General features: G+C 40.4%; 15 protein-coding genes across 24 annotated transcripts in view; 12 read left to right on the plus strand and 3 right to left on the minus strand.

The window, feature by feature from the left end:
- Nucleotides 1-1,803, plus strand: part of LOC118242432 (NADPH oxidase organizer 1-like) — a 3,277-nt gene extending 1,474 nt beyond the window's left edge. Inside the window, exons 7-8 of the mRNA XM_035533734.1 lie at nt 104-221; nt 553-1,803. Of these exons, the coding sequence (XP_035389627.1) occupies nt 104-221; nt 553-1,042 (608 nt within the window). The 3' untranslated portion in view covers nt 1,043-1,803. The remainder of the gene's footprint in view (nt 1-103; nt 222-552) is intronic.
- Nucleotides 1,804-3,761: 1,958 nt separating this feature from the next.
- LOC118242430 (NADPH oxidase organizer 1-like) lies at nt 3,762-7,424 on the plus strand. Of its 2 annotated transcripts, XM_035533714.1 has the most exons (10): nt 3,762-3,855; nt 4,023-4,156; nt 4,386-4,396; nt 4,486-4,566; nt 4,657-4,720; nt 4,810-4,990; nt 5,105-5,298; nt 5,471-5,584; nt 5,725-5,842; nt 6,174-7,424. In XM_035533714.1, exons 2-10 carry the CDS (start codon nt 4,099-4,101, stop codon nt 6,661-6,663), a joined length of 1,311 nt encoding a protein of 436 aa, XP_035389607.1. In that variant the 5' UTR covers nt 3,762-3,855; nt 4,023-4,098; the 3' UTR covers nt 6,664-7,424. The 2 variants fall into 2 exon arrangements, with proteins under 2 accessions (XP_035389607.1, XP_035389608.1); XM_035533715.1 differs by lacking the exon at nt 3,762-3,855 and having other exon boundaries at nt 4,090-4,396.
- A 2,071-nt stretch (nt 7,425-9,495) lies between these two features.
- On the plus strand, nt 9,496-13,099 carry LOC118242431 (NADPH oxidase organizer 1-like). Of its 2 annotated transcripts, XM_035533733.1 has the most exons (9): nt 9,496-9,533; nt 9,701-9,833; nt 10,161-10,241; nt 10,332-10,395; nt 10,485-10,665; nt 10,781-10,974; nt 11,147-11,260; nt 11,403-11,520; nt 11,849-13,099. In XM_035533733.1, the coding sequence occupies exons 2-9, from the start codon at nt 9,777-9,779 to the stop codon at nt 12,336-12,338; spliced, it is 1,299 nt and encodes a 432-aa protein (XP_035389626.1). In that variant the 5' UTR covers nt 9,496-9,533; nt 9,701-9,776; the 3' UTR covers nt 12,339-13,099. The 2 variants fall into 2 exon arrangements, with proteins under 2 accessions (XP_035389626.1, XP_035389625.1); XM_035533732.1 differs by lacking the exons at nt 9,496-9,533; nt 9,701-9,833 and adding an exon at nt 9,990-10,073.
- Nucleotides 13,100-15,114: 2,015 nt separating this feature from the next.
- LOC118242391 (NADPH oxidase organizer 1-like) lies at nt 15,115-18,777 on the plus strand. Of its 2 annotated transcripts, XM_035533249.1 has the most exons (10): nt 15,115-15,208; nt 15,376-15,509; nt 15,739-15,749; nt 15,839-15,919; nt 16,010-16,073; nt 16,163-16,343; nt 16,459-16,652; nt 16,825-16,938; nt 17,081-17,198; nt 17,527-18,777. In XM_035533249.1, exons 2-10 carry the CDS (start codon nt 15,452-15,454, stop codon nt 18,014-18,016), a joined length of 1,311 nt encoding a protein of 436 aa, XP_035389142.1. In that variant the 5' UTR covers nt 15,115-15,208; nt 15,376-15,451; the 3' UTR covers nt 18,017-18,777. The 2 variants fall into 2 exon arrangements, with proteins under 2 accessions (XP_035389142.1, XP_035389143.1); XM_035533250.1 differs by lacking the exon at nt 15,115-15,208 and having other exon boundaries at nt 15,443-15,749.
- Nucleotides 18,778-19,903: 1,126 nt separating this feature from the next.
- LOC118242415 (NADPH oxidase organizer 1-like) lies at nt 19,904-22,254 on the plus strand. The gene is made up of 9 exons (XM_035533533.1): nt 19,904-19,987; nt 20,075-20,155; nt 20,246-20,309; nt 20,399-20,579; nt 20,695-20,888; nt 21,061-21,174; nt 21,317-21,434; nt 21,763-21,823; nt 21,925-22,254. Exons 1-9 carry the CDS (start codon nt 19,925-19,927, stop codon nt 22,252-22,254), a joined length of 1,206 nt encoding a protein of 401 aa, XP_035389426.1. The 5' UTR covers nt 19,904-19,924.
- A 1,902-nt stretch (nt 22,255-24,156) lies between these two features.
- LOC118242436 (NADPH oxidase organizer 1-like) lies at nt 24,157-27,266 on the plus strand. Its single transcript, XM_035533753.1, has 8 exons — nt 24,157-24,240; nt 24,328-24,408; nt 24,499-24,562; nt 24,652-24,832; nt 24,948-25,141; nt 25,314-25,427; nt 25,570-25,687; nt 26,016-27,266. Exons 1-8 carry the CDS (start codon nt 24,178-24,180, stop codon nt 26,503-26,505), a joined length of 1,305 nt encoding a protein of 434 aa, XP_035389646.1. The 5' UTR covers nt 24,157-24,177; the 3' UTR covers nt 26,506-27,266.
- A 1,146-nt stretch (nt 27,267-28,412) lies between these two features.
- Nucleotides 28,413-31,446, plus strand: LOC113574881 (NADPH oxidase organizer 1-like). Its single transcript, XM_035533744.1, has 8 exons — nt 28,413-28,496; nt 28,584-28,664; nt 28,755-28,818; nt 28,908-29,088; nt 29,204-29,397; nt 29,570-29,683; nt 29,826-29,943; nt 30,273-31,446. Exons 1-8 carry the CDS (start codon nt 28,434-28,436, stop codon nt 30,760-30,762), a joined length of 1,305 nt encoding a protein of 434 aa, XP_035389637.1. The 5' UTR covers nt 28,413-28,433; the 3' UTR covers nt 30,763-31,446.
- Nucleotides 31,447-41,245: 9,799 nt separating this feature from the next.
- neurl2 (neuralized E3 ubiquitin protein ligase 2) lies at nt 41,246-42,761 on the plus strand. The gene is made up of 2 exons (XM_027006124.2): nt 41,246-42,223; nt 42,353-42,761. The coding sequence occupies exons 1-2, from the start codon at nt 41,491-41,493 to the stop codon at nt 42,466-42,468; spliced, it is 849 nt and encodes a 282-aa protein (XP_026861925.1). The 5' UTR covers nt 41,246-41,490; the 3' UTR covers nt 42,469-42,761.
- A 137-nt stretch (nt 42,762-42,898) lies between these two features.
- On the plus strand, nt 42,899-44,529 carry msrb1b (methionine sulfoxide reductase B1b). Its single transcript, XM_035533873.1, has 4 exons — nt 42,899-43,023; nt 43,376-43,518; nt 43,667-43,792; nt 43,932-44,529. Exons 1-3 carry the CDS (start codon nt 42,969-42,971, stop codon nt 43,787-43,789), a joined length of 321 nt encoding a protein of 106 aa, XP_035389766.1. The 5' UTR covers nt 42,899-42,968; the 3' UTR covers nt 43,790-43,792; nt 43,932-44,529.
- Nucleotides 44,530-45,062: 533 nt separating this feature from the next.
- meiob (meiosis specific with OB-fold) lies at nt 45,063-49,937 on the plus strand. The gene is made up of 13 exons (XM_027006084.2): nt 45,063-45,128; nt 45,322-45,379; nt 46,010-46,141; nt 46,224-46,296; nt 46,586-46,781; nt 46,873-46,973; nt 47,052-47,104; nt 47,193-47,288; nt 47,404-47,502; nt 48,019-48,163; nt 48,265-48,451; nt 48,785-48,871; nt 49,602-49,937. Exons 1-13 carry the CDS (start codon nt 45,063-45,065, stop codon nt 49,704-49,706), a joined length of 1,398 nt encoding a protein of 465 aa, XP_026861885.2. The 3' UTR covers nt 49,707-49,937.
- A 153-nt stretch (nt 49,938-50,090) lies between these two features.
- On the plus strand, nt 50,091-55,985 carry mlst8 (MTOR associated protein, LST8 homolog (S. cerevisiae)). 4 transcript variants are annotated; one of them, XM_027006057.2, is made up of 11 exons: nt 50,091-50,198; nt 50,455-50,616; nt 50,784-50,835; nt 50,922-51,084; nt 51,172-51,247; nt 51,383-51,535; nt 51,667-51,791; nt 51,927-52,090; nt 52,635-52,717; nt 53,786-53,854; nt 55,900-55,985. In XM_027006057.2, exons 2-10 carry the CDS (start codon nt 50,488-50,490, stop codon nt 53,834-53,836), a joined length of 996 nt encoding a protein of 331 aa, XP_026861858.1. In that variant the 5' UTR covers nt 50,091-50,198; nt 50,455-50,487; the 3' UTR covers nt 53,837-53,854; nt 55,900-55,985. The 4 variants fall into 4 exon arrangements, with proteins under 4 accessions (XP_026861858.1, XP_026861856.2, XP_026861857.1 ...); XM_027006055.2 differs by lacking the exon at nt 55,900-55,985 and having other exon boundaries at nt 53,748-54,538; XM_027006056.2 differs by lacking the exon at nt 55,900-55,985 and having other exon boundaries at nt 53,786-54,538.
- Nucleotides 54,041-57,042, minus strand: bricd5 (BRICHOS domain containing 5). The gene is made up of 6 exons (XM_027006060.2): nt 56,685-57,042; nt 56,253-56,381; nt 55,808-55,960; nt 55,617-55,724; nt 54,526-54,676; nt 54,041-54,152 (listed from the first exon to the last, which is right to left on the minus strand). The coding sequence occupies exons 1-6, from the start codon at nt 56,736-56,738 to the stop codon at nt 54,061-54,063; spliced, it is 687 nt and encodes a 228-aa protein (XP_026861861.2). The 5' UTR covers nt 56,739-57,042; the 3' UTR covers nt 54,041-54,060.
- Nucleotides 57,043-57,136: 94 nt separating this feature from the next.
- Nucleotides 57,137-59,140, minus strand: pgp (phosphoglycolate phosphatase). The gene is made up of 2 exons (XM_027006059.2): nt 58,335-59,140; nt 57,137-58,204 (listed from the first exon to the last, which is right to left on the minus strand). Exons 1-2 carry the CDS (start codon nt 58,927-58,929, stop codon nt 57,879-57,881), a joined length of 921 nt encoding a protein of 306 aa, XP_026861860.2. The 5' UTR covers nt 58,930-59,140; the 3' UTR covers nt 57,137-57,878.
- A 198-nt stretch (nt 59,141-59,338) lies between these two features.
- Nucleotides 59,339-62,588, minus strand: zdhhc4 (zinc finger DHHC-type palmitoyltransferase 4). 2 transcript variants are annotated; one of them, XM_027006072.2, is made up of 7 exons: nt 62,510-62,588; nt 62,113-62,250; nt 61,483-61,556; nt 60,961-61,139; nt 60,758-60,883; nt 60,197-60,441; nt 59,339-59,745 (listed from the first exon to the last, which is right to left on the minus strand). In XM_027006072.2, the coding sequence occupies exons 2-7, from the start codon at nt 62,233-62,235 to the stop codon at nt 59,455-59,457; spliced, it is 1,038 nt and encodes a 345-aa protein (XP_026861873.2). In that variant the 5' UTR covers nt 62,236-62,250; nt 62,510-62,588; the 3' UTR covers nt 59,339-59,454. The 2 variants fall into 2 exon arrangements, with proteins under 2 accessions (XP_026861873.2, XP_026861874.2); XM_027006073.2 differs by lacking the exon at nt 62,510-62,588 and having other exon boundaries at nt 60,961-61,102; nt 62,113-62,200.
- Nucleotides 62,589-64,518: 1,930 nt separating this feature from the next.
- The window catches only part of grid2ipb (glutamate receptor, ionotropic, delta 2 (Grid2) interacting protein, b), a 22,930-nt gene continuing 22,483 nt past the window's right edge, over nt 64,519-64,965 (plus strand). For all 3 annotated transcript variants that reach the window (XM_027006094.2, XM_027006095.2, XM_027006096.2), the window contains exon 1: nt 64,519-64,914. In XM_027006094.2, the coding sequence (XP_026861895.2) occupies nt 64,827-64,914 (88 nt within the window). In that variant the 5' untranslated portion in view covers nt 64,519-64,826. The remainder of the gene's footprint in view (nt 64,915-64,965) is intronic.

The following is a 64,965-nucleotide window of genomic DNA, read 5'->3' on the forward strand; positions in this document are numbered from 1 at the left end:
TGTTTTCTGAGTAGGCTCATGGTGCACATTTGATGTTTGTTTTTTTTGTTTTTTTGGATGCTGTAAAGTTTTTCTCATTTTTTCCTTTTTCTTTGTCCCCTAGCTCCTCTGTACTGTGCTGCAAGGAGCTACACTGCTAAAACAAGAGATGAGTTATCAGTGGCCATTGGCACCATGCTGGAGGTGTTGCAGAAGTCTGACAATGGCTGGTGGCTTGCTAGGTAATTTAGTCTTTAGTCTTTATAGATATTATAGCCAGGATATGAGGACATGTCTAAACCACTGCACCAAAGTGTCACGAGGGTCTGACTATTACACAGAGCAGAGATTTATCAGAGACTGGAGGATAATACTATAGCAGTGCAACAGAGGATTACAGGACATAATACTAACACTGTGCTATTGTACTCTAGATTATGTAATTGCTTTCTAATGACTCAGGGTTGGGGTTTTTTTCAGTGAAATACATGGATTATTTAAGAGCCCTTGCTGTTATGTGGGTGATGCTGAATGACTATTTAATAGTTACTATTTGTAACTGTTCTTTTACAGATACAATGGGAAGACAGGCTATGTGCCCTCCATGCACCTGCGGCCGTACACGGACCCGATGTCCGGCCTGCAAAAGAAGCTCTACTGCTGCACCCTTAACCAGACCCCCACAGCCACTCTGGAGGGTGTCCCTGAGCGTGAGTGCAGCACTCCTGCCCAGTACGACAGATTCAACAGCTGCTCAGACAGCATTTGCAGCAGCAGTGATGGCATGGACGTCAGATTCCACTCCGTCAGTTCTATGGGCTCGAGCTTTGAGGATGAGGAGGACACAGGAAAGCCAGAAAGCGATTCAGAATCTGACAGCGCACACAGTGGCGTGTCTGGGGAACCGCCAAGCCCTACCGATTCAGAAAGCAGCAGACTGCCAAGAATGCCACCTCGCCCACGCACCCGAGAGATCCTCAGCCGCTGCACCACCTACACCCGCAAAGCTGCCCTGGCAACCCAGTCCCAGCTATTCCCTGAAAGATTTGGCCCTAACAAATAGAGGGAGAAACCATCTGGAAGATATTAGACCAAGTGCTTACAATTTGTTATGTTGCATCTATGTTATGCTTTGGTTTACAGTCTGTTATTCCGGTCCGATACGGTGTTTATGGTTCTTTGAACTCATGGTTTGCTTAAAAGTGCAATTCCTTAAGCAGGGGTTGGGTTCTTATGCCATACATATTAGGACGGCATACATTTTTTACAGCTGACGCTAATTCTGAGTGCTCAGCTGTATGTGAACATGTCTGAAAATGGCTATGGTTAAGTGGTAAAGGGTCAAGCCAAGAGACCTCGACCTATTCATGAAAAATGCCACTTTGCCAAATTACTGATTAAATTAATATATGGTGACAATGTGACTATACCAGCAATGCCGGTACCCACAGAGTAATATAATTTCAGTTAGAAATGTCTTGTAGTAATACAGGTTTTTAGTCTATACATAATTCTCATACTTCAGTTGTTTGGCAGGTGACATATTTATCACGTTATCAGAAAAAAGAAACACTAGGTAAAATAAGGTAAATATGTTCTGCTATAGTGAAGGTCATTTTATAACATGAATCATTTTTCATCTTCTAATAAGACTATTCTGGACTCGTCTTGAATCTTATTAACTTTGCATTTTTTATATATTGTACTTTTCATGTACTGTATTGTACTGTATATGATCAAACATTGTATTCCATAGTGGAGATTTATCATGGTAAAAGTGTTTGTACTGCCTGTGTGAACAAAATAAATATTGTTTACTTCTTACAACTTGTTTCTTATTTTAACCAAATTCAGAATGCTGATAAAACTGGACTCAGTTAAAGTGTTGTCTTTTTGAGTATTAATGTATGACTGGGCAAAAAGTTACATATGTCAGCTTCTGTAAGGAGATTACCAGTAAACGTGAAAAATGCTGTTTTTTCCCCCTCAGTTATTTTAGGATTAGAATTTCCTGCTTCTTATTAAAGATTTATGTATGTAGTGTGTGAACTATGTTGTGACTGTTCCTGCTCTCAGTTCTGTCTCTTATAATGTACACTGTGCATCCTCCCTCCTCATGCTGTAAGGGCCAGTCTGATAGATAGATAGATAGATAGATAGATAGATAGATAGATAGATAGATAGATTCATTCATTCATTCATTCATTCATTAATCCTCCCTTCCTGAATATTTTTGCAGATGAAGAATATAGACATGATGAGCTAGATACAGTAACTATTCAAAGTTACAAGAGATCCAGTTAATTACATGAATTACATTAATTACTTCACTAATATTGGTGGTGTTGGACCTGATCCAGAAGTAAACAGAGAGGACAGTGGACTTTGTAGGGAGGTGGTCAGTCTTAATAGTTTAGAAGGTGGCAGACTGCCAGAACTATGAAGGTTTTTCCCTCGCCCACAAACCCGCGAGAGCCTTACCCGCTGCACCATCTACACCCACCCTCATAGCTACTCTGGCAACCCAAGCCCACCTGTTTCCAAACAGATTTGGCCAGCAAAAGGGAGAAACCTGTTGGAAAAGATTAGACAGATTCCATAGACACGGTTACTTTATTGTAAATGTTTAGTGTTGCACTTCTATTAAGCTTTGGTTAACACTTTGGTTTGTCAGTTTATACAAATATGCACAGAGCACATTTTAGGTTTCCATCTGACAGTTACAGTGGTAAAACAGATTCTATTCTATTTATCAGACCTGCCAGGTCAGTAATTTCCAGTCATGTCAGGTAAGAGGTGACACCTTTTTTCACTTTTGAAGTGAAAAATAAAGCTTTATGACTTTCATTATTCACATTATATTACTGTGGTTTATTTTCATCAACTTTTAATGCATATTTTTGTTTCCTCCTTAATGCTCTGGATGCTACATGTTTATTATGTTTTGTTATTTTTGTGCCATTCCATTCTGTTTTTCCCACATACCTCACTATTATAACATTCATGCCATTCAAAGGATTCTTGCTGCTGTCTGTAAATGCAATAAATATTACTTTCTTACAGCTTTGTACAGCCTCTCTGGCTTTATTCATGCTGGATTAAAAATAAAAATCAAGATTAGAATTTTTAAAAAGCGGTGACTCAATCACTGATGACAGCATTAAGAGCCAGATGTCAAATGCTTTGAGCCATTTACCAGACAAGAGTATGTAAAACAAAGGCTTGCATTACTGCCATTTCAGCATGGTCCTCCCTTTGAAATCTCATAAAAGACGATGTATAGAGCACAGCTCAGTTTTGTTAAATTATTTTTTGCTAGCTACCAGTGTAACCGTTTTTAAATTTAGACTGCAATAGAATAACAAAACCCCATTTAGCTGAATTCACCCTCTCAGAAACAGGAAGCTAACAGAGCAAGCTGTACACTCTTAACGTTGCTCCCGGCCCGAGTGCCACAAAGCAGGACGCACAGACTTCCTAGACTTTCACATGGGACAAAACCAACGTTAGGGCTACACAGCTCGAGTTCAACACACACGTAGCGACAATGACCAACAAAGGGCGCACACACGGAGAGGGGTTTGCATAGACACGAGACATCAGCATTAAACCCTGCGCACGTGTGTCCGGTCCCGGGGGGCGTGGTTACAACATAAACACAGTACACGTGGATCTCCCTGCACGCCGCGGGCCGTACCACGTGACTTTGCGGCGGCGGAGCAGTCGGTGACAACACTTCACAAGTACCGTGTGGAAAGTGAAACTAGCGCCAAAGGAAATAATGCAACGCTCACCGCACCGTAACAGGAGAGCAATAAAAAAACAAACAAACAAACAAGAAGTTAAAAATAAAGGATGAAACCGAACGTGACAGCGGTAATATAAATTAAATGTGCAACTTCATTTATGAACCATTTTTTATCTTAATTAAACGATTAACTGGAATGTTAAGTGAAACGGAAAAGTGCTTAAAAGCAGGGGAAAAAAATCAAAGTATTGCATATGAACGTAAAATAATTTTTCTCCTTTATTGCTTTTAAAAGACGCTGAAGACAGCAACACTTCAGAGCTAACCTTTTTCAGAAAGAAGCATGTTGACTATGAGGACAGTGAAGTTGTATGGGTTGCCAGTATCGCTCGCCGGCGGATGCCGAAGGAAGGTGTGGCGCTCTATCAGGTAGTGCACGTTTAATCCGCTAAATTAGCAGGTACCTGTTCCTTCCTTTGCAGAAGTCACATGGGACACATTTACTCCGCCTTTAACAGCCCGAGTGCGCTATAAATTAGATGCCCGACGAATGAAACGTTGCAACAGTATTTGTTTTATTCCACTTTGACGGCTGCTGAAATCACAATGGCTGATCGCTTTCCCATCGACGTCCGAATTAACGGCATAATGTACAAAGACAAGACCAAAGTAAGATGACTTAATGTGTGATGATTAAATAGATTTTTATGTATTATCATTAATTGCCTGTTATAACATATATTACCCTTCTGTTGCAGATGTACATGACATCCGTGCTGTGGTCGGATCAGACCGAAGTGACTGTGTGTAGATCCCTCCAGGACTTCAAGGAATTTCATGTAAGATTAATAAGAAACTTTTTAATATGAAAGAACACCAGTTATCAGTGCAGTGTAATGTATTCCCTGTCTTTTCCACTTTTCGAACAGAAGCGACTGAAAAAACAATTTGCAGTGGATAATCAACGAGAGAGAGTGCTCCCCAGATTCAGAGGTACATCTTTAATTTGTTTAATTCCCATTAGTTAAATCCATCGAGTCTTTCAGCATTGCATCATAAAACGGTTGACCATCTTTTATCAGGTCAAATGCTAAGGATGAACTTTCAGAAGTCCCCAGCTATGCATGTACGTCGTGGAAGGGCTCTGGAGAAGTACTGCACTGAGCTTCTGAACTGTGACCCCAGCATCAGTGGTGCGGCAGACGTCATTCAGTTCTTCCTTCCCAAAGAGCAGGAGTTGCAGCCAGAGTTTGTGCAGAACAGGTGTGTTGCACTAATTTTAATAACACAACTTTACAAATGTATAATATCACCTATCTGGTAGGCTATAGAGGGTTTTTGCAATGTTTTAATACTGTTCTTTCCCATCCCTGGCAGTGTGATGATTTTTCAACCAGAAGCTGTCCCTAATGGCTTGGCCAGTAGAAAGCTAAGCTCTGGGAACGTGACGCAGCCGTATGTCACCCAAACATATCGGTGTGTGGCTCCATATGAGACGAAGGACACTAATAATAGACCATTTAATGTTGCTGTGAATGAAACACTGGATGTTCTCATCAAAGACCAAGCAGGTACACTGTGCATCCTCCCTCCTCATGCTGTAAGGGCCAGTCTGGATAAACTAACACTGAGATAGGGAGAGGCATGTTTCACCTAGTGCAAGAGAAACTGTTCTCCTGCAACAATATTTATTAAGCTATGTAGGTTCCATGATTTCTTATTGCATGTGTACTTCTCTGTTAGGATGGTGGCTGGTGGAAAATGAGTCCAAATGTTTAGCCTGGTTTCCTGCTCCCTTCCTGGAGATATGTGAGGACGAAGAAGAAGATGATGAACTGGATAACGCAGCTGCTCAAAGTAAGTTAAGGAGCATGTACTGATTTCTAGTATGTCTGTTTTCTGAGTAGGCTCATGGTGCACATTTGATGTTTGTTTTTTTTGTTTTTTTTGGATGCTGTAAAGTTTTTCTCATTTTTTCCTTTTTCTTTGTCCCCTAGCTCCTCTGTACTGTGCTGCAAGGAGCTACACTGCTAAAACAAGAGATGAGTTATCAGTGGCCATTGGCACCGTGCTGGAGGTGTTGCAGAAGTCTGACAATGGCTGGTGGCTTGCTAGGTAATTTAGTCTTTAGTCTTTATAGATATTATAGCCAGGATATGAGGACATGTCTAAACCACTGCACCAAAGTGTCACGAGGGTCTGACTATTACACAGAGCAGAGATTTATCAGAGACTGGAGGATAATACTATAGCAGTGCAACAGAGGATTACAGGACATAATACTAACACTGTGCTATTGTACTCTAGATTATGTAATTGCTTTCTAATGACTCAGGGTTGGGGTTTTTTTCAGTGAAATACATGGATTATTTAAGAGCCCTTGCTGTTATGTGGGTGATGCTGAATGACTATTTAATAGTTACTATTTGTAACTGTTCTTTTACAGATACAATGGGAAGACAGGCTATGTGCCCTCCATGCACCTGCGGCCGTACACGGACCCGATGTCCGGCCTGCAAAAGAAGCTCTACTGCTGCACCCTTAACCAGACCCCCACAGCCACTCTGGAGGGTGTCCCTGAGCGTGAGTGCAGCACTCCTGCCCAGTACGACAGATTCAACAGCTGCTCAGACAGCATTTGCAGCAGCAGTGATGGCATGGACGTCAGATTCCACTCCGTCAGTTCTATGGGCTCGAGCTTTGAGGATGAGGAGGACACAGGAAAGCCAGAAAGCGATTCAGAATCTGACAGCGCACACAGTGGCGTGTCTGGGGAACCGCCAAGCCCTACCGATTCAGAAAGCAGCAGACTGCCAAGAATGCCACCTCGCCCACGCACCCGAGAGATCCTCAGCCGCTGCACCACCTACACCCGCAAAGCTGCCCTGGCAACCCAGTCCCAGCTATTCCCTGAAAGATTTGGCCCTAACAATTAGAGGGAGAAACCATCTGGAAGATATTAGACCAAGTGCTTACAATTTGTTATGTTGCATCTATGTTATGCTTTGGTTTACAGTCTGTTATTCCGGTCCGATACGGTGTTTATGGTTCTTTGAACTCATGGTTTGCTTAAAAGTGCAATTCCTTAAGCAGGGGTTGGGTTCTTATGCCATACATATTAGGACGGCATACATTTTTTACAGCTGACGCTAATTCTGAGTGCTCAGCTGTATGTGAACATGTCTGAAAATGGCTATGGTTAAGTGGTAAAGGGTCAAGCCAAGAGACCTCGACCTATTCATGAAAAATGCCACTTTGCCAAATTACTGATTAAATTAATATATGGTGACAATGTGACTATACCAGCAATGCCGGTACCCACAGAGTAATATAATTTCAGTTAGAAATGTCTTGTAGTAATACAGGTTTTTAGTCTATACATAATTCTCATACTTCAGTTGTTTGGCAGGTGACATATTTATCACGTTATCAGAAAAAAGAAACACTAGGTAAAATAAGGTAAATATGTTCTGCTATAGTGAAGGTCATTTTATAACATGAATCATTTTTCATCTTCTAATAAGACTATTCTGGACTCGTCTTGAATCTTATTAACTTTGCATTTTTTATATATTGTACTTTTCATGTACTGTATTGTACTGTATATGATCAAACATTGTATTCCATAGTGGAGATTTATCATGGTAAAAGTGTTTGTACTGCCTGTGTGAACAAAATAAATATTGTTTACTTCTTACAACTTGTTTCTTATTTTAACCAAATTCAGAATGCTGATAAAACTGGACTCAGTTAAAGTGTTGTCTTTTTGAGTATTAATGTATGACTGGGCAAAAAGTTACATATGTCAGCTTCTGTAAGGAGATTACCAGTAAACGTGAAAAATGCTGTTTTTTCCCCCTCAGTTATTTTAGGATTAGAATTTCCTGCTTCTTATTAAAGATTTATGTATGTAGTGTGTGAACTATGTTGTGACTGTTCCTGCTCTCAGTTCTGTCTCTTATAATGTACACTGTGCATCCTCCCTCCTCATGCTGTAAGGGCCAGTCTGATAGATAGATAGATAGATAGATAGATAGATAGATAGATAGATAGATAGATAGATAGATAGATAGATAGATAGATAGATAGATAGATAGATAGATAGATAGATAGATTCATTCATTCATTCATTCATTCATTAATCCTCCCTTCCTGAATATTTTTGCAGATGAAGAATATAGACATGATGAGCTAGATACAGTAACTATTCAAAGTTACAAGAGATCCAGTTAATTACATGAATTACATTAATTACTTCACTAATATTGGTGGTGTTGGACCTGATCCAGAAGTAAACAGAGAGGACAGTGGACTTTGTAGGGAGGTGGTCAGTCTTAATAGTTTAGAAGGTGGCAGACTGCCAGAACTATGAAGGTTTTTTCCCTCGCCCACAAACCCGCGAGAGCCTTACCCGCTGCACCATCTACACCCACCCTCATAGCTACTCTGGCAACCCAAGCCCACCTGTTTCCAAACAGATTTGGCCAGCAAAAGGGAGAAACCTGTTGGAAAAGATTAGACAGATTCCATAGACACGGTTACTTTATTGTAAATGTTTAGTGTTGCACTTCTATTAAGCTTTGGTTAACACTTTGGTTTGTCAGTTTATACAAATATGCACAGAGCACATTTTAGGTTTCCCTCTGACAGTTACAGTGGTAAAACAGATTCTATTCTATTTATCAGACCTGCCAGGTCAGTAATTTCCAGTCATGTCAGGTAAGAGGTGACACCTTTTTTCACTTTTGAAGTGAAAAATAAAGCTTTATGACTTTCATTATTCACATTATATTACTGTGGTTTATTTTCATCAACTTTTAATGCATATTTTTGTTTCCTCCTTAATGCTCTGGATGCTACATGTTTATTATGTTTTGTTATTTTTGTGCCATTCCATTCTGTTTTTCCCACATACCTCACTATTATAACATTCATGCCATTCAAAGGATTCTTGCTGCTGTCTGTAAATGCAATAAATATTACTTTCTTACAGCTTTGTACAGCCTCTCTGGCTTTATTCATGCTGGATTAAAAATAAAAATCAAGATTAGAATTTTTAAAAAGCGGTGACTCAATCACTGATGACAGCATTAAGAGCCAGATGTCAAATGCTTTGAGCCATTTACCAGACAAGAGTATGTAAAACAAAGGCTTGCATTACTGCCATTTCAGCATGGTCCTCCCTTTGAAATCTCATAAAAGACGATGTATAGAGCACAGCTCAGTTTTGTTAAATTATTTTTTGCTAGCTACCAGTGTAACCGTTTTTAAATTTAGACTGCAATAGAATAACAAAACCCCATTTAGCTGAATTCACCCTCTCAGAAACAGGAAGCTAACAGAGCAAGCTGTACACTCTTAACGTTGCTCCCGGCCCGAGTGCCACAAAGCAGGACGCACAGACTTCCTAGACTTTCACATGGGACAAAACCAACGTTAGGGCTACACAGCTCGAGTTCAACACACACGTAGCGACAATGACCAACAAAGGGCGCACACACGGAGAGGGGTTTGCATAGACACGAGACATCAGCATTAAACCCTGCGCACGTGTGTCCGGTCCCGGGGGGCGTGGTTACAACATAAACACAGTACACGTGGATCTCCCTGCACGCCGCGGGCCGTACCACGTGACTTTGCGGCGGCGGAGCAGTCGGTGACAACACTTCACAAGTACCGTGTGGAAAGTGAAACTAGCGCCAAAGGAAATAATGCAACGCTCACCGCACCGTAACAGGAGAGCAATAAAAGAACAAACAAACAAACAAGAAGTTAAAAATAAAGGATGAAACCGAACGTGACAGCGGTAATTTAAATTAAATGTGCAACTTCATTTATGAACCATTTTTTATCTTAATTAAACGATTAACTGGAATGTTAAGTGAAACGGAAAAGTGCTTAAAAGCAGGGGAAAAAAATCAAAGTATTGCATATGAACGTAAAATAATTTTTCTCCTTTATTGCTTTTAAAAGACGCTGAAGACAGCAACACTTCAGAGCTAACCTTTTTCAGAAAGAAGCATGTTGACTATGAGGACAGTGAAGTTGTATGGGTTGCCAGTATCGCTCGCCGGCGGATGCCAAAGAAGGTGTGGCGCTCTATCAGGTAGTGCACGTTTAATCCGCTAAATTAGCAGGTACCTGTTCCTTCCTTTGCAGAAGTCACATGGGACACATTTACTCCGCCTTTAACAGCCTGAGTGCGCTATAAATTAGATGCCCGACGAATGAAACGTTACAACAGTATTTGTTTTATCGCACTTTGACGGCTGCTGAAATCACAATGGCTGATCGCTTTCCCATCGACGTCCGAATTAACGGCATAATGTACAAAGAGAAGACCAAAGTAAGATGACAATGTGTGATGATTAAATAGATTTTTATGTATTATCATTAATTGCCTGTTATAACATATATTACCCTTCTGTTGCAGATGTACATGACATCCGTGCTGTGGTCGGATCAGACCGAAGTGACCGTGTGTAGATCCCTCCAGGACTTCAAGGAATTTCATGTAAGATTAATAGGAAACTTTTTAATATGAAAGAACACCAGTTATCAGTGCAGTGTAATGTATTCCCTGTCTTTTCCACTTTTCGAACAGAAGCGACTGAAAAAACAATTTGCAGTGGAAAATCAACGAGAGAGAGTGCTCCCCAGATTCAGAGGTACATCTTTAATTTGTTTAATTCCCATTAGTTAAATCCATCGAGTCTTTCAGCATTGCATCATAAAACGGTTGACCATCTTTTGTCAGGTCAAATGCTAAGGATGAACTTTCAGAAGTCCCCAGCTATGCATGTACGTCGTGGAAGGGCTCTGGAGAAGTACTGCACTGAGCTTCTGAACTGTGACCCCAGCATCAGTGGTGCGGCAGACGTCATTCAGTTCTTCCTTCCCAAAGAGCAGGAGTTGCAGCCAGAGTTTGTGCAGAACAGGTGTGTTGCACTAATTTTAATAACACAACTTTACAAATGTATAATATCACCTATCTGGTAGGCTATAGAGGGTTTTTTGCAATGTTTTAATACTGTTCTTTCCCATCCCTGGCAGTGTGATGATTTTTCAACCAGAAGCTGTCCCTAATGGCTTGGCCAGTAGAAAGCTAAGCTCTGGGAACGTGACGCAGCCGTATGTCACCCAAACATATCGGTGTGTGGCTCCATATGAGACGAAGGACACTAATAATAGACCATTTAATGTTGCTGTGAATGAAACACTGGATGTTCTCATCAAAGACCAAGCAGGTACACTGTGCATCCTCCCTCCTCATGCTGTAAGGGCCAGTCTGGATAAACTAACACTGAGATAGGGAGAGGCATGTTTCACCTAGTGCAAGAGAAACTGTTCTCCTGCAACAATATTAATTAAGCTATGTAGGTTCCATGATTTCTTATTGCATGTGTACTTCTCTGTTAGGATGGTGGCTGGTGGAAAATGAGTCCAAATGTTTAGCCTGGTTTCCTGCTCCCTTCCTGGAGATATGTGAGGACGAAGAAGAAGATGATGAACTGGATAACGCAGCTGCTCAAAGTAAGTTAAGGAGCATGTACTGATTTCTAGTATGTCTGTCTTCTGAGTAGGCGCATGGTGTACATTTGCTGGGGGTTTTTTTGTTTGTTTTTTTGGATGCCGTAAAGTTTTTCTCATTTTTTCCTTTTTCTTTGTCCCCTAGCTCCTCTGTACTGTGCTGCAAGGAGCTACACTGCTAAAACAAGAGATGAGTTATCAGTGGCCATTGGCACCATACTGGAGGTGTTGCAGAAGTCTGACAATGGCTGGTGGCTTGCTAGGTAATTTAGTCTTTAGTCTTTATAGATATTATAGCCAGGAAATGAGGACATGTCTAAACCACTGCACCAAAGTGTCACGAGGGTCTGACTATTACACAGATCAGAGATTTATCAGAGACTGGACGATAATACTATAGCAGTGCAACAGAGGATTACAGGACGTAATACTAACACTGTGCTATTGTACTCTAGATTATGTAATTGCTTTCTAATGACTCAGGGTTGTTTTTTTCAGTGAAATACATGGATTATTTAAGAGCCCTTGCTGTTATGTGGGTGATGCTGAATGACTATTTAATAGTTACTATTTGTAACTGTTCTTTTACAGATACAATGGGAAGACAGGCTATGTGCCCTCCATGCACCTGCGGCCGTACACGGACCCGATGTCCGGCCTGCAAAAGAAGCTCTACTGCTGCACCCTTAACCAGACCCCCACAGCCACCCTGGAGGGTGTCCCTGAGCGTGAGTGCAGCACTCCTGCCCAGTACGACAGATCCAACAGCTGCTCAGACAGCATTTGCAGCAGCAGTGATGGCATGGACGTCAGATTCCACTCCGTCAGTTCTATGGGCTCGAGCTTTGAGGATGAGGAGGACACAGGAAAGCCAGAAAGCGATTCAGAATCTGACAGCGCACACAGTGGCGTGTCTGGGGAACCGCCAAGCCCTACCGATTCAGAAAGCGGCAGACTGCCAAGAATGCCACCTCGCCCACGCACCCGAGAGATCCTCAGCCGCTGCACCACCTACACCCGCAAAGCTGCCCTGGCAACCCAGTCCCAGCTATTCCCTGAAAGATTTGGCCCTAACAATTAGAGGGAGAAACCATCTGGAAGATATTAGACCAAGTGCTTACAATTTGTTATGTTGCATCTATGTTATGCTTTGGTTTACAGTCTGTTATTCCGGTCCGATACGGTGTTTATGGTTCTTTGAACTCATGGTTTGCTTGCAAGTGCAATTCCTTAAGCAGGGGTTGGGTTCTTATGCCATACATATTAGGACGGCATACATTTTTTACAGCTGATGCTAATTCTGAGTGCTCAGCTGTATGTGAACATGTCTGAAAATGGCTATGGTTAAGTGGTAAAGGGTCAAGCCAAGAGACCTCGACCTATTCATGAAAAATGCCACTTTGCCAAATTACTGATTAAATTAATATATGGTGACAATGTGACTATACCAGCAATGCTGGTACCCACAGAGTAATATAATTTCAGTTAGAAATGTCTTGTAGTATTACAGGTTTTTAGTCTATACATAATTCTCCTACTTCAGTTGTTTGGCAGGTGACATATTTATCACGTTATCAGAAAAAAGAAACACTAGGTAAAATAAGGTAAATATGTTCTGCTATAGTGAAGGTCATTTTATAACATGAATCATTTTTCATCTTCTACTAAGAAAATTGTAGATTCGTCTTGACTCTTATTAACTTTGTATTTTTTATATATTGTACTTTTCATGTACTGTATTGTACTGTATATGATCAAACATTGTATTCCATAGTGGAGATTTATCATGGTAAAAGTGTTTGTACTGCCTGTGTGAACAAAATAAATATTGTTTACTTCTTACAACTTGTTTCTTATTTTAACCAAATTCAGAATGCTGATAAAACTGGACTCAGTTAAAGTGTTGTCTTTTTGAGTATTAATGTATGACTGGGCAAAAAGTTACATATGTCAGCTTCTGTAAGGAGATTACCAGTAAACGTGAAAAATGCTGTTTTTTCCCCCTCAGTTATTTTAGGATTAGAATTTCCTGCTTCTTATTAAAGATTTATGTATGTAGTGTGTGAACTATGTTGTGACTGTTCCTGCTCTCAGTTCTGTCTCTTATAATGTACACTGTGCATCCTCCCTCCTCATGCTGTAAGGGCCAGTCTGATAGATAGATAGATAGATAGATAGATAGATAGATAGATAGATAGATAGATAGATAGATAGATAGATAGATAGATAGATAGATAGATAGATAGATAGATAGATAGATTCATTCATTCATTCATTCATTCATTAATCCTCCCTTCCTGAATATTTTTGCAGATGAAGAATATAGACATGATGAGCTAGATACAGTAACTATTCAAAGTTACAAGAGATCCAGTTAATTACATGAATTACATTAATTACTTCACTAATATTGGTGGTGTTGGACCTGATCCAGAAGTAAACAGAGAGGACAGTGGACTTTGTAGGGAGGTGGTCAGTCTTAATAGTTTAGAAGGTGGCAGACTGCCAGAACTATGAAGGTTTTTCCCTCGCCCACAAACCCGCGAGAGCCTTACCCGCTGCACCATCTACACCCACCCTCATAGCTACTCTGGCAACCCAAGCCCACCTGTTTCCAAACAGATTTGGCCAGCAAAAGGGAGAAACCTGTTGGAAAAGATTAGACAGATTCCATAGACACGGTTACTTTATTGTAAATGTTTAGTGTTGCACTTCTATTAAGCTTTGGTTAACACTTTGGTTTGTCAGTTTATACAAATATGCACAGAGCACATTTTAGGTTTCCATCTGACAGTTACAGTGGTAAAACAGATTCTATTCTATTTATCAGACCTGCCAGGTCAGTAATTTCCAGTCATGTCAGGTAAGAGGTGACACCTTTTTTTCACTTTTGAAGTGAAAAATAAAGCTTTATGACTTTCATTATTCACATTATATTACTGTGGTTTATTTTCATCAACTTTTAATGCATATTTTTGTTTCCTCCTTAATGCTCTGGATGCTACATGTTTATTATGTTTTGTTATTTTTGTGCCATTCCATTCTGTTTTTCCCACATACCTCACTATTATAACATTCATGCCATTCAAAGGATTCTTGCTGCTGTCTGTAAATGCAATAAATATTACTTTCTTACAGCTTTGTACAGCCTCTCTGGCTTTATTCATGCTGGATTAAAAATAAAAATCAAGATTAGAATTTTTAAAAAGCGGTGACTCAATCACTGATGACAGCATTAAGAGCCAGATGTCAAATGCTTTGAGCCATTTACCAGACAAGAGTATGTAAAACAAAGGCTTGCATTACTGCCATTTCAGCATGGTCCTCCCTTTGAAATCTCATAAAAGACGATGTATAGAGCACAGCTCAGTTTTGTTAAATTATTTTTTGCTAGCTACCAGTGTAACCGTTTTTAAATTTAGACTGCAATAGAATAACAAAACCCCATTTAGCTGAATTCACCCTCTCAGAAACAGGAAGCTAACAGAGCAAGCTGTACACTCTTAACGTTGCTCCCGGCCCGAGTGCCACAAAGCAGGACGCACAGACTTCCTAGACTTTCACATGGGACAAAACCAACGTTAGGGCTACACAGCTCGAGTTCAACACACACGTAGCGACAATGACCAACAAAGGGCGCACACACGGAGAGGGGTTTGCATAGACACGAGACATCAGCATTAAACCCTGCGCACGTGTGTCCGGTCCCGGGGGGCGTGGTTACAACATAAACACAGTACACGTGGATCTCCCTGCACGCCGCGGGCCGTACCACGTGACTTTGCGGCGGCGGAGCAGTCGGTGACAACACTTCACAAGTACCGTGTGGAAAGTGAAACTAGCGCCAAAGGAAATAATGCAACGCTCACCGCACCGTAACAGGAGAGCAATAAAAAAACAAACAAACAAACAAGAAGTTAAAAATAAAGGATGAAACCGAACGTGACAGCGGTAATTTAAATTAAATGTGCAACTTCATTTATGAACCATTTTTTATCTTAATTAAACGATTAACTGGAATGTTAAGTGAAACGGAAAAGTGCTTAAAAGCAGGGGAAAAAAATCAAAGTATTGCATATGAACGTAAAATAATTTTTCTCCTTTATTGCTTTTAAAAGACGCTGAAGACAGCAACACTTCAGAGCTAACCTTTTTCAGAAAGAAGCATGTTGACTATGAGGACAGTGAAGTTGTATGGGTTGCCAGTATCGCTCGCCGGCGGATGCCGAAGGAAGGTGTGGCGCTCTATCAGGTAGTGCACGTTTAATCCGCTAAATTAGCAGGTACCTGTTCCTTCCTTTGCAGAAGTCACATGGGACACATTTACTCCGCCTTTAACAGCCCGAGTGCGCTATAAATTAGATGCCCGACGAATGAAACGTTGCAACAGTATTTGTTTTATTCCACTTTGACGGCTGCTGAAATCACAATGGCTGATCGCTTTCCCATCGACGTCCGAATTAACGGCATAATGTACAAAGACAAGACCAAAGTAAGATGACTTAATGTGTGATGATTAAATAGATTTTTATGTATTATCATTAATTGCCTGTTATAACATATATTACCCTTCTGTTGCAGATGTACATGACATCCGTGCTGTGGTCGGATCAGACCGAAGTGACTGTGTGTAGATCCCTCCAGGACTTCAAGGAATTTCATGTAAGATTAATAAGAAACTTTTTAATATGAAAGAACACCAGTTATCAGTGCAGTGTAATGTATTCCCTGTCTTTTCCACTTTTCGAACAGAAGCGACTGAAAAAACAATTTGCAGTGGATAATCAACGAGAGAGAGTGCTCCCCAGATTCAGAGGTACATCTTTAATTTGTTTAATTCCCATTAGTTAAATCCATCGAGTCTTTCAGCATTGCATCATAAAACGGTTGACCATCTTTTGTCAGGTCAAATGCTAAGGATGAACTTTCAGAAGTCCCCAGCTATGCATGTACGTCGTGGAAGGGCTCTGGAGAAGTACTGCACTGAGCTTCTGAACTGTGACCCCAGCATCAGTGGTGCGGCAGACGTCATTCAGTTCTTCCTTCCCAAAGAGCAGGAGTTGCAGCCAGAGTTTGTGCAGAACAGGTGTGTTGCACTAATTTTAATAACACAACTTTACAAATGTATAATATCACCTATCTGGTAGGCTATAGAGGGTTTTTTGCAATGTTTTAATACTGTTCTTTCCCATCCCTGGCAGTGTGATGATTTTTCAACCAGAAGCTGTCCCTAATGGCTTGGCCAGTAGAAAGCTAAGCTCTGGGAACGTGACGCAGCCGTATGTCACCCAAACATATCGGTGTGTGGCTCCATATGAGACGAAGGACACTAATAATAGACCATTTAATGTTGCTGTGAATGAAACACTGGATGTTCTCATCAAAGACCAAGCAGGTACACTGTGCATCCTCCCTCCTCATGCTGTAAGGGCCAGTCTGGATAAACTAACACTGAGATAGGGAGAGGCATGTTTCACCTAGTGCAAGAGAAACTGTTCTCCTGCAACAATATTAATTAAGCTATGTAGGTTCCATGATTTCTTATTGCATGTGTACTTCTCTGTTAGGATGGTGGCTGGTGGAAAATGAGTCCAAATGTTTAGCCTGGTTTCCTGCTCCCTTCCTGGAGATATGTGAGGACGAAGAAGAAGATGATGAACTGGATAACGCAGCTGCTCAAAGTAAGTTAAGGAGCATGTACTGATTTCTAGTATGTCTGTCTTCTGAGTAGGCGCATGGTGTACATTTGCTGGGGGTTTTTTTGTTTGTTTTTTTGGATGCCGTAAAGTTTTTCTCATTTTTTCCTTTTTCTTTGTCCCCTAGCTCCTCTGTACTGTGCTGCAAGGAGCTACACTGCTAAAACAAGAGATGAGTTATCAGTGGCCATTGGCACCATACTGGAGGTGTTGCAGAAGTCTGACAATGGCTGGTGGCTTGCTAGGTAATTTAGTCTTTAGTCTTTATAGATATTATAGCCAGGAAATGAGGACATGTCTAAACCACTGCACCAAAGTGTCACGAGGGTCTGACTATTACACAGATCAGAGATTTATCAGAGACTGGACGATAATACTATAGCAGTGCAACAGAGGATTACAGGACGTAATACTAACACTGTGCTATTGTACTCTAGATTATGTAATTGCTTTCTAATGACTCAGGGTTGTTTTTTTCAGTGAAATACATGGATTATTTAAGAGCCCTTGCTGTTATGTGGGTGATGCTGAATGACTATTTAATAGTTACTATTTGTAACTGTTCTTTTACAGATACAATGGGAAGACAGGCTATGTGCCCTCCATGCACCTGCGGCCGTACACGGACCCGATGTCCGGCCTGCAAAAGAAGCTCTACTGCTGCACCCTTAACCAGACCCCCACAGCCACCCTGGAGGGTGTCCCTGAGCGTGAGTGCAGCACTCCTGCCCAGTACGACAGATCCAAAAGCTGCTCAGACAGCATTTGCAGCAGCAGTGATGGCATGGACGTCAGATTCCACTCCGTCAGTTCTATGGGCTCGAGCTTTGAGGATGAGGAGGACACAGGAAAGCCAGAAAGCGATTCAGAATCTGACAGCGCACACAGTGGCGTGTCTGGGGAACCGCCAAGCCCTACCGATTCAGAAAGCGGCAGACTGCCAAGAATGCCACCTCGCCCACGCACCCGAGAGATCCTCAGCCGCTGCACCACCTACACCCGCAAAGCTGCCCTGGCAACCCAGTCCCAGCTATTCCCTGAAAGATTTGGCCCTAACAATTAGAGGGAGAAACCATCTGGAAGATATTAGACCAAGTGCTTACAATTTGTTATGTTGCATCTATGTTATGCTTTGGTTTACAGTCTGTTATTCCGGTCCGATACGGTGTTTATGGTTCTTTGAACTCATGGTTTGCTTGCAAGTGCAATTCCTTAAGCAGGGGTTGGGTTCTTATGCCATACATATTAGGACGGCATACATTTTTTACAGCTGATGCTAATTCTGAGTGCTCAGCTGTATGTGAACATGTCTGAAAATGGCTATGGTTAAGTGGTAAAGGGTCAAGCCAAGAGACCTCGACCTATTCATGAAAAATGCCACTTTGCCAAATTACTGATTAAATTAATATATGGTGACAATGTGACTATACCAGCAATGCCGGTACCCACAGAGTAATATAATTTCAGTTAGAAATGTCTTGTAGTAATACAGGTTTTTAGTCTATACATAATTCTCATACTTCAGTTGTTTGGCAGGTGACATATTTATCACGTTATCAGAAAAAAGAAACACTAGGTAAAATAAGGTAAATATGTTCTGCTATAGTGAAGGTCATTTTATAACATGAATCATTTTTCATCTTCTAATAAGACTATTCTGGACTCGTCTTGAATCTTATTAACTTTGCATTTTTTATATATTGTACTTTTCATGTACTGTATTGTACTGTATATGATCAAACATTGTATTCCATAGTGGAGATTTATCATGGTAAAAGTGTTTGTACTGCCTGTGTGAACAAAATAAATATTGTTTACTTCTTACAACTTGTTTCTTATTTTAACCAAATTCAGAATGCTGATAAAACTGGACTCAGTTAAAGTGTTGTCTTTTTGAGTATTAATGTATGACTGGGCAAAAAGTTACATATGTCAGCTTCTGTAAGGAGATTACCAGTAAACGTGAAAAATGCTGTTTTTTCCCCCTCAGTTATCTCAGGATTAGAATTTCCTGCTTCTTATTAAAGATTTATGTATGTAGTGTGTGAACTATGTTGTGACTGTTCCTGCTCTCAGTTCTGTCTCTTATAATGTACACTGTGCATCCTCCCTCCTCATGCTGTAAGGGCCAGTCTGATAGATAGATAGATAGATAGATAGATAGATAGATAGATAGATAGATAGATAGATAGATAGATAGATAGATAGATAGATAGATAGATAGATAGATAGATAGATAGATAGATAGATTCATTCTTCATTCATTCATTCATTCATTAATCCTCCCTTCCTGGAATATTTTTGCAGATGAAGAATATAGACATGATGAGCTAGATACAGTAACTATTCAAAGTTACAAGAGATCCAGTTAATTACATGAATTACATTAATTACTTCACTAATATTGGTGGTGTTGGACCTGATCCAGAAGTAAACAGAGAGGACAGTGGACTTTGTAGGGAGGTGGTCAGTCTTAATAATTTAGAAGGTGGCAGACTGCCAGAACTATGAAGGTTTTTCCCTCGCCCACAAACCCGCGAGAGCCTTACCCGCTGCACCATCTACACCCACCCTCATAGCTACTCTGGCAACCCAAGCCCACCTGTTTCCAAACAGATTTGGCCAGCAAAAGGGAGAAACCTGTTGGAAAAGATTAGACAGATTCCATAGACACGGTAACTTTATTGTAAATGTTTAGTGTTGCACTTCTATTAAGCTTTGATTAACACTTCGGTTTGTCAGTTTATACAAATATGCACAGAGCACATTTTAGGAAGGTGTGGCACTCTATCACGTAGTGCACGTTTCATCTGCTAAATTAGCAGGTACCTGTTCCTTCCTTTGCAGAAGTCACATGGGACACATTTACTCCGCCTTTAACAGCCTGAGTGCGCTATAAATTAGATGCCCGACGAATGAAACGTTACAACAGTATTTGTTTTATCGCACTTTGACGGCTGCTGAAATCACAATGGCTGATCGCTTTCCCATCGACGTCCGAATTAACGGCATAATGTACAAAGAGAAGACCAAAGTAAGATGACAATGTGTGATGATTAAATAGATTTTTATGTATTATCATTAATTACCTGTTATAACATATATTACCCTTCTGTTGCAGATGTACATGACATCCGTGCTGTGGTCGGATCAGACCGAAGTGACCGTGTGTAGATCCCTCCAGGACTTCAAGGAATTTCATGTAAGATTAATAGGAAACTTTTTAATATGAAAGAACACCAGTTATCAGTGCAGTGTAATGTATTCCCTGTCTTTTCCACTTTTCGAACAGAAGCGACTGAAAAAACAATTTGCAGTGGATAATCAACGAGAGAGAGTGCTCCCCAGATTCAGAGGTACATCTTTAATTTGTTTAATTCCCATTAGTTAAATCCATCGAGTCTTTCAGCATTGCATCATAAAACGGTTGACCATCTTTTGTCAGGTCAAATGCTAAGGATGAACTTTCAGAAGTCCCCAGCTATGCATGTACGTCGTGGAAGGGCTCTGGAGAAGTACTGCACTGAGCTTCTGAAATGTGACCCCAGCATCAGTGGTGAGGCAGAAGTCATTCAGTTCTTCCTTCCCAAAGAGCAGGAGTTGCAGCCAGAGTTTGTGCAGAACAGGTGTGTTGCACTAATTTTAATAACACAACTTTACAAATGTATAATATCACCTATCTGGTAGGCTATAGAGGGTTTTTTGCAATGTTTTAATACTGTTCTTTCCCATCCCTGGCAGTGTGATGATTTTTCAACCAGAAGCTGTCCCTAATGGCTTGGCCAGTAGAAAGCTAAGCTCTGGGAACGTGACGCAGCCGTATGTCACCCAAACATATCGGTGTGTGGCTCCATATGAGACGAAGGACACTAATAATAGACCATTTAATGTTGCTGTGAATGAAACACTGGATGTTCTCATCAAAGACCAAGCAGGTACACTGTGCATCCTCCCTCCTCATGCTGTAAGGGCCAGTCTGGATAAACTAACACTGAGATAGGGAGAGGCATGTTTCACCTAGTGCAAGAGAAACTGTTCTCCTGCAACAATATTAATTAAGCTATGTAGGTTCCATGATTTCTTATTGCATGTGTACTTCTCTGTTAGGATGGTGGCTGGTGGAAAATGAGTCCAAATGTTTAGCCTGGTTTCCTGCTCCCTTCCTGGAGATATGTGAGGACGAAGAAGAAGATGATGAACTGGATAACGCAGCTGCTCAAAGTAAGTTAAGGAGCATGTACTGATTTCTAGTATGTCTGTCTTCTGAGTAGGCGCATGGTGTACATTTGCTGGGGGTTTTTTTGTTTGTTTTTTTGGATGCCGTAAAGTTTTTCTCATTTTTTCCTTTTTCTTTGTCCCCTAGCTCCTCTGTACTGTGCTGCAAGGAGCTACACTGCTAAAACAAGAGATGAGTTATCAGTGGCCATTGGCACCATACTGGAGGTGTTGCAGAAGTCTGACAATGGCTGGTGGCTTGCTAGGTAATTTAGTCTTTAGTCTTTATAGATATTATAGCCAGGAAATGAGGACATGTCTAAACCACTGCACCAAAGTGTCACGAGGGTCTGACTATTACACAGATCAGAGATTTATCAGAGACTGAACGATAATACTATAGCAGTGCAACAGAGGATTACAGGACGTAATACTAACACTGTGCTATTGTACTCTAGATTATGTAATTGCTTTCTAATGACTCAGGGTTGTTTTTTTCAGTGAAATACATGGATTATTTAAGAGCCCTTGCTGTTATGTGGGTGATGCTGAATGACTATTTAATAGTTACTATTTGTAACTGTTCTTTTACAGATACAATGGGAAGACAGGCTATGTGCCCTCCATGCACCTGCTGGCCGTACACGGACCCGATGTCCGGCCTGCAAAAGAAGCTCTACTGCTGCACCCTTAACCAGACCCCCACAGCCACCCTGGAGGGTGTCCTCTGAGCGTGAGTGCAGCACTCCTGCCCAGTACGACAGATCCAACAGCTGCTCAGACAGCATTTGCAGCAGCAGTGATGGCATGGACGTCAGATTCCACTCCGTCAGTTCTATGGGCTCGAGCTTTGAGGATGAGGAGGACACAGGAAAGCCAGAAAGCGATTCAGAATCTGACAGCGCACACAGTGGCGTGTCTGGGGAACCGCCAAGCCCTACCGATTCAGAAAGCGGCAGACTGCCAAGAATACCACCTCGTCCACGCACCCGAGAGATCCTCAGACGCTGCACCACCTACACCCGCAAAGCTGCCCTGGCAACCCAGTCCCAGCTATTCCCTGAAAGATTTGGCCCTAACAATTAGAGGGAGAAACCATCTGGAAGATATTAGACCAAGTGCTTACAATTTGTTATGTTGCATCTATGTTATGCTTTGGTTTACAGTCTGTTATTCCGGTCCGATACGGTGTTTATGGTTCTTTGAACTCATGGTTTGCTTGCAAGTGCAATTCCTTAAGCAGGGGTTGGGTTCTTATGCCATACATATTAGGACGGCATACATTTTTTACAGCTGATGCTAATTCTGAGTGCTCAGCTGTATGTGAACATGTCTGAAAATGGCTATGGTTAAGTGGTAAAGGGTCAAGCCAAGAGACCTCGACCTATTCATGAAAAATGCCACTTTGCCAAATTACTGATTAAATTAATATATGGTGACAATGTGACTATACCAGCAATGCCGGTACCCACAGAGTAATATAATTTCAGTTAGAAATGTCTTGTAGTAATACAGGTTTTTAGTCTATACATAATTCTCATACTTCAGTTGTTTGGCAGGTGACATATTTATCACGTTATCAGAAAAAAGAAACACTAGGTAAAATAAGGTAAATATGTTCTGCTATAGTGAAGGTCATTTTATAACATGAATCATTTTTCATCTTCTAATAAGACTATTCTGGACTCGTCTTGAATCTTATTAACTTTGCATTTTTATATATTGTACTTTTCATGTACTGTATTGTACTGTATATGATCAAACATTGTATTCCATAGTGGAGATTTATCATGGTAAAAGTGTTTGTACTGCCTGTGTGAACAAAATAAATATTGTTTACTTCTTACAACTTGTTTCTTATTTTAACCAAATTCAGAATGCTGATAAAACTGGACTCAGTTAAAGTGTTGTCTTTTTGAGTATTAATGTATGACTGGGCAAAAAGTTACATATGTCAGCTTCTGTAAGGAGATTACCAGTAAACGTGAAAAATGCTGTTTTTTCCCCCTCAGTTATCTCAGGATTAGAATTTCCTGCTTCTTATTAAAGATTTATGTATGTAGTGTGTGAACTATGTTGTGACTGTTCCTGCTCTCAGTTCTGTCTCTTATAATGTACACTGTGCATCCTCCCTCCTCATGCTGTAAGGGCCAGTCTGATAGATAGATAGATAGATAGATAGATAGATAGATAGATAGATAGATAGATAGATAGATAGATAGATAGATAGATAGATAGATAGATAGATAGATAGATAGATAGATAGATAGATAGATAGATAGATAGATTCATTCTTTCATTCATTCATTCATTCATTAATCCTCCCTTCCTGAATATTTTTGCAGATGAAGAATATAGACATGATGAGCTCGATACAGTAACTATTCAAAGTTACAAGAGATCCAGTTAATTACATGAATTACATTAATTACTTCACTAATATTGGTGGTGTTGGACCTGATCCAGAAGTAAACAGAGAGGACAGTGGACTTTGTAGGGAGGTGGTCAGTCTTAATAATTTAGAAGGTGGCAGACTGCCAGAACTATGAAGGTTTTTCCCTCGCCCACAAACCCGCGAGAGCCTTACCCGCTGCACCATCTACACCCACCCTCATAGCTACTCTGGCAACCCAAGCCCACCTGTTTCCAAACAGATTTGGCCAGCAAAAGGGAGAAACCTGTTGGAAAAGATTAGACAGATTCCATAGACACGGTAACTTTATTGTAAATGTTTAGTGTTGCACTTCTATTAAGCTTTGATTAACACTTCGGTTTGTCAGTTTATACAAATATGCACAGAGCACATTTTAGGAAGGTGTGGCACTCTATCACGTAGTGCACGTTTCATCTGCTAAATTAGCAGGTACCTGTTCCTTCCTTTGCAGAAGTCACATGGGACACATTTACTCCGCCTTTAACAGCCTGAGTGCGCTATAAATTAGATGCCCGACGAATGAAACGTTACAACAGTATTTGTTTTATCGCACTTTGACGGCTGCTGAAATCACAATGGCTGATCGCTTTCCCATCGACGTCCGAATTAACGGCATAATGTACAAAGAGAAGACCAAAGTAAGATGACAATGTGTGATGATTAAATAGATTTTTATGTATTATCATTAATTACCTGTTATAACATATATTACCCTTCTGTTGCAGATGTACATGACATCCGTGCTGTGGTCGGATCAGACCGAAGTGACCGTGTGTAGATCCCTCCAGGACTTCAAGGAATTTCATGTAAGATTAATAGGAAACTTTTTAATATGAAAGAACACCAGTTATCAGTGCAGTGTAATGTATTCCCTGTCTTTTCCACTTTTCGAACAGAAGCGACTGAAAAAACAATTTGCAGTGGAAAATCAACGAGAGAGAGTGCTCCCCAGATTCAGAGGTACATCTTTAATTTGTTTAATTCCCATTAGTTAAATCCATCGAGTCTTTCAGCATTGCATCATAAAACGGTTGACCATCTTTTGTCAGGTCAAATGCTAAGGATGAACTTTCAGAAGTCCCCAGCTATGCATGTACGTCGTGGAAGGGCTCTGGAGAAGTACTGCACTGAGCTTCTGAACTGTGACCCCAGCATCAGTGGTGCGGCAGACGTCATTCAGTTCTTCCTTCCCAAAGAGCAGGAGTTGCAGCCAGAGTTTGTGCAGAACAGGTGTGTTGCACTAATTTTAATAACACAACTTTACAAATGTATAATATCACCTATCTGGTAGGCTATAGAGGGTTTTTTGCAATGTTTTAATACTGTTCTTTCCCATCCCTGGCAGTGTGATGATTTTTCAACCAGAAGCTGTCCCTAATGGCTTGGCCAGTAGAAAGCTAAGCTCTGGGAACGTGACGCAGCCGTATGTCACCCAAACATATCGGTGTGTGGCTCCATATGAGACGAAGGACACTAATAATAGACCATTTAATGTTGCTGTGAATGAAACACTGGATGTTCTCATCAAAGACCAAGCAGGTACACTGTGCATCCTCCCTCCTCATGCTGTAAGGGCCAGTCTGGATAAACTAACACTGAGATAGGGAGAGGCATGTTTCACCTAGTGCAAGAGAAACTGTTCTCCTGCAACAATATTAATTAAGCTATGTAGGTTCCATGATTTCTTATTGCATGTGTACTTCTCTGTTAGGATGGTGGCTGGTGGAAAATGAGTCCAAATGTTTAGCCTGGTTTCCTGCTCCCTTCCTGGAGATATGTGAGGACGAAGAAGAAGATGATGAACTGGATAACGCAGCTGCTCAAAGTAAGTTAAGGAGCGTGTACTGATTTCTAGTATGTCTGTCTTCTGAGTAGGCGCATGGTGTACATTTGCTGGGGGTTTTTTTGTTTGTTTTTTTGGATGCCATAAAGTTTTTCTCATTTTTTCCTTTTTCTTTGTCCCCTAGCTCCTCTGTACTGTGCTGCAAGGAGCTACACTGCTAAAACAAGAGATGAGTTATCAGTGGCCATTGGCACCATACTGGAGGTGTTGCAGAAGTCTGACAATGGCTGGTGGCTTGCTAGGTAATTTAGTCTTTAGTCTTTATAGATATTATAGCCAGGAAATGAGGACATGTCTAAACCACTGCACCAAAGTGTCACGAGGGTCTGACTATTACACAGATCAGAGATTTATCAGAGACTGGACGATAATACTATAGCAGTGCAACAGAGGATTACAGGACGTAATACTAACACTGTGCTATTGTACTCTAGATTATGTAATTGCTTTCTAATGACTCAGGGTTGTTTTTTTCAGTGAAATACATGGATTATTTAAGAGCCCTTGCTGTTATGTGGGTGATGCTGAATGACTATTTAATAGTTACTATTTGTAACTGTTCTTTTACAGATACAATGGGAAGACAGGCTATGTGCCCTCCATGCACCTGCGGCCGTACACGGACCCGATGTCCGGCCTGCAAAAGAAGCTCTACTGCTGCACCCTTAACCAGACCCCCACAGCCACCCTGGAGGGTGTCTCTGAGCGTGAGTGCAGCACTCCTGCCCAGTACGACAGATCCAACAGCTGCTCAGACAGCATTTGCAGCAGCAGTGATGGCATGGACGTCAGATTCCACTCCGTCAGTTCTATGGGCTCGAGCTTTGAGGATGAGGAGGACACAGGAAAGCCAGAAAGCGATTCAGAATCTGACAGCGCACACAGTGGCGTGTCTGGGGAACCGCCAAGCCCTACCGATTCAGAAAGCGGCAGACTGCCAAGAATACCACCTCGTCCACGCACCCGAGAGATCCTCAGACGCTGCACCACCTACACCCGCAAAGCTGCCCTGGCAACCCAGTCCCAGCTATTCCCTGAAAGATTTGGCCCTAACAATTAGAGGGAGAAACCATCTGGAAGATATTAGACCAAGTGCTTACAATTTGTTATGTTGCATCTATGTTATGCTTTGGTTTACAGTCTGTTATTCCGGTCCGATACGGTGTTTATGGTTCTTTGAACTCATGGTTTGCTTGCAAGTGCAATTCCTTAAGCAGGGGTTGGGTTCTTATGCCATACATATTAGGACGGCATACATTTTTTACAGCTGATGCTAATTCTGAGTGCTCAGCTGTATGTGAACATGTCTGAAAATGGCTATGGTTAAGTGGTAAAGGGTCAAGCCAAGAGACCTCGACCTATTCATGAAAAATGCCACTTTGCCAAATTACTGATTAAATTAATATATGGTGACAATGTGACTATACCAGCAATGCCGGTACCCACAGAGTAATATAATTTCAGTTAGAAATGTCTTGTAGTAATACAGGTTTTTAGTCTATACATAATTCTCATACTTCAGTTGTTTGGCAGATGACATATTTATCACGTTATCAGAAAAAAGAAACACTAGGTAAAATAAGGTAAATATGTTCTGCTATAGTGAAGGTCATTTTATAACATGAATCATTTTTCATCTTCTAATAAGACTATTCTGGACTCGTCTTGAATCTTATTAACTTTGCATTTTTTATATATTGTACTTTTCATGTACTGTATTGTACTGTATATGATCAAACATTGTATTCCATAGTGGAGATTTATCATGGTAAAAGTGTTTGTACTGCCTGTGTGAACAAAATAAATATTGTTTACTTCTTACAACTTGTTTCTTATTTTAACCAAATTCAGAATGCTGATAAAACTGGACTCAGTTAAAGTGTTGTCTTTTTGAGTATTAATGTATGACTGGGCAAAAAGTTACATATGTCAGCTTCTGTAAGGAGATTACCAGTAAACGTGAAAAATGCTGTTTTTTCCCCCTCAGTTATCTCAGGATTAGAATTTCCTGCTTCTTATTAAAGATTTATGTATGTAGTGTGTGAACTATGTTGTGACTGTTCCTGCTCTCAGTTCTGTCTCTTATAATGTACACTGTGCATCCTCCCTCCTCATGCTGTAAGGGCCAGTCTGATAGATAGATAGATAGATAGATAGATAGATAGATAGATAGATAGATAGATAGATAGATAGATAGATAGATAGATAGATAGATAGATAGATAGATAGATAGATAGATAGATAGATAGATAGATAGATAGATAGATAGATAGATTCATTCATTCATTCATTCATTCTTCCTCCCTTCCTGGAGATTTTTGCAGATGAAGAATACAGACATGATGAGCTAGATACAGTAACTATTCAAAGTTACAAGAGATCCAGTTAATTACATGAATTACATTAATTACTTCACTGATATTGGGGGTGTTGGACCTGATCCAGAAGTAAACAGAGAGGACAGTGGACTTTGTAGGGAGGTGGTCAGTCTTAATAGTTTAGAAGGTGGCAGACTGCCAGAACTATGAAGGTTTTTCCCTCGCCCACAAACCCGCGAGAGCCTTACCCGCTGCACCATCTACACCCACCCTCATAGCTACTCTGGCAACCCAAGCCCACCTGTTTCCAAACAGATTTGGCCAGCAAAAGGGAGAAACCTGTTGGAAAAGATTAGACAGATTCCATAGACACGGTAACTTTATTGTAAATGTTTAGTGTTGCACTTCTATTAAGCTTTGATTAACACTTCGGTTTGTCAGTTTATACAAATATGCACAGAGCACATTTTAGGAAGGTGTGGCACTCTATCACGTAGTGCACGTTTCATCTGCTAAATTAGCAGGTACCTGTTCCTTCCTTTGCAGAAGTCACATGGGACACATTTACTCCGCCTTTAACAGCCTGAGTGCGCTATAAATTAGATGCCCGACGAATGAAACGTTACAACAGTATTTGTTTTATCGCACTTTGACGGCTGCTGAAATCACAATGGCTGATCGCTTTCCCATCGACGTCCGAATTAACGGCATAATGTACAAAGAGAAGACCAAAGTAAGATGACAATGTGTGATGATTAAATAGATTTTTATGTATTATCATTAATTACCTGTTATAACATATATTACCCTTCTGTTGCAGATGTACATGACATCCGTGCTGTGGTCGGATCAGACCGAAGTGACCGTGTGTAGATCCCTCCAGGACTTCAAGGAATTTCATGTAAGATTAATAGGAAACTTTTTAATATGAAAGAACACCAGTTATCAGTGCAGTGTAATGTATTCCCTGTCTTTTCCACTTTTCGAACAGAAGCGACTGAAAAAACAATTTGCAGTGGAAAATCAACGAGAGAGAGTGCTCCCCAGATTCAGAGGTACATCTTTAATTTGTTTAATTCCCATTAGTTAAATCCATCGAGTCTTTCAGCATTGCATCATAAAACGGTTGACAATCTTTTGTCAGGTCAAATGCTAAGGATGAACTTTCAGAAGTCCCCAGCTATGCATGTACGTCGTGGAAGGGCTCTGGAGAAGTACTGCACTGAGCTTCTGAACTGTGACCCCAGCATCAGTGGTGCGGCAGACGTCATTCAGTTCTTCCTTCCCAAAGAGCAGGAGTTGCAGCCAGAGTTTGTGCAGAACAGGTGTGTTGCACTAATTTTAATAACACAACTTTACAAATGTATAATATCACCTATCTGGTAGGCTATAGAGGGTTTTTTGCAATGTTTTAATACTGTTCTTTCCCATCCCTGGCAGTGTGATGATTTTTCAACCAGAAGCTGTCCCTAATGGCTTGGCCAGTAGAAAGCTAAGCTCTGGGAACGTGACGCAGCCGTATGTCACCCAAACATATCGGTGTGTGGCTCCATATGAGACGAAGGACACTAATAATAGACCATTTAATGTTGCTGTGAATGAAACACTGGATGTTCTCATCAAAGACCAAGCAGGTACACTGTGCATCCTCCCTCCTCATGCTGTAAGGGCCAGTCTGGATAAACTAACACTGAGATAGGGAGAGGCATGTTTCACCTAGTGCAAGAGAAACTGTTCTCCTGCAACAATATTAATTAAGCTATGTAGGTTCCATGATTTCTTATTGCATGTGTACTTCTCTGTTAGGATGGTGGCTGGTGGAAAATGAGTCCAAATGTTTAGCCTGGTTTCCTGCTCCCTTCCTGGAGATATGTGAGGACGAAGAAGAAGATGATGAACTGGATAACGCAGCTGCTCAAAGTAAGTTAAGGAGCGTGTACTGATTTCTAGTATGTCTGTCTTATGAGTAGGCGCATGGTGTACATTTGCTGGGGGGTTTTTTGTTTGTTTTTTTGGATGCCGTAAAGTTTTTCTCATTTTTTCCTTTTTCTTTGTCCCCTAGCTCCTCTGTACTGTGCTGCAAGGAGCTACACTGCTAAAACAAGAGATGAGTTATCAGTGGCCATTGGCACCATACTGGAGGTGTTGCAGAAGTCTGACAATGGCTGGTGGCTTGCTAGGTAATTTAGTCTTTAGTCTTTATAGATATTATAGCCAGGAAATGAGGACATGTCTAAACCACTGCACCAAAGTGTCACGAGGGTCTGACTATTACACAGATCAGAGATTTATCAGAGACTGGACGATAATACTATAGCAGTGCAACAGAGGATTACAGGACGTAATACTAACACTGTGCTATTGTACTCTAGATTATGTAATTGCTTTCTAATGACTCAGGGTTGTTTTTTTTCAGTGAAATACATGGATTATTTAAGAGCCCTTGCTGTTATGTGGGTGATGCTGAATGACTATTTAATAGTTACTATTTGTAACTGTTCTTTTACAGATACAATGGGAAGACAGGCTATGTGCCCTCCATGCACCTGCGGCCGTACACGGACCCGATGTCCGGCCTGCAAAAGAAGCTCTACTGCTGCACCCTTAACCAGACCCCCACAGCCACCCTGGAGGGTGTCCCTGAGCGTGAGTGCAGCACTCCTGCCCAGTACGACAGATCCAACAGCTGCTCAGACAGCATTTGCAGCAGCAGTGATGGCATGGACGTCAGATTCCACTCCGTCAGTTCTATGGGCTCGAGCTTTGAGGATGAGGAGGACACAGGAAAGCCAGAAAGCGATTCAGAATCTGACAGCGCACACAGTGGCGTGTCTGGGGAACCGCCAAGCCCTACCGATTCAGAAAGCGGCAGACTGCCAAGAATACCACCTCGTCCACGCACCCGAGAGATCCTCAGACGCTGCACCACCTACACCCGCAAAGCTGCCCTGGCAACCCAGTCCCAGCTATTCCCTGAAAGATTTGGCCCTAACAATTAGAGGGAGAAACCATCTGGAAGATATTAGACCAAGTGCTTACAATTTGTTATGTTGCATCTATGTTATGCTTTGGTTTACAGTCTGTTATTCCGGTCCGATACGGTGTTTATGGTTCTTTGAACTCATGGTTTGCTTGCAAGTGCAATTCCTTAAGCAGGGGTTGGGTTCTTATGCCATACATATTAGGACGGCATACATTTTTTACAGCTGATGCTAATTCTGAGTGCTCAGCTGTATGTGAACATGTCTGAAAATGGCTATGGTTAAGTGGTAAAGGGTCAAGCCAAGAGACCTCGACCTATTCATGAAAAATGCCACTTTGCCAAATTACTGATTAAATTAATATATGGTGACAATGTGACTATACCAGCAATGCCGGTACCCACAGAGTAATATAATTTCAGTTAGAAATGTCTTGTAGTAATACAGGTTTTTAGTCTATACATAATTCTCATACTTCAGTTGTTTGGCAGGTGACATATTTATCACGTTATCAGAAAAAAGAAACACTAGGTAAAATAAGGTAAATATGTTCTGCTATAGTGAAGGTCATTTTATAACATGAATCATTTTTCATCTTCTACTAAGAAAATTGTAGATTCGTCTTGACTCTTATTAACTTTGTATTTTTTATATATTGTACTTTTCATGTACTGTATTGTACTGTATATGATCAAACATTGTATTCCATAGTGGAGATGTATCATGGTAAAAGTGTTTGTACTGCCTGTGTGAACAAAATAAATATTGTTTACTTCTTACAACTTGTTTCTTATTTTAACCAAATTCAGAATGCTGATAAAACTGGACTCAGTTAAAGTGTTGTCTTTTTGAGTATTAATGTATGACTGGGCAAAAAGTTACATATGTCAGCTTCTGTAAGGAGATTACCAGTAAACGTGAAAAATGCTGTTTTTTCCCCCTCAGTTATCTCAGGATTAGAATTTCCTGCTTCTTATTAAAGATTTATGTATGTAGTGTGTGAACTATGTTGTGACTGTTCCTGCTCTCAGTTCTATCTCTTGTAATGTACACTGTGCATCCTCCCTCCTCATGCTGTAAGGGCCAGTCTGATAGATAGATAGATAGATAGATAGATAGATAGATAGATAGATAGATAGATAGATAGATAGATAGATAGATAGATAGATAGATAGATAGATAGATAGATAGATAGATAGATAGATAGATAGATAGATTCATTCTTTCATTCATTCATTCATTCATTAATCCTCCCTTCCTGAATATTTTTGCAGATGAAGAATATAGACATGATGAGCTAGATACAGTAACTATTCAAAGTTACAAGAGATCCAGTTAATTACATGAATTACATTAATTACTTCACTAATATTGGTGGTGTTGGACCTGATCCAGAAGTAAACAGAGAGGACAGTGGACTTTGTAGGGAGGTGGTCAGTCTTAATAGTTTAGAAGGTGGCAGACTGCCAGAACTATGAAGGTTTTTCCCTCGCCCACAAACCCGCGAGAGCCTTACCCGCTGCACCATCTACACCCACCCTCATAGCTACTCTGGCAACCCAAGCCCACCTGTTTCCAAACAGATTTGGCCAGCAAAAGGGAGAAACCTGTTGGAAAAGATTAGACAGATTCCATAGACACGGTTACTTTATTGTAAATGTTTAGTGTTGCACTTCTATTAAGCTTTGGTTAACACTTTGGTTTGTCAGTTTATACAAATATGCACAGAGCACATTTTAGGTTTCCATCTGACAGTTACAGTGGTAAAACAGATTCTATTCTATTTATCAGACCTGCCAGGTCAGTAATTTCCAGTCATGTCAGGTAAGAGGTGACACTTTTTTTCACTTTTGAAGTGAAAAATAAAGCTTTATGACTTTCATTATTCACATTATATTACTCTGTTTTATTTTCATCAACTTTTAATGCATATTTTCGTTTCCTCCTTAATGCTCTGGATGCTACTTGTTTATTATGTTTTGTTATTTTTGTGCCATTCCATTCTGTTTTTCCCACATACCTCACTATTATAACATTCATGCCATTCAAAGGATTCTTGCTGCTGTCTGTAAATGCAATAAATATTACTTTCTTACAGCTTTGTACAGCCTCTCTGGCTTTATTCATGCTGGATTAAAAATAAAAATCAAGATTAGAATTTTTAAAAAGCGGTGACTCAATCACTAATGACAGCAGCAACAACCAGATGTCAAATGCTTTGAGCCATTTACCAGACAAGAGTATGTAAAACAAAGGCTTGCATTACTGGTATTTCAGCATGGTCCTTCTCTTGAAATCTCACAACAGACGATGTATAGAGCACAGCTCAGTTTTGTTATCATTCCTGTTTGGCGTAACTGTCACTTCTACATCTACTTCCGACTTGCGCTTCCATGATCAAGGCATTGTGTGCAAAACGAACGGCATCTATGAGTGTCTGAAGGACGCTAACGCGAAGCGTCAAGGATAATTAATTTCAAATTAAACAAGTTACAGATGCGGGTGATAATGATCTATAAGTAGGTGATTAGGACAGGAGAAGTGATCGGAGAACATTACTGGTGGATGTCACTGACGCTTGAGCGCTGTCTTGGTAGGGCTGTCTAGCTAACAAGGCGTGACAAGAATATTTATGTCAAATATGGAATTCGTTTCAAGGCTGAGTGGGTGATGAATGCATAAATACTAAACTTGCATAAGTTAAATTTACAAGCATAATCAGACACCGTTTGAGTCATTAAATTATTTTTGCTAGCTACAAGTATAACCGTTTTTAAAGTTACATAGTAATAGAATAACAAAACCAATTATCGTTATGACCAATTATTGATAATACCACGTGTTGTTCTGATGGCAGTTTTTTTTAATTAGGCTAATTATGAATAAAATAATGTTATGAATATTTAACAGTACATGCTGGAATAATTTCAGCTGGTGAGAACCTAGAAGTTTCTGCTACTCTGTTACGAATTTGACCCAGCCCACTAGTTTCGCAACATCCAGACCGAGATCACTTCCTCCTGAGTAATAAACTAAACTGAGTACTAAACAGGGTAACCCCTGTTTATCCCCATCTGTTCCCTTTTAAAGACTCCCGTTCTCTAAGACCTCTTCGCGAATTATACGCGAATTATTGTCATCCTAGCATGTGTACCCAGCCTTCTCTGCGTCTGTTGATTTTTCTACCGACCACCGTTTTCTTCCCAGACTACGACTCGATCCAAGCCCTTCGGTTCACACTGGACTCACCCTACCGGTTCTTGATTCTTGATCTGACCGACTACTCTTTGCATCGTGATTGTCCTGGTTAATAAAGCCGACCCTACAAACCCCTCATGCAGTCCCTACATGTATTGTGACCCCATTAAAGCCTTTCTTTTGTTGATCCAGACCCACCTGTGTTCTAACGTTCTTGACATACTATGCTTGAAAGCCTGAATCAAATTCCCAGCACAGTACTGGATTTTAACCAGTTTGCAGATATGAAATACTGCACCATGATGCTTGTGATGCTTTTGATCTATTATGCTTTTATAGTATAATGTTACATTTGCAAAGATTTAATTAGATTGTGAAGGCAATTTAATTGTGCCTTTACTGTGCCTTCACACTCTATAATGACTTAATCCTTTGTGGAGACCAGGAAGCAAAGATTTTGTTTTACAAGAAAAGGTGTGTGCCATACAACAATATAATATACCTTAGCGTCTGGAATGTAAGCAGAAAGATTTCCTTATTCCTGACACTCTGCTTTGGACAATGAGGGAAACGTCCCTGTTATGGGACACTCCATTCCAGGTTTTGTCTTCCATTTCCTCTTCCTCCAGCTTCACCTCAATACCCCTCCACGCCCACCAGAAGTTAGCATCTTAGCCACTGAGGTCAGATGGTACATCCCTCTGATCATTAGCAACTATCTTTTATGGACCGCATATTGTAGAGAGAACTGTACGTGTGCACAATCATTTCTTTTAATGTTCCCTATTTCAAAAAAATTCTAAAGGATAAATTATTTTTAAAAGATTGCTCGATTCTTGTTTTAATCAGTGCATTTTTTTTTATACTTGGGTGTGTTATACTTTGTACGTGTGTTTTCAGGCTGCACGTGTCTCTCTGAAATCGAAGGGCTAGAGGGCATGAGGTAGTCATTTTCTCTCTAAAACATGTGACTTGATTTCTGGGTTTTATCATTACTTGCTCAGGAGGGGCATTAATAGCAGCACTAAGTAAAAAGACTCATGGATGAAGAACAAACATTTCAGAGATAAGCTATTTATGTACAAATTAATCCCTTCTAGTACCAGTATATGTGAGCAACACATCTTCTGGCATATTTTAGGGGAAAATATGACAAAGTAGACATATACTTTTTGAACAACTGTGCCACGTCACTTGTTGGGGAAGAATGTTCCTTCTTTCTGTGTAATGTTCCTGTTTCCTCTTCCTGTTTTACAGAAGTGATTTGAATCCTCTTTATAAAACAATGCAACACACAAACATGTTGCATCATGTGATGACTCACTAGAGCCAAGTTAAAAGATGTACATGAATAGAAGGCGTGCAAAATAATCCACAGGCACCCTTGGGGCCTTGGGTTTGGTTGGAATGAACTTTAGGAATGAGATGATATCATCTGCTGGTAACTAAAATGTAAAAAAACTCTAAGGTTCTCTCAATTCTTGACTAATGCCTTCAGATCTGTGTTTAAATCTCAGGTTTCCTAACAACACTTTTGGGAAACCCAGCCTTGTTTTGATATAATAACATTATGCTGTTACTAATGTCCAAACTATGACAAATATGGGCAATTTCATAGTTAATAGGCATGTAGGCAGGAAATTAAAAAGTATTACAGTTACGTGTATTAGACTGTGGGTTTACCTGCAGAAAACACCACAATGGTTTTTCAAAGACCCAGTCAGAGATCTCTGTGCCAAGAGAACAGATTTGTAGCCTCTAGAGCTGACAGCCATTGAAAGCTCAGGGCTTCCCATAGTAATCCCTTTATTCACTAAGAAAAATGTAGATGGCACTAAAACAGGGCACTGCTGGGTGGTATAAATGTTGTCAGGTTCTAACCACACATGCCAGTCATGCTAGAATGCAAATGAAGCATAAAAAGGAAATGATTAATAGATTTCTAAATCATCCACAGTCAAATGATCCCATCTGGATACGTGTATTGTTCGGGTGGATACATGGCAGCACATATTTGGACTTGGTGCACAGAACATGCATCATGTCTCTGTCAGCTGTGATCTTCTAATGCTGGAACAGTGGGACATGGTGAGTTTTGACTTTACTATTCATTGACTTTAAAAGTAGAAATCTGATTATTGCTTGACCCATGTATACCTGGGGTATTCCCATTATCTGAATACCCAAGTAAATGCTTTGATCAAATTACTAACAGAATCTAATTTCTTGCAGTGATCAGATTATTAAGTGTACGCAAACACACTTATTGCTGTATAACAATACAGGTTCAGAAGGAGACCCCTGGGTAAATGAATGCACTCTAACAGCTGGGCTACAAATCCTTTTTTACCACTGGCCAAAGACAGAGCTGACAGTGCAGAGTACATCTGTGCCGTTTACATGTCATAGATCCCATGAAGAATATTAAAACAACAGAAACACTACAGTGTCTGTTTTGCCGTGTACAATGGTCTGATAAGCATTATTAGTGTCGTCGTCATCTTCATCATCATCATCATTCTCATCATCAGTATACAAAAGAGAAGAGAGCACTATTGCAAATGCCCACCATTCAAAGCAAAATTTACTGCAAATTTCAAGTGCCACCTTGAGGTCTATTAGGGAGACTTGCAGTGTTGCCACAGAAGCCCAGAGGCTCTACAGTGTTGAAGCCTCATCAATGCTTTTGTGGTGAAATGATGAATTTTCATCATTTTTGTGATTTAAAAAACAAGAAACATATTTCACAGTAAGCGGTGGATGCACTTAGAAAACAAATCTAAAATTTGAGGCGATGCTCCATTTGGTGGTGTTTTCCAAAAATGTCGGCATAAATGTAAAGGCTTTTTGGACTGAATACGTCCACGAAGTACCAAAATTGCAGTAGTGTATTTTCACAAGTGGCCACAAGGTGGCGCTGACGTACGATGCAGGTTGTAGGTCTCATTGGAATCCGGAGAGCAGGCCAAAGCGTTTGCTGCAGGCTGCTGCGATGCTGCCAGAGCGCATCAGGGGTACATACATGTCATCCGTGTTCATCAGAACAAATACTTTCAGTAACAGAATTACAACAAAACAGATTGGTAAACTATTTGATAACTTTGAAAGAATAAAACATATCCTTACTGTGCACACCACAGTTAACCAATTAACCAAGATCGACCACAAATGTTCACCAACAAAGGAAAGATGATTTTGGGAAGGATGAAAACAAAATGCATCAGATGTTTAACCTTAAACTCGTCCTGCAGCTTCTCTCACGTCTCTGTCACGTGGCTGAATGACACCTCCTGCTCACCTAGTTTGGCCTTGAGAGAAACACAAAAACACTGCATGAACCATTTGCTCAAGTTTATCCACAACTAAACAATTCCGAATCATTTAAATAGTTCGGAGATGTTTCCATTTAAATTTACAACGTATTTAATACTCCCCTTTCTCATCACTCTAGTTGAAAGTGAACCAGATGACACTCAGATCCATGCCGATACCAAATTATCTTTTGTTAATATATCAGCTTACTGCGGACAGCTAACGGATTTCCCATGAGCATGGACTGTACCATATTCTGTCTGTTTGGGGAGGTGCAATGTTGACAGCAAGTGTTCCAGAAAGTCCTTGAACTTCAACAGTGAGTAGTAGAGAGGTGTTGACATCTCCTCAATCTTCTTTTTGATGTGCTCATTTTCAGTGACCTTCTGAAAGTACTGGGATTTAGTCATTTTGTCAACACATCTCAAAATCCTGCATCCTGTTGCTGCCCCCAGCAACGCTGCAGTAAAGAGGAGAAGTCAGAGAGCCATCAGCAGACATCTGGGCTGATCTAAGTGCCAAATCTAAAGAATGGCTCAGGTGTAACGTAATATCATGGCGGGAGCATCGTGCACTGAAGAACGAACATAACAGAGAAAGTCAGAAGCAGTTTATGTTTATGGGAAGAGCTGTCTGCCTTCTGTCACTCATCTCATATTTCAATCACCTCTCGGCACCCGGAAGACTTCCCTTGTCTCCCAGAATTCCTTGAGGCTTAGCGAACAGAGCCAAGTCTTCTTGTAGCTGCTGCCAAGCAAAGCCAGCAAGAGCCTCCATCTCAGCCACACGCTGACAGTGTAACAGCACAACCCCTCCAGTAGGATCACAGCCTACTGAAGTGGCTGTGAAATGCCTTTACAAACCCACCTCACACGGCAGGTGCCCAACTTTGACAGGTTTCTCCTGGTCTCCAGGGTCCTCTGGAGGCTCCCTGTGTAGACAGCATCTGCATTTGCAACCTTTATACTTACGGCAGCAAAGCCATCAGAATCTATGACTTGTTTGTGTGAGTGATGACATCAAGCAAATTGATTTGTAGATCAAAAATAAATTTAAGTCAATTAAACCTTAATATGAGTCTTAGTAGAGATTATATGAGTGCAATCATACAGGCTACCAATCACGCACAATTAACCTTAACATATTTGCATTAGGTTAGGCTGACTCACAGTGATCATGTTATGAGTTCTAAATTTGAAAAACATTAGAATCACTAGATTTATTTCAGGGGTTTTTTTGTGATCTTTCCACTTACACATATTTTGTTCAACTTTTTCTGAATCCTGTGAGACACTTGACCAGCCCAGTACTTCTCACAGAGAAAGTTCCAGAAGATTCTTCCAATCAGGGCACTGATCCAGCTAGTCTGCATTTCATCTCCATGATAACATATATTCTGGTATCATAAAAATAATCCAACATTGTACATTACAGCATATTAGGTGGCACACTGGAGTCATGGCCATTCAGATGGTGCTCTAATTGTAAAACGACCAGAGGTAATTGATTAAAGGAATACAATGCTGCTTCTTATCAATTCCCACACTCCCTACAGCCCTACTGGGAACCAGGATGTCACTAAATCTATTTCCTGAACAGTTAATTAACTTTATCCAAGTACATTAGGCAGTGTGAGGAAGCAGGCACATGGTAATTGCATAGAGAAGGTATTTGCCCCATTCCTCCTTCTCCCTTCCTGTTCTTGCAAAAAGGTTGTAGAGTGGGATGTTGTGGATTTCTCAGATCTGTGCGCATCAGACTGCACGTCTGCCATCTCCGGTCGATCCTCTCTCCCAGCCAGAGTGATGCAGACCGGATACTTCCTGTTCCATACCCTCTTATGCGCCAGTGCCAGGGGCATCAAGAACAAAGCAACAGGCTTTCATGACCTCACACATTATTTCATCATAACGACATGCTGATTGGGCCCCGGAATGATTGGAAATACTTTCACCAGAAACACCCATAATAGTGAGAAACCTTGCTACCTTCCCGCTAGAGCATCCGAGAGGGGGCAAAGCTCTGCTCGCGGTCCGACTCGTCGCAGGCGGCCCGGCATGGGACGCTGTTGCAGGGGTAGTCCAGCCGAAGACAAGCCCATCCAGTGAGTGCAGAAGTGACTGGTTGCGACCGGCTCATTCAGCCAGCCCTGACACACAACCACACATCCAATCTATTAACATCTGTCATGATCCCTTGGCATCATAACATTATCATCATAACATTATTGCCTGAACGTGAAAAGAGCCCCAGTATTGTCACTGCATCATTTCCTATGGTTATCTGTTTCAAATACCTCACTGTTTCCGTTTACCAAATGCTAGAGATTTCGAAGCCAGACAGTCTGACTCCCGAACACTTCTAGCTGTGAGGCAGTGGAATGAAATAGATGTCAGAGGTGTCACTTTGCTCAGAGAGCAGCATCTTGCTGTGACAGGCCGTGGGAGAGTGCTGCCCTGTGTCAGGTACTCCTGGGCAGAGTGAGTCCCATGCCAGCACTCTAACCGCAGCCTTGGCATTAATTGCACACTGTGAGGTTCAGTGCACTGTACTAAATTAATAAAGCCCCAAGGACAAAGCTCTTGCATTAATAAAAGTAAAGGCTCTAGTTTAACAGTTGCCTTGGCAACACCACTGCTTTCCTCTGCATTCTGAAGCTGATTATCCTGTATTGTGCTTATCTATTAATAAACATTTTTCTGTTGTGGAAAAATGGTGCGTGATCCTAGCGAACTTGCTGAGGCACTCGTGCACGGTCTCAGACCGCTTGCGGCGTTTGTCTGCAAGATCCGCTTTGAGACAGGAGGCTCTGGTGAGGACAGGGCAGCAGCGGCAGGCCCTTCAGGGAGTCCGGCGAGGACGGACGCATGTGCATGCGGAACGCAGCCAAGCGGAGGGCCCACTCCTTGCCTGTGTGCACAGATCAAGGGCCTGAAAGGAAGCTGAGGGGTTTCTGTGTGAAAATGATCTCCTAGTCATTACGTCCCAGTCACCCTCCGGACCTGTCAGATGAAAATTGCTTACGGGAAATTACTTACCCTTCAACAAATGTCCGTTCTCTGCGGCAATGTCTGAGAATTCTGCGCATACTTTTGGCTCAATATCTTGAGTTGTCCACCTTCAAAAACGCTGCAGATTCTGTTGACCGCTCCGCACTTTTTGAACACCAAGGCTTGACCATTATTAACTAAAGACAAACAGGCTGAAATGATTTGTGAAGATGGATGGAAAACTCGATTTGTTATAGATGGGAAGCGCACATATGGGATGAGGTGCACGTATGGGCACGTGCCGCTTGGCGCATTGGGGAAATTACAACTCAGATTAAACGGACAGATACTGGTCCATTATAGAGTAGTGAGACCACATAAAACAGCAGATTAGAATTTGCGCCTTTATCCAGATGTGATTCGGTGAACAGCAGTTGATTATGGAGTGCATAACAATGGTCCACTTTAATTTTTTTTTTTACATTTTCACATTAGTGAAAAGGAGCACTAAATAAACTGAAATGCTGCCCACCAAACCCAGAATTTTAGATGGTAGCAGATCCACTGCTGAATGTAAGAAATATCCCTCTTTCCAGCAACCCCCAAATGTCACTGAGTGCATCACCCTTCGACACTGTGCCAGATAGTAAGGTAGGGAAAATCAAATCTATTCTGGCCTAACAAAGTGCCCTATATTACAACACTGAATAAGATATCATAACTGAACTGATTAGACCATGTTCTCATTGCAGTATAATGCTTCTTGAAACACCGTTATGTAATGCATGTTGCATTTGCTGTATCATTGCTGAAGCAATGCCAAATTAACATGTTCTAATAGCTAAAAACACATTTATATTCAATATCACGTCACACGTAGGTGACAATTAGCTGCCAAAAGTGGATTATTCCTATTTGGGTGTTGTAACTCCTCCCAGATAGCCTTATCAACTGTGCATACTCGTCATCTGTTTCAAGCTGCCAGTGACACATGCAGGGGTTCAGAAATAGCCACTACTTTGAAACTAGAACATTCTCCTAGCCACAGTGTGTTGAAGCATGTGGTGGAGTTATTTAACTGCCCTACAAAATGTATTCAACAAGGACTAAGTAGGGGACTTGGGAAGAAATATAGTTTCTGATCTTTAGTGAAGTGTAAAAATCTGTTTCTGTAGTTTTTACTACTTTTAAAAAAAAACTTTTCTTATGCTGGAAGCTGATATAAATTGTATAATTTTTTTCTTAAATGGCTGTGATTCTGGGACAGTTCATGGAGTTTCACCCGGTCCATGGTACCAATGTGAGATTGGACAACTCTGGAACTAAGGCCACCCGGGTTGCAAGTTTTGCAAATGGAATTTGCTTTAGCAAACACCCTCTGAACCCTGGAGAGATCTTCCTGGTGGAGATCGAGGACAAGGAGCTCGGCTGGTGTGGCCACCTCAGGATCGGCCTGACAGCACGTGACCCTGGAACGCTGGTCACAGTGCCTGAGTACTCTCTGCCTGACCTGGTAGACCTGGGAGACAGCTGGGTGTTTGCAATCACTCGGAACCACAATAAAGTTATCGAGCAGGAGGCTCACGAGCACGCAGGTCAGGCGGCAGAGATGAGGGCAGCAGACGGTGGAACCGAGAGGGAAAGCATGTCTAGAACGTTTTTTACTGACACCCACCTGTATATAGATAATGTGTGCATACCCAAGGACAAGCTGGTGGGACGGAGTCGGCCTGGACGGTTCAGTCACATCCTGGACGATCTGTACAAGACCAACATTTTGCCTCCCACTGCCAGGCGTAGTCGCATAGGGGTAGTATATGTGCCCAAAGGGCAAAGCATTGCTGATATGCATATTGTCATCAATGGTGAGGACATGGGTGCCTGTGTCAAAGGAATTCCTACCGACAGGCCTGTTTATGCTGTCGTGGATGTATTTGCTGCCACTAAATGTGTCAGAATTGTCCAGGTGGACTATGGCTGTAAGTTCCATATTAAAACAAAATATCTAGATACAATTTACAATTTACATATGATTTAACAACTATATGATTTAATAACAACTGTAATGATGAAGTGATTATTTTCTTCACCCCCATCTTCTGTTGTAGTTGCCTCGCTGCAAACACTCTGCCGAAAGACTATTCAGAAGCATATTGTTCACAGAATGGCTTTGGACTGGTTGGAGCTCCCAGAGTTGCTAAAACATTTCTGCAAATTTGACTAACCAAGTGACAAGAGAAAGCCATTGTAAATGCTCTGGTTGAAGAAAATGTTAGAGGTGGATTGCAGCTGCTGCATATAGTAACAAATATATAATGGGCACTGTATTTCTTCTATAGTCATCGTCAGTGGCTCTGAGGTGTAAAGTTTTTTTTTCCTTATTGCATTATTTCTTGACAAAGCTTCTAAAACAAATGTCTTACAATATATGTAAGTTAATTGAAAAGATACTAATGAATATTTCACCTACAACAAAGAATATATTTTGTCATTTAATAAAACAAATACCTAAACTAGTCTGACCTCGTAGGTATGTTATGTCTAAGCAAAATTTTAACTCCCCATTGACTGTGATTAATAGGGTCCATGAAAGCGGTAAAACCCGCTTGTTTCAATGTTAAAAAAATATTACACTGCCATCTAGTGGCAGAACAAGCGTGAAGGTTGTGATTATCATGTGACCGGGATATTCTCGTCCAGCTCGCGGTTGTTATTTCAGTCAAAATGTCGTTCTGCTCTTTTTTCGGGGAGGAAATCTATAAAGACCATTTCAAACCCGGTATGCCATGGACTTAAAGGTTTTTTAGCTGGCTAGCGAAGTACTTGCTTTGGTTAGGTAAGTTAGGTTAGCTAACGTAGATTCTGGCCTTAATAATTTAGTTAGTCTAGATTACTAATATTGGCTACACATATAGCCTACATAAAGGCCCAGAGACTTCTACTCCTTTAAATTTGCTGACGAGTTTAATTCAAAATGACTGGCCACCACACTTAGCCTTACCGGCTTCTTATGGAAAATGTACTATTGTTTTGGTTTCGTAATTAGCACGTCATTACACAGCTAAAACATTTCTAAGCAAATTCATTATCGCCAATAACGATGGCTAACTATTAATTTTCTTTGTGTGCAGGAATATATGTGTGCTCCCAGTGTGAACACCCACTGTTTTCGAGCAGGTCTAAATATCCCCATTCGTCGCCCTGGCCTGCGTTCACAGACACCGTCCTAAAGGACAGTGTGACTAAAATTATGCAGTCCCACACAGCCTACAAGGTGAAAAGGCATGTTATAGTTAAGAAATATCTGTTTTACTACAGCTACGGTTAAAGTATTAGGTCAGGATTGTAGAACAGACGAATAAGTTACCGTATTTGGTACGGCAACGTTACATTTTACCAGTTTATATTGGGTTTGTGTGCAGGTTCTTTGTGGCAAGTGTGGAAATGGACTAGGCCATGAGTTTGTGAATGACGGCCCAGAGGAAGGTTTATCACGCTTCTGAATATTTAGTCACTCGCTGACGTTTGCCCCGAAAGATAATTAAGCGGTACAGCAATTAACTCTACTGCAACCACATAAATATGGGTGTGATGAGAAAGTGTGCTTTTGTTTAATGTTTTAGTGAATATTTTTTGAATATTTTGAGTTCCATTAAAAACTAATTACATACGCATTTTATTTGACAGATAAGGCTGGCGAATGCTAATGTGAGGAGTGGGGGGTGTGAAGATGTTCAGTAGCTGCTGATGTTCGTGCACTATTGGATGCCTACTGCTTGAAGCGCACAGGGAAAAGCCCAGTGGGGAGCTTGTGCCCGGATGTTTGTGGCCATCCTGTTTTCATGAAAAAAATGAAGCAATAAATATTTTTAGTAAAAATAAATATATTCATGTGTTAAACAGTTGTTATAACTTATTACATATAAAATGTAATTTTAAATATTCAACGTTTTCTGGAAACGTGGACACAAAATTATTAATGTTCTCAGGTTGTGTACTCATGTAAGTTTAACGTATTATAGTTTGATTCTGGGTTTTTACTTGTCTCCGTCTAGGCATTAATACTGAACAACTGTGTTGCACTTTATAGGTAAATGAAATGTATTCGTTGTATGCTTTTTTCTTTAAAGAATGTCGTTTTGTTGTCCATTTTCTCGCTGTTTGACTGTAACGCCTATAAATAATTTTTGTAACGATAAAAAGGGGCACCTTGGTAAGTCGACCATTACCTCCACTTCACGCATTTTGCCTCCATTACTAATCAATAAAAATACTTTAAGACATATATGTAAGTGATTTTTCCATACACACACACACACACACACACACACACACACACACACACACACACACACACACACACACACACATATATATATATATATATATATATATATATATATATATATATATATGTATGTATGTGTTTAAAAATTGGCTCTACAACGAATTTCCATCAGTCAACGTAATGGCTCTCGCGCCATAGCACGCGCTATACGTTTTCCACAGTAGTAGTGAGCCGGTTCGCCTGTGGTTTGCTCTTATACGCCACCAAGTTACATTTTTGTGTTCATTTGTGACACTTTGACGGTTTTTCAGGCAAGATATATCTTAACTGGGTAGCCATAACGTGGCGAGCAGTCGTGGGTCACAACTTGCTAGCGCATACAAAGATATAATCGAGTTAGCTGAGCGAGGTAGCTGTCCTAGCTAACATGGCTAACCACTGTGGACCTGACCAGCACCTGTGGTGGGTCACACCTGACTTGTCTTTACGTTCTCCTCTTGAGTGGCTTTTTTGTTGTTTCAGGTCCAAACATGGCATATGCTTCACTACAGAACTTCGTGTCAATATCTGCCTTAAGCCCAAATATCACACGTCCGGTGAGATTTTGTTATTCGTGCTAGCTACAGATATTTGATAACAAGTTATTTTTAATGTGGTTCTGTTACAGCACAGAACGTATCTTAGCTGCCTCTAGATAAAACAAAAGGCTTTGTAAAAATATATAGCCGCCTAAAGTGCGATGCCTAAATTCCTTGTAATTTTACAAAGTAAAACTTATATTGTTTTCAGAGTGTGGTTGGGATTATCATTGGAAAGACTGATGCAAGAGGATTTCCAGACAGGAAAAGTTAGTGACTTCATAATTTAAATAATTTGTGGCCTATGACATTTTTCAGTAATACTTAACCAGACAAAGAATTGGAATGTGTAACGGTGAGCGGTAAGGAGGCGGACGCGTGTGCGAGACATTGGAGAGCGAGACAAATCCGTAGTCGTAGTCCAGGGTCATAGAGCCAACACGGAGATTACGAGGATACATTATAAACAAACAAACACTCGAAGGCAAATAAGGTAAGCAGGCTATAACATAGACTAGGAACCACGAATGCTGGGATAACGAAACATGCTAACATAAACGAAAGCTTTGAAATACATCCGGCAAACACGAGCCCTCAGACAGGGTATAAATACATGAACTTAACAAGGTAGAAATGAGAGACAGGTGTGAGCAATCAAACGAGGGGCGGAGAAAACGAAACTGGCATGGAACGAAAACAAGACAGGGAAAACATGGAAGCTGGCAGGGACTAGCCGTGACAGAATGTTTTACATTTACGGCATTTAGCAGACAACTGTTGTAATGTTTTACAACATTTAGTGCATTACTCTCCTGGATTGTGTGCCATCTATTTTTACTTTTTTTTTTTTTTTTAGCATTTTATAAGAGTCATCAGTAAAGTTGCTCTTCACATTTCAGATGTTGGATCTGAAAGATTCACTTTCAGCTTCACCATTAAGGACTCACCAGACCATTTCATCAATGTTTCTTCATGGGGGAAGGAGGAATATATTCAAGGGCTTTGTAGCCACTTCAGAATTGGAGATTGTGGTGAGAAATACCTCGTGAATAACTTCGCAGGTGACATACAGAAAACCACAACTTGTAGTTCAGATTTTAATTTGTTTTTCAGTTATCATTGAAAATCCTCTTGTTGCTGCCAAAGATCCTGAGAAAGAAGACAGGTTCTGTCCCTCAACCCCAAGGTAAAATATGACATTTAAAAAACTTATATAGGAAATATGCAATAGGAAAATATGTACAGAAGCTGTAAAGAAGCTATCTATATTCCATCTTCTGTTCACATATGACACTATATGGCATTTGTAACTGGTACATAAGCATAGGAAGAGAGGAAAATATGTTGTATCTAATTGTGTGTGGGCACTAAAATGTCCCAGTGGTACAACAGTAGCCATGAAAGAGGCCATGCACTTGGTGCAGAGCTTTTTTTTTTTCCTTAATGGTTAAAAAGTGTTTCATGGTATCCCTCAGTTTCTACAGACTGCTGGTGACAGAAGTTCACTCAACCATAAGGATGTGTTCAGATTTAGACACAGAGACCAGGCTTCTTCCTCTGTTTCACATACCAGTAAAGGACTCTAGGGATTTCTACACACTTGGAGATATTACTGCAAATGGACAAAGCCTAGATGGAAATTTCATTAACATTTTAGCTGCTGTACGATCGGTAGGAAACTATCATATGTCCTGGCAAAGAGCAAATGTTTCTAGGCAGAATAATTTTGTACATGTTTTGTATCTCAATATATCCACTCAAGGTCAGTGAACCAAAGTACTTTACTACTTCAGATGGACGGAAAGGACAGAGGCTAGAGATCAGGCTCTTTGATGAAACTTTGACATCCTTCCCATTAATATGGTACGTTTGAAATTCATGTCCAAAGCTGTAATTTCATCATAATATAGTGCTTATTCTTACTAGTGGTTTCATTTATAGCTGGGATCGGGAGACAATTCAGCTTGTGCAGCCTCTGACACCACGAGAGACCGGTATAGTAATTCACAGAAGATAAACTTTTTACATGCTTGTGTGTAACATTAGGTTTTCTATAGATAGGTATTTATATTTAACTTGCAGTGGTCTTCATAGTGGATGCTCGCATCAGCTTTGACACTTTTCGTAACAGTATGGTGGCAACAGTGACCTCGAAAACAATCATTACCATCAACCCTGGTAAGTATGCTTGTACATTACATTTCTTTTAAACTTCTCCTATAAAAATATAGTTCTTAATAAACTGTGGACATTTAGTCAAGGATTACATTTGTAACCAAGTTTTAATCTATAGATACATCAGAAGCCAATCAGCTATTCGGTTATGTAAGGGAATTATCAGAAAATGGACAGCTAGATGAGCAAGAGACAGAACTGAGTGAAAATGAATGTTGTAAGTGCAGAATGATACCTTTTGTGCCATACGTGTACATTAAACGATAGTGGCATGCATTCAGATAGATCAAGTTCAAGTTCAAGAAGTTTTATTGTCATTTCAGCTATATACAAGTACACAACAAAAACGAGACAATGTTCCTCCAGGACCATGGTGCAACATAAAAACAACAGTGCAACAGACAACATGCTACACAAGTGCAAACAGTCCAATATAGTGCAAAATGTCATTAAATAAATATTAAATAAACAATAATAAATACAGGACAGGACAAATACAAAATGAGTAGACAGTGCAATTTAGCACAGTACTGGGCATATGTAAAGCGAGTTGTGCATAGCAATCAATGACATGCTACCCTGAACATAGCAGTCACCAGTAGCAGCCAGAACAGTTCAGAGTACAGTGCTGGTTTAGGTAGTAGGATAATGTGCAAGACTGCAACAGGAGTGCATAGTTTATTTGTGTGAGATTTGTGTAGATACTAAATCGGTGTGTTTACACTTATTTCAGTGGAATCTATTGGTGATGTGCTGACAGTGAGTCAAGCTAAAGCCATAGCCCAAGAAAGTTGTGATGGCTTCTATGGTGTTACATATGGGTTCATCACCACTCTAGGATTGGATTCCTCCATATCCAAAGTAATTCGGAGCAGATGGTAAGTCTGAATTGCTTTGTGGTCAAGTGAAGCCTATCTTGTGACATTCCTGTTCTCCACAGAATTGATCTTAATCTGAATGAGTAACCTTTATGCCATAGTGCCAGATGCAAATTTCAAGTCAGTGAAGAAGTTGGGACGTGCACCAACACAGGCTGTCCAAATCAAGGACAGTCACTTGAAGTGACAGCAGCCTTCCATCTGCTGGTGGATATCAGCGATCACACGGGAACTCTGCAGACATGCAGCCTGTCAGGATCAGCAGCTGAAAAAACACTGGGATGTACTGTGAGTTCTGAAAACTCAGATTTTTTGTTAGAGAGTGGACTGGGCTAGTATATGCAATTTTGTCAGATTTTTCTTAAATATGAAATTGGATATTCTTATGTGTTAGGGATTATGTGGGGATTTGAAGGCAACCATAAAACTGTTTAGTTTGTAAACCAACTGTCCCAATGTGGTCTACATAGAATGTGACATAAATCTAACTGAAAGGTTGATCTAAATATTGGGGTTCATTAAGTAAGGTGACAGAACATAAGAATAAAAGATGAAAGCATTTTATGGCTATTGTAATTTAACTCCCTGGGTTTACCAAAGCAAACATTGTTTCCATTTCAGTCTGAGGAATTCATTGGTCTCTCAGAACGAGAAAGGACGGCCATGAAGTGGAGGTTTCTTCTAGAACGATGCAAAATTTATCTGAAGGTTTAAAATGCTTTTAAGGTTTAAAATGCTTTGAGTCCTGGATATTTTATTCTTCTTTAAGGCTCCACCATTAGTTCAACTGTGACAATACGAGGAGAGGCAGGATGCGGGGACGAGACACGATGACAGAAACACAATTTTATTCGTACTCACAAGCAAACACACGACAACCCCCAAACGATAAACACATCTCACAAAGCATATTTCAAACACCAACAACACGCACTACAACACAGGGGACATATAAAGACTCAAGGCGATTACACATAATACGGAATAGGTGGACAATACGAGAGGGCATGGCAACACAGACGAACACACACGACGTTTGAGGAGGGGGGCGAGGCCATAACGTGACATCAACCATATTTGTTAATTGTGCAGTTTTAATGAACATAATAATTTTAGACAATATATTTGGATAATCACAAAAGCCTGAATTATTTTAAATTAAGTTTTCAGTTGAATGATCTGCATAGTGCATCAGATTCATGTAGATAAAATAATAAATCAGATATGTTTGGTAATAAGTCACAGAAATTGTCATTACATGTACTGAAATACAGTTAATTTCAAGTGTTTGCACTTTGTTGGTTTCTGACAATTTTGAACAGTATATCATATTTTGCAGGTTTTGTTTATCACAATTTTGCCTTAGAATAGTTATTTGAGCATTTCTTTTTTTCTATTCTCTTTTCTAAACAGATTGTTTTTCTTTTCCTTTTATCAGGTGTTTCCATCCTCCAAAAGAAAAAATGGGATGAGAGTGAGTGTCCTGTCCTGCACACATGCTGATCCAGTGGAAGTGAATCAAAGCATGTCTGCCTTGACATGAGTCTGCCAAAGCATGTCTGCCTTGACATGAGTGTGCTAAATCAACAAATCCATCTGACATTGTGCACAAGAATTTAAATGAAATAGTGTTATGTTGTTGGTGTTGCACATTAAATGAAAATGTATTAATGTTAGAATGTTAGAAATGTATTAATGTTAGAAGTCAGGCAGAATGCATTGTCATATGAAAGACGCATGTATATATGTGTGTGTTATGCATTAAATATTTGTGTATGTGCATTTATTAAATATATGCTTCGCATAATTTCCTCAATAAATAAATATTATAAAATACTGTTTAAATGACCTTTGTAAGTTTGTTGGTGCCCTTGCTCTGTGCCGGAACCAATGAACGTTTAACGTGTTTCAGTGGGGTAGTATTTGGTAATGCTATCCGGCTGTAAATGTCTCTTGTAAATTATATGAGTAGCTCTTAATATTTCAAAATTCTCGTTATATTATTTATTTAGATTAGTCGTGCGTCTTTTGATAGGTAAGCAAGACTTTATATCTACGTTTGTTGATATGGTTTGACGAGTCTGACATTTAGGACTAGCTATGGCTGCTGGCTAGCAAGTTAGTTAGCTAGGTAGCTAATTCACTTTATGATCTAGACAGCTAGGATAGCTACCTATCGTCTACAGTAGCGAGTAAACTCTACTGGTACTACTAGATAAGATACTAAAATTATCTAGAAGAGATGTGGCTTTTGCACATTTAGAGATATTGTGTTTTCCATTTTTTTATAGGTGAAAACTGGGGCGAGCCCTAGAAAGTTAACCATGAATGTAAACCAAGGCACAGTTGGAAGTGATCCAGTGATCCTTGCCACTGCTGGATATGACCACACTGTGCGATTCTGGCAGGCACACAGTGGCATTTGCACAAGAACTGTTCAGCATCAGGACTCTGTATCCTTTTAGTTGAGAAATGTCGGTGTGCACTGCGTCTGTGTATAACAATGTGCATACCAAATCCCTTGAAGTGTACAGCTACTGTACAATGTACTTTTAACAGTAGCAAACAAAAAAATGAACAGTTGCTTACTAAGCAAAGGATGACTTAACTCAAACATCAGCAGGTGAATTCTTTAGAAGTAACACCTGACAGGAGCATGATCGCAGCAGCTGGTATGTACACAGATAAATATACATTTATTATTAGTTTTTACTCTTTTTCTTCAATTATTTTTAGTTTTTCCTTTTTCTGTTTTCAGGTTATCAGCACATACGCATGTATGACCTAAATTCAAACAATCCAAACCCAGTGATCAACTATGATGGTGTTAGCAAAAATATTACATCCGTGGGCTTCCATGAAGATGGGAGATGGATGTACACTGGAGGAGAGGACTGCATGGCACGCATCTGGGATCTGAGGTGTTAAATCATTCCCATAATATTATGGGAAAAATGTTTCTAGGAAAGTTTAGACTTCAGAAATAATGTAAACTTTCTTGTATTCAGGTCCAGAAATCTGCAGTGTCAGAGGATCTTCCAGGTCAATGCACCAATAAACTGTGTGTGTCTCCATCCCAACCAAGTAAGAGTGTTTTTACTGCACTTCATGCTTCTATTAATAAAATTCCTGTGGTTGCAGATTTGATGCCCTTTTTTTTTTTTAACTCCTTCCTCTAGAGGGAGTTAAAGGGTTTTTCTCATTTCTTCCTTCTGTAAGGCTGAATTATTTGTTGGGGATCAAAGTGGTGTGATCCACATCTGGGATCTTAAAACAGACCATAATGAGCAGCTCATCCCAGAACCAGAGGTTTCTGTGAACTCTGTGCACATTGATCCTGATGCTAGCTACATGGCTGCTGTCAATAGCTCAGTAAGTAGAATTCTTCCACTTGCTCTGTATCACATCGCAATTTCTTCCCTTTCATTTGCACTTAAGTAGTCTGAAAATAGGTGACTGGGCCACTGTTTGAATGCATAGTGTTTTGTTTTTTTCTTGCACAGGGTAACTGTTATGTCTGGAATTTGGCCGGAGGAATCGGTGATGAGGTGACACAGCTTATTCCCAAGACAAAAATTCCTGCTCACAAGCGCTATTCTTTGCGCTGCAAATTTAGTCCTGACTCCACGTAAGTTGATCGTAAATTAATAATTTTAAAAATCATGTGGTTGTTTCCACTGACACAAGTAGGCCAACTATTACTATGTGTTTCATACTAGATAATAGTTGTCACCTATATATTTTGATAATGATTCCCTTATAGATTGCTGGCCACCTGCTCTGCCGACCAGACATGTAAGATCTGGAGAACCTCCAACTTCTCACTGATGACAGAGCTGAGCATTAAGAGCAACAACCCTGGTGAGACATCCCGCGGCTGGATGTGGGACTGTGCGTTCTCTGGAGACTCCCAGTACATCGTCACAGGTGAGCATGTGGAGCAGAAATTGGAAGGGTAAATCTCAGATGTCTTATCTTGCGAAAATACCACCTTTGCTTCACCCCCACATTCTAAAGAAACTAATTAATCTACTTACTAAATAGATTATTAAATAGATCTAAATACTCTGAGGTATGTTGCTGAATATGTAAATACCTGACAATGATTCATTGAAGGAATCCATAATAAAATCCATAATAATTGTGAACATAAGGTAGGGTAAAGGCCTATACTGTAGCAAGGCAGTGAACCAGCACAGTTCATCGAATATTGTGTCTGAGTAGCATTGTCAAATCTGGCCTGTTTTTCACTGTAGTCAAGTTCTTTGATTAGAGTGGACCTCATATCTTTGATGGCTTTTGAGGGATCTGTTGTCAGCGGGGGGAAAACATATAGAATCTTATTTGATCTGAGCACAAAAAGTCCTTTATCTTTTGTATTACCTTTTTTGTGTCTTTTACAAGAAATCACTTCTATATCTTTAGATCATTAATGATGTGTCTTTCATTTTAAAAATCCCTTGGTTTCCAGCCTCTTCAGATAACCTGGCACGTCTGTGGTGTGTGGAGAGCGGGGAAATCAAACGGGAGTACAGCGGTCACCAGAAGGCTGTGGTGTGTTTGGCCTTCAATGACAGTGTGCTCGGCTAACTCGGTCTGCTGCCATCTAGCCCGGCAGCCTCGCATTACACAATTACCAACAGAACTATTGAACATGACCTATTTAAAGCTACACCTATCACTAAGTCCTTGCATTTTTCATTGCCTCAACCATCATGACCTCTGATGTTAGACAATGGTTATTACGGAGATTGCACTTGTAAGTATGGCATCAAGATTGTGACAGAGGTGATAATTCTATCATTCTCAATGACATGTTGTATATTTTAATGACAATATGCCATCTGTGTGAATGAGTCAACATTCGACATGAACAAAAGTGACTCATCAGACCATGTCTGAACTATTCTGAGAAGACATTGCATAGCACACACAAGGGCTCTCCGTGGAAAATGCTATGATTCATCTTAGTCATTTATGATGTACAGAATTTCACAACTAATGGTGTCTGGTTCAGTAAGGATCCTGCTGTATGTGTTGCATTAAGTGTGGCCCTGGGGTGATAATTAGTATAGTCACATAATTAGTTATGTACAATTAATTTTGCAGCCGTTTCTATCATGTTAAGACATGTAAGCATTTCTAAAATGAAATAGAAAGATTTAAAGGTATAATACACATTTGAACTTATATATCAAAATCCTAAAAGTACTTGATTTTTAAAATATTTAAGCAGTAGAAAAATTCACCATTAACCTAAGGGAAGGTTAAATCAGTGAAGCATTACCATTTTTAATTAAAATTAAATTTAAATTAATTAAAATGTGTAGCATAGCACTGAACTGGAGTGGACTGAAGTTGCTCTAAAGAGAAAGGGCATCACAGTTTTTAAATGCCCCGTATTTTGATATTTTATTGGCCTTCTCCACTAATACTGCTCTAGAGGTCCCCTACATATCTGTTTATAACTGCACATTTTTAAGTAAAATGTACATCTGTAAAATGTTATTGTTTTATTATACTGGAAGATTTTAGCCCCAAATCATTATTATATTCCTAAAACATGTTTGTGTTCTTTGTTCAGACGAATGGTTCACCTGATATAATGGTGCTTTATTATAGACCAGCAGTGCTTGCAGTTACTCATCTGCATCAGGTTACAAGAAATACTAGCAGCAATGAGTCTTACAGGTGAGTAATTTTGAAACGACAGGGGGATGGTTTACAGAGGAGAAGGGTGATGAGTAGGACATTGTAGGTTACAAGGATTCTGTTTGCTCTATGGTTGTGTTTGAGCAATGGTCTGTAACTGGGTTTAGGGCGTGGCTTCCTTTAGTTGCTTTTAGTTGCAGATCTGGCATGGCGTGAGTGCGCTCACGCGCTCTCAGGAAGGAGCCTCACTCTGGCAGGTAGTAGAAACACACAGACACGCAGATGTTGCTCGGGAAGCAGATGTCGATGCAGAAGTAAATGAGCCTTTCTTTGGGACCTGCGGGGTGGTGTGAGAAGCCCAGGTGAGTGTGGTGGAACGCTGAGTGCTGATATAAATCACAAAATCACTGCATTAGCTGAAGTCTTGTTCCCATTTCTCATTATGCCTCCAGAAAAGGTCACGACTGGAGTGCTGGATTGTGTTTCTTGGCCATCTATTGCTCTAAAGAGCTCCCCATCATGTCAATTTACTTGACTTGTGCAATACCTGACTTCTGAATACCATATTTGGTCTTTATGATGTCTAAGCAATGTAAACAAAATTATCAAAAGGAATATTTTGTTATAAACTACGCTTTGTGAGGCTATCAAAATACAATAAAGAAACCATTTGCATTTAGTATAGGGTGCATTTGTAAGGGTTGTCTTACTGTTAGATCTCCTGGTCCAGTACACGGGTCTCTGATGGCAGAGAGCCTGCAGTGGTTTCTGTAGAGTTGAGGCATCTACGCGGCTGCCTCCTAAAACGCCCAAAAACTCTTTGTGTCTTTGGGTCTCGTTATGTAGCAGCCACACCTGAGCCTGAAAGAAACATACAGTGTTTTATTGTGGTGTGTAAGGAATTGTGGCTGCTTGGTGCCATTCAGATTAATTTTTTGTGTTGTTTTCATTCAACATAGAAAGAGTTTATAATTACAACATTTACTGAGAGATCAGACAGACTCTTATGTTCATAGTGTATTGCTTCAGTAAGCATACAAAAAACAGTCTATATGTCTGTCAACGGCTTGTGCATATAAATGTATTTTGGCAAAAAATCTTGAATGGAATGTTCTCTTTTGGGGAGGAGACTGAATTACCCATAGTTTGTTAATGCCCTAAATTAAGTTCAATAATGCCAAAACATTTAGAAGAGGAAAAAAAAAACAACCTCATGCCAAGATTTCGACCTGGACCATGATGCACTCTATGTCAACAATAACAACTCATCCATTCTCAGCAGGATCTTAACCCAGCACAGAAACACCTTGCTTACTGCCAAGAGAAGTGTGTGCTGCGCAGGTCTCGGCCCTGTTAACGGAAGGGCTAGCTTTCTGCCCAGTAGGGACTTGGAACAGGAAAAAACCAACAGAGTGTCCATTGTGCACTCTGTGGTCCCATTCTGTAATGGGATCGTTGGAGGGCGGATCAGATGTGCTAAGGAATTCAAGTCCAGTTAGACCAAGCTTGCCTGAACCCTATGCGGTCCATTACTCCTTTTCTGGAGTCACAGAAGAGAAAGCAGCCAAAAGAGCTCCCTAATCGGGTCCGGAGCGGTGGGGTGGCTGCTTTGTTCAAGCGTCAGTCAACCTGCAAGCAGTAGCACTTGGACAAGGGCACAGGCCTTCTGCTGATCTCCCTATGAGGTCATGTCATGTTTCAGGAACACCTCAGCTAAAATGCCAAAGTACAGAAAAGGATTTTATGTTATCTTTCACGAGGAGGATAGCCTTTTGAGACAATATTATTTGAAAGTTGTTACCTGTTGTTCTGACTCATTCAGGAGAATGTGCATGTTTTCATAATCTGTCATCTCCATTTGACGAAGAAGGCAGGTCTCTTGGTTGTCTGGTTTATAGCATACGAGGCCCTGAATGAGAGATATGACTGAATAGTTTCTGTAGAAAAAAAAACTGCATAATTCCATTACAGATAAAAATAGGAGAATCTTACATGTTTAATGTCAAAAAGTACAGTAGAGGTGTGGTTGGCTTGAGAGGTCACATAATAAGTCACTATGTTGTTGTGTTTGTCCACTAATGCAGACTGGTTTATCAGAGCAGCAGGATGGTCAGGAGCTGTGATTCGGACAACCTGCAACGAAGACTGTTTGGGAAAGCTTGATCTTTTGCATGTTTGTTTGTTTTGGTCTCCATCCCCACCAAATTGACTTAATGGTTTGAAATCATACAATTCTAAATATGAAATTTGGTTTGCTATACAGCTGTAATTTCCAGAACATAATTAGTCTAATTACTCCTAATAATCGTACGTTTGCTTATTGCCCAGTAGGAACTATTAATCATCACACTCAGTAATTTCACATATAACCATTTTACTGTAAGCTTACTATAATTTGAAAATGGTGCTAATTGGAACTAGATACCATGATTCTTACCTGTGTATCTGACTGGAGTGCTAACTTCCCAATGACAATGAAGGCAATGGTAACAATGAGCAGTATGGCAGCAAGGCTGCTCCAGAACACCCTGGCAGGAAACCTGGAGTGGCTTGTGGTGCCACAGTACTAAGACAAAACCACAAACAAGCACATAAATATAAGTGTACACCCAAACAATACTGTCCTGAGATGTTTCAACACTGAGTGGCCCACAATTCCTGTAAGGCAAATGGACATTTTTGATCTATATTACATTGTCAGTGGGTATTCTCTATGTAAAATCCTTTCATTAACTGGACCAAATCATCAATTAAGCAAGGGTCAGCACATGACCTGTTGTATTCTGTTACATTTCAAAGTTAAAGCAACTTTGTTGACACAAACCAATTGCAAGGAAAGAACCAATCAGAAAGCTTTATAAAATCTCACCATGCATTGTGGGGCCACCAGACTGGTTTCTGAGTATTTCCAACACCTCACCATTCTGCCTCTAGTTGCTTCGCCTCACAGTCCCTGGCCTTACCCCTCTCCACATCAGGCTGTGTTCATGACTGGGACTAACCAAGAGAGGCTGTTGTATACGTACCCAGTACCTCAGTGCCATTCTTTAACAACTCCCCACCCTATTCAGTCACACACCAGATTGTCCAACCCACTGGCTACTACCCCACCTTGTACAATAGACAAAGGGGAGAAGCAGGTTTTTTTTTTCTGTGGACAGGGCTTGTCATCGCAAAGACTCAGTTATTTTAGGGATCCATGCCCTGTAGCTGCTGACTGCCCAAGGTGACTTTCATTTCAGGCACTGTAATAATCACGGAAACATCTGATAACTTAATTACATGTAATAACTTGGAATATTGTGACACTGTACACAGTGATTTTGGTTCTGTTAATATTTATTTCATCTTCACAAGAGGACATCATCTTCATTTGTTCGAGGCAAGATAAAAACTGAAACAACTCCATGAAGAACTTATGGTAAAATTAATGAGGAACATGAAATAAAACTGCAGTCATTTAGAATGCCTTTTCATTCTTTCAGCTCTGCAAAGAAAATCTTTATGTTTAAGTAATGTGTGTAAGTAACTGGCCCGGGTAACACACATCTCTGAGCAGAAACTGTAGTATAATCCATTAACATAGAACAATTAATCTAGTCTACTGAAAGTACCTGAGCTCTTTAAAATACATAACAGAATATGCAAATGCATCACATGCTCCCATTACATTTCTGTGTATAAGTGTTGATATCTTGATTCAAACATGCAAAAAAATAATTAAAGATATTTGGGGGGAAAAAAAGACTGACAAGTTAAACACTGCACCTCTCAAAATAAACATTGGAGAACTGCCATTTTTATCTAATATAACAAATTATTAGTGTAATCTAGCCCATGCTCACACTGTTAATACAATGACCACGGTCTACGGCAAATTACTCTCATTGAAATGCCTCATGTTGTATGGAAATATGCAAATATCCAGCTATTTTACAGTCCTCTTTGTTATTGTATTAATCACTCCTTTTAACAGTAAATATCAAGTTAATGTGCCATTTGTTCCATTAGCTTCTTTTTTCTTCATGCAGGATGACTGATAAACCCTAATAAATACACATGCCTATCCTTGTAGGGCAGGTAAAATCTCTGCAATGCTATCAACATAATAATCAGGCACCATTTCTTGACGAATTGGGCATCCACTTCTTTGGTGAGCTTCCACATCAGCTATTGTTGATACCCCAGTCAAGGTCAGCAGAGTCTTCAGGCCACAGCTGGAGCCTAACATGATGTCAGTGTCCAGTCTGTCTCCAACCATGAGACACTTGTTAGGGTCTAAGACAAACTGGCTGGCCACACATTTAAACATGAAGCTGCTAGGTTTCCCAACCACCTGAGCTTGACGCTGTGCTGCTGTCTCAACAGCTTTTAAAAGGCAACCAGTCCCTGTGGTTAAAAAAAAAGAAAGAAAAAAAGCAGGTTTATGTCTTGACATCAGTGTACAAATGCTGTTTTATTATTTTTGAAAATGCATCGTTAACAAAATATTCGTTATGGGAGTAGTTAGTGGAGTCACCTGGAACTGCTTTGTCACCTTCCAGTGGAAGTCTCGTATCTGTGTTCGTGCCGACGAACTGACATTCCGGATTGCAGAGGTACTGCAGCGCTCGATTCAGTTTGGCATAACTAAAATGTTCATCAAACCCGACCAGCACGGCTTTCACCTCTGGGTCCAGCGGAACATTTGCCCAGTCATTCTGAACTCCTGATATGTGATCGGGACCCACACCAACCGCCTGGATTCCCATGGTTTCCAGTTCTTGCCTCATTGCGTTACTGCCAATTAGATACACCTTACCGTCGAGTTTGCATACCGTTTTGAGGTACACCGCCGAGCAGTAAGCCGTCCCGAACACTTCGTCTTCACGGGCATTGAAACCTAGTTTACCCAGTTTGTCCGCATACATTTTTCGGGTCTTGGTGCTGTTGTTGGTGACAAAAAACACACGCTTGCCGCCCTTTTTCAGTGAGTTGATCACTTCGGGGGCGCCAGGAATGGCTTGGTCCCCTCGCCATATCACGCCGTCGCAGTCGAACAGCACACTGTCCACGGAGTCGAGCAGGTCCCCGATGGAGGCGCCGCTGAGTCGGGCACATTTGGACACGGCCATCGGCAAATAACGCTGGTTCTCTTAACCTGCCGGTTGTCCTTGTTATTAGCACCAGCTGCGGGCTTTTGTCCTTCGCCGCGGTCCAAAGCTACTGGCTGATCAGGCGTATCTTTAATCGGCGGCCGTTCAACCCTGTCACGCTTGTCTTGTAGGTTATAACGTTTAATTTATTCGCATGTCTTCAGCATAGCTTAGCTAGCTAGTGACCTGCCCTTACCATACGAGCCGCTTCCGCACCGCTTTAAAGCGACAGAAACTTCTTTTTACCAGTGACTTATATGCGAAATATATAAAAAAAAGTTAGAAAATGTTATTTTGCATTCATATATGATTAACATAATTAATCAAGAAAATTAAAAACACCTACCATAGTGTGGATAAATAGCAAACATTTGTTTAGTTAACAGCATAAAATATTTATTTCAAACAAAACATCCACCAAAACAAAATACAAGATGATGTATAAAAAGTACACAGTGTGAAAATGGGTCTCTTAAAAGTGTACACAGTGTGAAGATGTGTCTCTTAATTGTTTTTCTTCTGAATAGGGTTTAAGGGCCAAAAGACCTCCCCAAGATTTTTCAGGAATCCTCTATGATAAAACCCTCGTACTGGGTTGTAGGCAGTGAAGCACTCAGGCCTAGAGACAGGGTGGCAGTGTTGGCACCCGTGACCTTTCCGTTTGAACCATTCATTGGAAGTCTGATTCACCAGTGCCAAATAAAAGTGAAACATGGAATATCCCACCAGGAGGAAAAAAACAAATATCAGGAAACCAAGCATGAAGACAATTCTTGGGAACGTCATGAAGAGGTGCTGCAGAGAGAATCCAAGATTTATTTATTATTAGAGATCAATAATGTTAGTGTTATTATTTGAGTCCAAAAAAATGTTTTATGGATTTAGACTTGGTGAGATTTCTTTTAAATTGTTACCAGCTTACTAAAATTACTGATTTAAAATAAAGATAAAATAAAGTATTACTGTAAATAAGGTCAGTATGAGCCATCACTTGTACATATGGAAGATCAGATAAGAGGACATACTACTATTGTTATTATTACTATTCTTGGAGAAAATAGCTTTTAGGGTAGTTGATGGCATGTTTGGTTACACAGAGAGAGCAAAAACTAGTGAAACTGCATCCACATCTGGCTAAAGTTGCAAGGAATTACTGCATCTACAAACAAGCCCCTTTTGAAGAAAGCAGAGAACTTTTCATTTTACATGTAGTGTTCATCCAACTGTGTGCACCAAGGCTGCCTACCTGTATGACAAAGGTCAGCCCTGCAGACTGCTGCTGACCCTGCTCATCAATGTAGTGTGTTTGCATGAGGCCAGAGCGCAGGACAGCGTGGAACAGCATGTCTGCTGTCAGCAGAGCTAGATCACCTGCCATGGCGCACACACTTAGCAGATAAAGCAGGAAGTATCTAGTGTTCTGAGCACCAATGCAGTTGTTCACCCACACGCAGTGGTGGTCGAATCTCTGGACACATCGGTTGCAGAGCCCTGCACACAAGAACAATAATTTTAAGAATGCATTTGTTTTAGAGATTAGAAATATGCACAAGACAGTGAGGGACCGCAAACAAGTGTGCATGGAGTAGCTTCTGTGGAAAATAAATGCCTTTCCCAGTTAGTGTCACAAGAAAGAATACAAGAGCTACCAGGAAGCGGAAAGTTTCATTAATGTGATCTGAAAGCAACTAGACTCAAAGTGGCAAGCTGTCAGGAATGTCCAAAAACCGGTCTATAAAACCCAGTGTCGGTGAGCTTTCACACGACTTCACCCTTCTGCAGCATTCTTCAATACTGTCATACTTACTACAGTGCTTAGACCTGGCAGGTTTCATTAGCTGACATGTTGGGCACATAATTCCCTCTTGAAACAACTTCTCATCATATTGGTACACCTTCAGTAGCGCGCCGTGGTTTTCCTTTGTTAGTGTACCTGAAGAGTCAAATAAAGTTGTACTGAGCTCTAATAATTTGTATTATGATAAACAATGTAGGATTTATTTTGTTTACCTGGATCGCTATGACAACAGAGGCAGAAGAAGCAGGATTTTAGAACCAGGAGAGCATATGGAATACACACATTAATCAACCTGGTGTCCATTTCCAAACAGAACCCAAAGACCTCGTATGAGAATTCTCCATACACAGCAGCCTCAAGGATAAGGTGCAAGTAAATGAAGGTGTTATTTCTGTTGCAGAGGAGAAACGGCCATGTTTATGATGATGTAATATATGAAAATAAAAAGAGAAACTAATGAGAAGCTGGTCAGCAATCAGGTATGTTACAAGAGAGTCAGGATATTACAAAAAAATTGTGAAAATGAGTCTTGGCAAATAAATGCAAGAATTCACTAACGCAAACACATACAAAGGAAAAAAATCTGCCCTATAATTGAAGGGATTTTGAACCGGATTACCTCATGTGCTTAGTAAATCAGCAGTTATGCACATGTGGATTATATAATGTACAACATGCATGAATGCAGGAAGGAATGAATAAATAATGAGGTGAGATTTTCCTGAAATTCTCACCTCTGATGAAACAGTCTGTGCAGAATCTTGCGGCAAATGCTTTGGATACATTGTGGAATCCATGGTGAAACCACCTAGGAAATTGTTCAGAAATTACTCAAAGAATTCCCTGGAATTTCACACCAAAATTTGTCAATATAATGAACTTTCCAGTTCTACTAGGCTTTAAAGTGAACGGTAGTGGGTCTGTGTGCTTAGTGCTGAGCCCTAGCCCTGCTCTGGAGCTATGTTACCGACCACACGTGCCCTGGCCATGATTACATATTTACATTTTCGGCATTTGGCAGATGCCCTTATCGAAAAGCAACGTACCCATGTTTAATGGTATGATAGTATGTGTACCCAACAGGAATTGAACCTATGACCTTGGTGTTGCTAGCACCCTGCTCTACCTCCTCTATCAGGCAAATTACAGGAACTAAGATTACCTAACTGGTGTCAGTTGAAAAGGTCACAGATGTGGTGGTTAATTTAAGGCCATCACTTGGACTGTAAGGTTCATGTGCACTCTGCCAGGTGGGAATATTTGAATATTCTAATATTCTTGAACTTTTATTTTCCATAAATCCATTTAATGTTAACTTGAGATTTGATAGTACAGCGCCACCCTGTGCAACACTTGAGTATTACCTCGGTGATGGTGGTGTACAGCCGCCCAAAAGGAGTCTGTTGTTGCCCAGAGTACTTACAAACTAGAGCAATGCAGGTGAGAACAACTACCACATAGATGCAAAAAAGAGTCAAAAAGTCCATTTCTTGCCCGCAACACTGTAGAAATAAGAAAGTATGGTAAAGGATACCTCGAGGGTGTTTTTTGTTTGTTTCAAGTTGCGACTTTCAAGTTGCATTACAGAGTAAATATGTAAGACAGCTATCAATGACTTGAATAGCAAGTTAGCTAGCGGTTAATTAACGCTAGTAAGATAATCAGGAAAGCAAGATTTCATACGTTTTCATGTATGCTGCGCAAAATATTCTTGTGAGAACTAATTACAAAAAAGGGCACGCTACTATTTTTATTTATTACCTTTCTTCATATGTACACCATCCTTAAACCTATACTCGCGAGTGTATTTCCTCATGCCTTCTTTTCCCTCGGTCAACTAGTAGTGACGAAGCACGTGAAAATCCATAGTAGGACAACGCCAAAATAAAAGTCACCAATCGTGTTAAAACTAGTTAAACGTTCAAGATAGAACGAACGTGTGTATAATTTTAATAATTGCGTGATTAATAATACAAGTATTTAAACACTCACATTAGTTTTGTGATATAGAACCTTCAATGTTTTGTAGAATTTTTGACTCACAAAGTAGCAGGGTGGGGGGAAACTGGGGTCTTCAAATATTTCAAAGATCACACTTTATGTGACAAAACTAAGTACATCTGAAACATATTCATTACCCACTACTTATTAATAGGCTATATGTATTTATTTTTGATATGTATGGTTATACATAACAATGTAAATATTTGTACCAATTATGTGTTCATCTGACATTACTGTTTGGGGGGAAATTTAATTGCTTGATTGCTTCCTGTTCGCTATAATGTATCAGGGCAATTCTAGTTGCACCTGTACTAGTAGCCTAGGCTCTAGGCTCAGGTTGCTATGACCGATGCCTAGCTGGAGCTGCAAACAGTTATCATGTTACACAACTACTAAGACAGCAGACTGATGCCTTAAGAAACTACCAGCCCAGAAAAAACAAACAAACAAAAAAACTACAAGCACTTATTAACAAGTAACGGACACGGAGTTCTTAAAAAGGTATGTGTGTATCTCTGCCTGTGTAAACTAGCATTTTCTCATGGATCAAAGGCCATTGTTCTGTTTGGGCTAACACTACACGTGCAATTCGAGGTGTACAACATCATTATTATGCCCAGATGTGACGTAACACAGTAAACAAACTGTTTATTTATTCAGCCTAGATGTGTTTCAGTTTCTGTCTATCCTGTACTGAACGGTGTTTTAAAGGCTGAACAGATTTAGTCACAGTTAGTACACTGTTCATTTGTACTTTGCAGTTATGTTACTTTTTAAGGGATATGCTAATTCCACCAAGAAAACACTGCTAGCACTTTAGAAGAAAATGGTGCAATAGAATGTATTAATTTTCCATACAGTTTGTTTATTTATTTATTATATTTGGTCTTAGGAATCATTTTAGGAACTGTCTTATCATAAAAAACTGAGATATTTGTATTTACTATAAAGCGTGATGAGTTGGCTTTCATCCATTTAATGTTATTGTAGTCCAAAATGCTCCAGGTTTGAATGAGTGTAGAGCCAAGAAATAGATTGAAGTTTCTCTGAGATACCAAACTGTTTCTCTGCTTCAAGAGACTTTGGACTGGTAAGATGAGACAATGATTGAGAAAGAGTGTTTGTTCAGAGATAGAAGCACTAGCACTAAATAATTTAGTTAACTCTCTGTAACTCACCAGGGTCCCAGGCCATTTGCATGTTTGTAATAATGAGTCTACCATGGTATTTTGATTAAATATGTTATGCTGTCACTCCAGTTTCTGCACTTCGTGTGGTTACTGTGTCTTTCTGTGTCATTCCCTGTGTGTGCATGCGCTGCCTTGTTAAGTGGTAAGTGTATTGTCACCGAATCCATGTTTTTTGCAACGGAGCTTGGAGTCCAGCTCTGTCCTTAAATCAGTCTCCCTTCCCAAGTCTTTCCCGAGGACACAGGACAGAATGTGCTTGTGCCATGTGGTCAGGGGGCTCTTAGGATACAGTTAATCTGCCTAATCCAGACTAAGGTCTTTAATTGCGCCACTTCTGTTCAAAGTAGCGTGTCTGTGATCCACACACAGACGCTCTAATTAGTCGCCCTCCTCCTACTGGATCCCCATGCTGATACTGAGCCACTTTCTGTCCCTTGGAGAGGGAGCTAGCTGGCAGAGTGTGGGAGGAAGATATTTATAGAAAAATGGGGCCTCACTTTACCCTTTTTGGAGATAGAATTATAAAGGATCTGTGCTACGCTGTCCCAGTTTCACAACGTTAGCTCTGCAGACAGAGCAAGCTGGCCTTGCCAGACATGCAGAGTCAACTCGACGAACAGCAGCACTCTGGCACCGTGTGCACAATCACCCTCTTCTTCTTCCTTTTTAAAATTGTATTTTTGTTTATTTATTTGACACTTTTGCAAATGGCAGTTCTACGCATGCCTGGCTTTGACGGTAGTGGGCATTGTGAAGGCACTGGTCCTTGACTGCAGAGGTTTGAGTGGAATATGTGTTGAACGCATTTAGTATCCACTTAGGTGGGACACGTGAACTGGATCTTTTTCTCCTACGGCTGTAAACTTTGACATTGGTTGTGCAAAATGAAGAAATTCCTCCAGAACAAGAAAGGGAGATACTCCTTACGGCAAAACCAGAAGTCTGGCCCTCGGTATTCACCTAAAGATTTCTGTAAGTTTGTGCCAGTCAGACTCCTGTCAGTGTTTTATTGTAATGTCAGTA

Source organism: Electrophorus electricus, chromosome 14, assembly GCF_013358815.1.
Source record: "Electrophorus electricus isolate fEleEle1 chromosome 14, fEleEle1.pri, whole genome shotgun sequence".
In the NCBI taxonomy this organism is placed as follows: Eukaryota; Metazoa; Chordata; class Actinopteri; order Gymnotiformes; family Gymnotidae; genus Electrophorus; species Electrophorus electricus.

What these genes read in the sequence shown, in the direction of transcription:
- bricd5 (XM_027006060.2), bottom strand. Translation starts at nt 56,738, where the DNA reads ATGGTGAGGTGTTGGAAATACTCAGAAACCAGTCTGGTGGCCCCACAA. An exon ending in TGGTGGCCCCACAATGCATG is followed by an intron (nt 56,382 to 56,684) that starts GTGAGATTTTAT and finishes GTTTTGTCTTAG; the next exon opens with TACTGTGGCACCACAAGCCA. An exon ending in TACTTTTTGACATTAAACAT is followed by an intron (nt 55,725 to 55,807) that starts GTAAGATTCTCC and finishes TCTCTCATTCAG; the next exon opens with GGCCTCGTATGCTATAAACC.
- LOC118242391 (XM_035533249.1), top strand. Translation starts at nt 15,452, where the DNA reads ATGGGTTGCCAGTATCGCTCGCCGGCGGATGCCGAAGGAAGGTGTGGC. An exon ending in CCAGAGTTTGTGCAGAACAG is followed by an intron (nt 16,344 to 16,458) that starts GTGTGTTGCACT and finishes CATCCCTGGCAG; the next exon opens with TGTGATGATTTTTCAACCAG. An exon ending in AATGGCTGGTGGCTTGCTAG is followed by an intron (nt 17,199 to 17,526) that starts GTAATTTAGTCT and finishes GTTCTTTTACAG; the next exon opens with ATACAATGGGAAGACAGGCT.
- meiob (XM_027006084.2), top strand. Translation starts at nt 45,063, where the DNA reads ATGGCATATGCTTCACTACAGAACTTCGTGTCAATATCTGCCTTAAGC. An exon ending in AGGATTTCCAGACAGGAAAA is followed by an intron (nt 45,380 to 46,009) that starts GTTAGTGACTTC and finishes TTCACATTTCAG; the next exon opens with ATGTTGGATCTGAAAGATTC. An exon ending in AAAAAACACTGGGATGTACT is followed by an intron (nt 48,452 to 48,784) that starts GTGAGTTCTGAA and finishes TTTCCATTTCAG; the next exon opens with TCTGAGGAATTCATTGGTCT.
- LOC118242436 (XM_035533753.1), top strand. Translation starts at nt 24,178, where the DNA reads ATGGCTGATCGCTTTCCCATCGACGTCCGAATTAACGGCATAATGTAC. An exon ending in TGTACAAAGAGAAGACCAAA is followed by an intron (nt 24,241 to 24,327) that starts GTAAGATGACAA and finishes CTTCTGTTGCAG; the next exon opens with ATGTACATGACATCCGTGCT. An exon ending in GGATAACGCAGCTGCTCAAA is followed by an intron (nt 25,428 to 25,569) that starts GTAAGTTAAGGA and finishes TTTGTCCCCTAG; the next exon opens with CTCCTCTGTACTGTGCTGCA.
- LOC118242430 (XM_035533714.1), top strand. Translation starts at nt 4,099, where the DNA reads ATGGGTTGCCAGTATCGCTCGCCGGCGGATGCCGAAGGAAGGTGTGGC. An exon ending in AGGACTTCAAGGAATTTCAT is followed by an intron (nt 4,567 to 4,656) that starts GTAAGATTAATA and finishes CTTTTCGAACAG; the next exon opens with AAGCGACTGAAAAAACAATT. An exon ending in AGTGCTCCCCAGATTCAGAG is followed by an intron (nt 4,721 to 4,809) that starts GTACATCTTTAA and finishes ATCTTTTATCAG; the next exon opens with GTCAAATGCTAAGGATGAAC.
- LOC113574881 (XM_035533744.1), top strand. Translation starts at nt 28,434, where the DNA reads ATGGCTGATCGCTTTCCCATCGACGTCCGAATTAACGGCATAATGTAC. An exon ending in TGTACAAAGAGAAGACCAAA is followed by an intron (nt 28,497 to 28,583) that starts GTAAGATGACAA and finishes CTTCTGTTGCAG; the next exon opens with ATGTACATGACATCCGTGCT. An exon ending in AGGACTTCAAGGAATTTCAT is followed by an intron (nt 28,665 to 28,754) that starts GTAAGATTAATA and finishes CTTTTCGAACAG; the next exon opens with AAGCGACTGAAAAAACAATT.
- pgp (XM_027006059.2), bottom strand. Translation starts at nt 58,929, where the DNA reads ATGGCCGTGTCCAAATGTGCCCGACTCAGCGGCGCCTCCATCGGGGAC. An exon ending in AGGTGACAAAGCAGTTCCAG is followed by an intron (nt 58,205 to 58,334) that starts GTGACTCCACTA and finishes TTTTAACCACAG; the next exon opens with GGACTGGTTGCCTTTTAAAA.
- LOC118242431 (XM_035533732.1), top strand. Translation starts at nt 10,011, where the DNA reads ATGGCTGATCGCTTTCCCATCGACGTCCGAATTAACGGCATAATGTAC. An exon ending in AGGACTTCAAGGAATTTCAT is followed by an intron (nt 10,242 to 10,331) that starts GTAAGATTAATA and finishes CTTTTCGAACAG; the next exon opens with AAGCGACTGAAAAAACAATT. An exon ending in AATGGCTGGTGGCTTGCTAG is followed by an intron (nt 11,521 to 11,848) that starts GTAATTTAGTCT and finishes GTTCTTTTACAG; the next exon opens with ATACAATGGGAAGACAGGCT.
- zdhhc4 (XM_027006072.2), bottom strand. Translation starts at nt 62,235, where the DNA reads ATGGACTTTTTGACTCTTTTTTGCATCTATGTGGTAGTTGTTCTCACC. An exon ending in CACAGACTGTTTCATCAGAG is followed by an intron (nt 61,140 to 61,482) that starts GTGAGAATTTCA and finishes CCTCTGCAACAG; the next exon opens with AAATAACACCTTCATTTACT. An exon ending in GGCTGACCTTTGTCATACAG is followed by an intron (nt 59,746 to 60,196) that starts GTAGGCAGCCTT and finishes TTCTCTCTGCAG; the next exon opens with CACCTCTTCATGACGTTCCC.
- neurl2 (XM_027006124.2), top strand. Translation starts at nt 41,491, where the DNA reads ATGGCTGTGATTCTGGGACAGTTCATGGAGTTTCACCCGGTCCATGGT. An exon ending in TGTCCAGGTGGACTATGGCT is followed by an intron (nt 42,224 to 42,352) that starts GTAAGTTCCATA and finishes CTTCTGTTGTAG; the next exon opens with TTGCCTCGCTGCAAACACTC.
- LOC118242415 (XM_035533533.1), top strand. Translation starts at nt 19,925, where the DNA reads ATGGCTGATCGCTTTCCCATCGACGTCCGAATTAACGGCATAATGTAC. An exon ending in TGTACAAAGAGAAGACCAAA is followed by an intron (nt 19,988 to 20,074) that starts GTAAGATGACAA and finishes CTTCTGTTGCAG; the next exon opens with ATGTACATGACATCCGTGCT. An exon ending in TCTCATCAAAGACCAAGCAG is followed by an intron (nt 20,889 to 21,060) that starts GTACACTGTGCA and finishes CTTCTCTGTTAG; the next exon opens with GATGGTGGCTGGTGGAAAAT.
- mlst8 (XM_027006055.2), top strand. Translation starts at nt 50,488, where the DNA reads ATGAATGTAAACCAAGGCACAGTTGGAAGTGATCCAGTGATCCTTGCC. An exon ending in GCACGCATCTGGGATCTGAG is followed by an intron (nt 51,085 to 51,171) that starts GTGTTAAATCAT and finishes TCTTGTATTCAG; the next exon opens with GTCCAGAAATCTGCAGTGTC. An exon ending in AAATTTAGTCCTGACTCCAC is followed by an intron (nt 51,792 to 51,926) that starts GTAAGTTGATCG and finishes ATTCCCTTATAG; the next exon opens with ATTGCTGGCCACCTGCTCTG.